This window comes from Lepidochelys olivacea (assembly GCF_965140295.1).
Source record: "Lepidochelys olivacea isolate rLepOli2 genome assembly, chromosome: 9".
NCBI classification, from domain to species: domain Eukaryota; kingdom Metazoa; phylum Chordata; order Testudines; family Cheloniidae; genus Lepidochelys; species Lepidochelys olivacea.
In genome coordinates, this window is record NC_140419.1 from 7,531,778 (window position 1) to 7,603,161 (window position 71,384).

The window sequence follows — 71,384 nt, forward strand, 5'->3', positions numbered from 1 at the left end:
CAGGCAGCTGAAAACCAATAGAATTGACAGCTCTTGAGCCTCTGGGCTTTGGCAGCACCAGGACAACGGATTAGCGTGTGGCAGATTGAAACCGTATTCCAACCACACACGCTAGGCTCCAGATCTCCAGTACACCGACGCTGCGCAGTGCTGTAGGACAGCAGCAGCCAGAGGGAGCTGGTCCCGGCTCCCTGATCCTCTGCCTCCCTGCTCTGATGGAAGTTAGAGTAGCTGTGACCTATGCTAACTTTTACTGCTCCATAACTGAGATTGCGCCAGTCAAGGCTTGGGCACATGCCCCCTCCCCTTTCTCCTCACCCCATTACACTGGTAGGGGAAGGGCAGCTGACTAAGACTGTCCCTGCCAGTATCATGCCTATGGAGAGTCCCTCTCAGCAGGGGAAATTCTCCAGGGACAGGCTCCAGCCAACCCCTTGTGTGGCAATTAGGGCCTAGATAACAATTAGCCAGCTAAAACAGCCTGGATAACAGCGGCCATATGTTCCTCTTTTCCCTTCTGGTTCTTGCCTCCTGTCCTTTTGACTGCTGCCCTTCTCTCCAACTTCTGGTCAGCTCTCATCTCGCAGCTGCGAGGGATCGAACTCCTTGTCGTAATGCCCCCTGTCCTTAGAGCTTCTCCTTGCCAGGGTTCTCGTCCACGTGCCCCCACATCACCCTCCAAGCTCTGTTTCCGTGCCCCTCTCTGGGCTGGCTCCCCAGCTCCAGTACTGAGCCTTCCCCAGACATCTATTCTCCTGCAGACTGGGGCTCGGGGCCCCTTCACAGACATCTCTCTGTTATTCCTCCCATCAGACCAAGCTCTTGCCCCTTTTATGGGGGCCAGGTATCCACTAAGTTATCACCTGTTGCCTCTCCCTCCCGGCACCTCTCGCTGAGAAGCAGCTAATTAATCAGGGTGCAGGTGTAATCAATGTGACTAGCTACCTTTTAACCTTCTTTAGCCCATGATGGGGTTTCACCCACCACACACACCCACTACGCTAATCTCATAATTAGGAGATTTTTAAAAACCCTACCAGCCTTGCATTACAATAGACTAACCCTCTCTCAATTCTCCCTCCCAGCAGTCAGATTCCTGGTCAGCCATAAATAACGCCAGGTGCCACAATTCTTTGTTTTATAGTTTGTTTACTTATGGAAATTCACTATGAGAAACACCTGCCTATTGGGTTTCCTGGTCGTCTGTGACTTGCTGCAGCCTAGCGAGGAATAGCACAGATCTTATAGTGGTGCGGTTGTAATAGGCCCCCCAAAATACGCTCAGTGTTAATTTCAGTCACTCCCTCCGGCAGCCTGAACGTGAATGCCCTCAGCAGGCTGGTGAAGAAGATGAAGAGCTCAGTCCTTGCCAGGCGCTCCCCCAAACACACACGGTGCCCTAACGGGGGAGAGGGGATGGGCAGTTAGTGAGTTAAGAAAAAAAAACATTTCCCTTCTATTGCTTGTGTAACTCAAAAATGACAGCATGAGAAATTTCAGACTTGGCAGGATTCTAGTCCTCAGTGAGAAAGGAAAAATAAGATCTGCTTAAAAGCAAAATCATGTTTTACCTCTGAAGTCAAAGGTCTGAGGCTAGGCCTGCATATGTGCATCTGAGAATTTGCATTTATGAGGTAATTAGCATTAGGAATCATTCTTCACATGACTATTCCCAAAAGGATGGAGGGGGTCATTTGCACAGTCCACAGATTTCTTAGTACAGTAGAACTTGGCTAATTTGCACTAATGACCGAGAAATCCATTGCTTATTAAGGAATTTTGCAAATTAATAAGCAAGCAAACACTTAAAATCTATCACAAAATTGATTTAGACAACTTCCATTCCATTTTCATGTCTATACAAAATGCAAAAAACCTATCTGACTTCAAGACTGAGCTTGATTAGTTTATGGAGAGGATGGTGTGACAGGACTGCCTACAATAGCCTGTGACCCATCAGCGACTGCCTGTAGCAAAAATCCCCAATGGCTGGAGACAAGACACTAGATGGGGAGGGCTCTGAGTTACTACAGAGAATTCTTTCCCAGGTGTCTGGCTGATGGGTCTTGCCCACGTGCTTAAGGTCTAATTGATCGCCATATTTGGGGTCTGGAAGGAATTTCTCACTAGGTCAGATTGGCAGAGACACTGGTGGTTTTTCACCCTCCTCTGCAGAATGGAGCACGGTTCACTTCCAGGTTTAAACTAGTGCAAATGTGAATTTTCTATAATTTGAAGTCTTTAAACCATGATTTGAGGACTTCAGTAACTCAGCCAGAGGTTAGGGGTCTATTGCAGCAGTGGGTGGGTGAGGTTCTGTGGCCTGCAATGTACAGGAGGTCAGACTAGATGATCAAGATGGTCCCTTCTGGCCTTCAAGTCTATGAGTCTACACAGCGCTTCCCATTAAAAGTCAACATTTAAATTTTGAAGTATAGGGGAAAACCCTGTGGTATCTCAGATGTCATACTGTGGAAACTAGCTGTAAATGTTGTCATTTTAATGATGGCCAGCGTGCTGTGATTTTTGTACAAATAATGAAATTGTGTAGTAGAAGAACCCACCCATGGCATTCTGCAAATAAATCTTTGCTGAGAAGCGAGGGGAGTTTGCCATTCTAAGTGCAAATGATAAAGCGTGCACATTAGCAAGGTTTAACTGTAAATCTCTCTGAATTATGCATTCACAATTTTCCCCCGTGAAAAATGGTTTAGCTGTCAGTGCATTTACCTGCTGAGAATGGTAAGAACGCTTCTCTGCTCATGAAGTTTCCATCCTTATCCAGAAAATGAGTCGGGTTGAACTGGTGAGGTGTCTCCCACTGCTCAGGATCAGACAAGACGGAACATATATTTGGCAAGATGACAGTGCCCTGCAAGGAAGAAGGATCTGACTTAGTTCTCACCGTCACTCCCTCAGAGCAGTGCTTAAAGAGAGAGTTTTCAATTCTCATGTACTGTAGTGCATGGCATGTCCCCCGGGGAGAGCTGTCTCATTGGAGTAAACTGGGAGACTACTGGATGGTATATTTTTATTTCTGTTCATCATTTCTGAGCCATCTGCTAGCAGGATGGAGCCCAAAAGAAGAGGCAGTTTCCCAGGATTCTCCCTGCTTTAATACAGATTCCTTAATGGAAGAAAAACGTTAATGCTTCATATTTTAAATGTGTCAGATTCACAAAGTTATATTTTTATGTCGAAGCAGCAAAGCCAGTGAGAGGTTTAAAGGGGCTGATGTAGCATTTGCAAATTCAGGGCAGTGTGACATATCGATAAAGAGACACAGCGCCTGATTATCCACTTCCTTGCACTTTGTACCATGTTACCGGGACGTGTACAAAGCGGCTGTACTCTGCTGTCTCACTTTGCCCTAGTGCTGATGACTTCAGAAGGTGCAAGGAGAAGCAGACACGTTATATATCTGGAAACACGAATGAGTTGCATTCCTAGTACATTTGACCCCCTTGGTGGGAGAGGAGGGTATAAGCATGGAGAATGTCTCTGTACCTTTGGGACAGGTAACCCCAAGAGTGTTGTATCCTTCACACATTGTCTGGGGACTCCGACCGGGGCAATGCAACTGTAGCGCTGGATCTCATGAATCACGGCATTGGTATAGGGCAGGTTCTTCCGATCCTCATAGCAGATTAATTGGGAAGGACCCAACACAGCATCCAGCTCCTTCTGGACCTCCTCTGAGGAGACACATTTAGCTTGATGCAAATGGAAGGACACGTATTCAGGCAGTGAGTGCATGCCCAGAGATATGTGCGTATTCTGGGGCTCTGTCACTTCCCTGCAGGATTCCCTTTAGCTTGAAGGAGGAATTACTCCTTTAATGCTGGTTAACTGCAGTGGGTGATGGGAAGCCATGCCAAGGGAATAGCTACGCTGGTGATTCCTACATCTTTATCTCTAAGGGAGATCTGCACTTTCCCAGCAGACTCACAGATGCCAGTTGAAACTCAGCATCAGGGCCAAATTCAGCCCTGGAGCACAGCGTTCCCTTTCTTTGCAGTGAGAGGGTGCTGGAGGCAAGGTGCAGCAGGAGCATCCCAAAGTGCAGGGAAAGTTTCTTCTCACTTCATTCCCCAGACCAAACTCCTGTTTGTCTGATGCACCTAGGGGTGCACTAGCAGCCTGATGAAAATCCTGCCCCCAGCACTGGAAGCCCCACGGGCTCAGGGAAATGGAAATGGTACCCACTGGGGGGGGGAATTGGGCTCCAATAGACTGTTCAGGAGTTAGCCAGGCCCAGAACAATGTCAGATTTGTAGTTTTACAGCAGGCCTAGTATATTCTTCACAGTTCCTTAACCTGAAAGTGGCCAAATAGCTTGAGCACAAACCTTCCAAGGCAAAAGGGAACCACCTGCAGGGATTGGAATAAGCCTAGAAAATGTTAACGCAAGGAAAAAACACTATCAGCGAGCAGCAAACTGGTTCTCCCTAGGGCAGCAGGCTTGTATCTTTATATATGAGCTGGGAGCAGCTGCCCTGTTTTCCAGGCTTAAATAGCCATCCCTGTTTTGTGAGGGCAACTGGGTGCGACCCTAAGAACTCCTCAGTGCCAACGGGTAAAGGGGGTTGCAAGACTATCCTGATCCTGGACTGTACATTCTGGTTCCCCAAAGAACAGAGCCCCCACCCGAGCTGGAGCCCTCACCCGCTGCGCCCCAACCCTCTGTCCCAGCTCTGAGCCCCCTCCCGCACCCTGAACCCCTCACCCCAACCCCACCCCAGAGCCCGCACCCACACCGCACTCCAACCCTTTGCTGCAGCCCTGAGCCCCCTCCCACACTCCGAACCCCCCAGCCCTGCCATGCATCACCTCCATATTGGTGCACAGAACAAAATTCATTCCGCACATGCGTGGGGAAAAATTAGAGGGAACATTGGTCATGGGAGGTCTGAAACAAAAGCCAGGGTCCTGCTGGTCACGCTATCGCTGTGAAATGTCTGTGCACATACTGAGGGCATGTTTACACTGGAAACATAAGTCAACCTATGTTAGGTCAATTTATAACCACCGCAGTCATTGAAATTGACAGCCAACAGCCAATGCAAGGAACGCTGTGTCTACACGGACACTGCGTCACCCTAACTCCACGGACATAAGCCCTGCGCCTTTCCTGGAGGTGGAGTTATGATGTCGGTGTAGGTGGGCACTTACACTGGTGGGAGCCAGGCTGCAGTGTAGGCACTGACATAATTAGGTCGATGTAAACTGCCTCATGCCGAGACCAAGCCTGAGTAAGTGTGTGTGTGTGAGCTGAAAATATGGTCCTGAAGTCTGTATCAAGGCAGAGCTGACAAATAGGTTTGGTGCCCTACAAAAGGTGTGTATTCACCTGTATCTCTAAGCCAGCGGTCCCCAAACTTTTGAAGGTCACATCCCCCTACCCCTGTCTGTCGCCCCCCCCCCCCCCGCCAGCCCCTGGTGCCAGGGCTGGGACCATGGCACTCGGGGCTGGAGTAAGGGGGCAGAGGCTGGGGCCGCAGCTCCCGGGGCAGGGGAGGATGTGGAAAGGAGTAAGGGGGCAGAGGCTGGGGGCAGGTCTGGGGTAGGGAGAAGGGCCGGGGCTGGGAGCTGCGGCCGGAGGCAAAGCAGAGCTGGGAGTGGAGCGGTGCTGGGTGCTGCTCCCCCCCCCAACCCCTGTGCGGGGTGCCCTGGGGCCTCCACTCCTCCCCAAACATTCCTCACCCCCTAGGAGTGCGCACCCCGCAGCGTGGAACCCTCTGCTCTAAGCATTGTAAGCCGACACAATGGAAGCCGCATTTACATACAAAGTCAACAGGGGGATGTGAAATCAACAGGAAGGCAGCACACTGGAGAATAAGCTAGGGTGGGTTATTGTGACCCTAAGAACAGACAATGAGTGGGGGATATAAAGAGAAGACAAGGAAGACACACCTTTACCCTCCACCTAGGAAGTCATTGGTCAGTGTGGTTACATTTCTGAAAATAGGATCACAACCAACCTTGGCTGAAATGCTGCAAAAGACCTTTGGGGTGAGATAAACTTCTTCAGCCAAAAGCTTGGCCTGGTAAACTAAGTTTAGTCTCTAGAAAGTGTGTTCTTGATGTTGTTTTGTATGCAACCTTTGTGTCCATTACCTGTACTCACGATCTCTTGAACCGCGAGTCTTTGATAATACACTGATCGTTGTTTTCACTAGAAATGCAGCTCAGTGCTGTGGTGTGATACAAGGAGCAGATCCTGAGTTGAATCAAACAAGCTGGTGTGTACGTTGTGTCTTTGGGGACAGCAGCCCTGGTATTTCCGAGTGTTCAGTGGATAAGGGGCTGGATGCTACAGGGGAACCCTTCAGAGGGGCTCCGGGAGCGGGGTGCACCTCTTATTAGCCTGCAAGGCAAAGGAAGGGCTGGCCTGCTCCCGAGGAGGTTGTTGGGATGGCTAACAGGCTGGTGGGGTCAGGTAGCTGACACTCAGCTAAGTGCAAGCAAGTCCATCCCTTTCTGGAGGCAGGAGGGTAACCAGGAAACTCACAGTCCTGGGTGCCCTGAGAACTGTCACACTGTGATGTAGGGAACCATGGCCACAAGGGCGGGCTCCAGAGCATCTGTACCTGCCATTGCAGACCCAAGGCTGCAGACCCGTTCAGTCGGAAGGCACATTCCTCCAGTACTGGGGGATGGGTGTCGAGAAGGTAAGTTCTTCATAGCACTTCCCACCAGCATCACCTCAGTCTGGCCTGGGTTCAGCTCCAGCCAGCTGTTCTCCAGCCAGATGCTGATTTCAGCGAGGGCCCTGAGAAATCTGGGACATGGTGCTGTTTATATTTGATACGACACGGGGGTGGGTTGGGGGGGGCGGGCGCTGAAGAGAGCTCCGCTCAATGCCTCATGGAGGAGAAACACAAAAAGCCCTTTGTTCATTAACTGGGCAAGAGCAACTGAGTTTTAGGTGTGGATGGTAACACTGCAACCCACATGGGTAAGTGTTCTGTAATAACATGCATGACGTCCCGGTAATGAGACCTGCCTACCGTACCATCTCTGCTACCAGAGCGTTGCTGAGACGTGAGGAGGGGCTGCTAGGCTCACACAGCACAAAGTGGTCTTACAAGTGGTCTTACTGAACCCTAAGCCAAGGTATGCGGGGCCTGGACTTGTGGACTTGGTGTTTCTAAACGCTTGATCATCGGCACTGCACTGTAAACCTGGGTTTACAATTGCTAGACCTAGGCTCATGACCATGCTAACGTGTCCAGACTGCACTGCGCAGACCTTCTGACTCGGGTCTGTGGCTTGAGCTGCCTTCACCCCACCAAATGACAGGGCTTGGACCTGAGTTACAACATGACTCAGGCTCTGACATCCCCCCGGCCAGGTCCTAGGACCCGGGCTCTGAGTGCTTGCTGACCTGAGTCAGACTGATCTGTATATGGGCAGAAGTGGGGTTTGGGGCAAACCTGCATCAGAACCCAGGCTTAGTGTGCAGTGTAGACAGACCCACAGTGACTGGAGGTGGCCAGTGGAAAAGTCCACCAGTGTAGGGCAACTTATCACTAGGCAGATAGCTGACCGAGGCAGCAGAGCCACCGCCCATGCCACCCCCATCTCGGCATCTGGAGAGGGAAGGGGGCAGATCAGGGGCGGGGTGAAGGCAGGGCAGGGAGAGGAAGAAGCATGGACGAACAGAGCTCCACTAGGCCTGGTTTTCTGCTGATGTAAGGTCCCGGAGCTGCTCCTGTGAAGCTCTAACTTGCACCCAGGTGGGCTGGGTGGCTGATGACCCAGAAGCACCTAACAGGTCCTGCAGGCTGCAGTCCCTCCTCCCCACTGAACCTGAGCTCTGCTTGAGTGGGGTGGAAATCCCGTCCCAGTGCATTTAGAGTGTGAATCATGAGGTTTGTGGCATAGCAAAGGATGAATCAGGAAGGTTCTGCTGTAGAAAGAAAACTTCCCACTGGTGAGATCTGTTAGCCTGTGGCCAGTCTCCCAAAGGAAGTGGTGGAAGTCCCATTGCCCAAGACATTTAAAGCAGGTGGACTAACAATCCCACAGTAGGGCTGGACTGGGGAAGTGGGGGGCCTAGGCATCTCTATGAGGCATTGTCACTTCTAATGTCTGTCATTCAATGATTGTAGGACCAGAAATCTCACTGCTTTGCTGGCTGCAGCAGCCGCCGCCAATGGTCAGTTTTAGAACGAACATTTGTCGAATAAAAACGGGCAGAACCGGGTAATTTTCCACATACATGCAGACTCGCATCCATGGTGTGTGTTCCCGTCTCCCTCTCCCTCACCTTGGATGTGGGGATGAAGCACCAGGCTGATCAGTGCCCAGCGCAGGGTCGTGGCTGTGCTCTCTGTACCAGCTATGAAGAGGTCCAGGATAGTCTGAATCAGGTTACCTTCATCGAATGTAGAGATGGGGTCATCTTTGCACTGCAGGGGACAGAGGGATAAATTAGGACACGGGAGGCAGGACAGTCAACGTGATAAAGAGCAGAACTTGCTCATTCCTTTGACTCCCTGCCATTTGCAAGGTCTTTTTAGTATTTCTGATTTCAGCAAATCACAAAACAGAAATGTTTTTTCTGATGCCCTCCAGGTTCTTGATTTTGTTACTTCCCGTCACTGCCTTCAATCCCAATTCTGTGCTGTGCTGCTTTGCAACACCCTTCTGAGACACCGCTTGGCCTGGGCCCGTTGGACAAGGGATCCCTCTTCCTTATCACCGGGTTTCTAGGAAGCTGCCGAGCTGTAACTGACACTGAGCTGTCATTTACCGTCTGCCTGCCCAGGCTGGAGCCCTATAGATTTCTGACTCTGCCACTCTCCCACCCAGCCACGCACCTGATCCCATCACAAGAAGCTTTTCTGCTTTAGTCTGCAGAGGTTTGTGCTAGAAGGGTGGAATGGAGTTGTAGAGACGTTATAGTCACATACGGTGCAGAAACGTACTTTGACCATCTGTGCCAGGTAGAAGTCAATGAAATCCTGTGGCTCATCTGGTACCCCACTCTCCTCGTGGCGTCTGATCTCTTCCTTTGCAAAACAATACAGAAACCAATGGGAGGACAGCACCTTCTTGTGAGGTCCTGGGAGGTGGTCCATGAGCCAGGGGAAAGTATTGTGCAGCTGTAGGAGAGACACAAAGAAGCTGCTTTCATTCTTTGCAATTAACACATTCCTGGAGGAGCTCTCCAAAGACGAAAATGCCCAGTGTGGGGAATTTTGCTATTGGATCAATTGCTTTGAAGGACACATTTTCAGCATCACGTATGGGGCTTCAGCCTAGACACTGATGGTTAAAACTCTTTAGAACCTAGCGCTAGTGTCCAGAAAGATATTTGGATATAGACAAACACGGAGAGAGAGAGAGAGATGCTCCAAGTTCCCCTTGTGATGTCTGCTTCTTCTGGGCTTAGAATCATGGAACAGACGGAAAGTAAAGGTCTACTGAGCTAAAGAGTTCAAAGACACTGGTGTTTTGACACTGTGTCACAGATATCAAAGGGTAGCTGTGTTAGTCTGTATCCACAAAAACAACGAGGAGTCCGGTGGCACCTTAAAGACTAACAAATTTATTTGGGCATAACCCTTCGTGGATAAAAAACCCGTATCTTCAGATGCATCTGAAGAAGTGGGTTTTTTACTCACGAACTCTTATGCCCAAATAAATTTGTTAGTCTTTAAGGTGCCACTGGACTCCTCGTTGATTTTGGTTTCAGAGATTTTCAACCTGTGGTCTACCTCTGCCACTGAGTTCCTAGGTGACGCCGGGCAAGTCACGTAGTCCAAAATGTTAACAGGTGGCCACTGGATTCTCATTTTCTAGGTATCCAAATTAAGATACCAGGGGTCTGATTTGCAGAAGACCTGAGCACTCACAGCTACAACTGAAGTCAATGGAGCTCTGCTCTGAACATCTGAAGTGCTCTACAATGCTAAATACTCTGAAAAATCAGTCCCTGGGCGTCTCAGATTGGGCCCCCAAATTTAGTTGATCGTGGTGGCAATTTTGGCTTTTTTTCTCCACTGTGAAGATAAACTCATTAATGTTCATAAAGCGCTAAGATTCTACCACGAAAGCACCACAAAAAAGCCCAGGAGGAAATGAATAATTCTGTATTAGAGCAGGGTTTGAGTGGTGTGCACGGACCCACACACTGCATGAGGATGATAAAAAGAAACCTTGAATAGTGGCTCATTCCATGAGCATTGTTCATCCTGTGTGCTAAAGGAGACAGGGGTCTCATGAAAAAACTGGAAGTGATCGTGTAATTAAAGGCACTATCATAATGTATATGCACAAGGGGGACCAAATTAAGATTGCATGGACAACCTTAATTCTGGCATATCGTAACTTTGGAGTGCTTGACAGTGCAAACTTAACATGCTTTTAACATAGGAATGGTTTGAAAGAGGGTACAGTGGTGGATACAGATGCTGAATGGTAACCTTTCCTACTCATAGGGGCCAGTCGAGGAGAAAGCTTGTGGGGGGGAATAGGCTGGCTAGGTAGGAAAGAGCTAACTTGTGAAAGTCTCTGAAGGGAAGAACAAGTAGCTTGTGTTTGTTGTGGTGGAAGAGGGGTGGCCAATGGAAGGACTTCAAGGTGGGGGTGGCAGAGCAACAAACCCAAGGAGAGGAAGGAAGGGGTGGAGTGGGCGGGCCAAGGGTGGAGCCCCCCGCCCCTGGTGCTTGCAGAGTAGGGGAAGCTGCCGCTGTGCAACCTGCTTCTCCTAGCCTACAGCTCCTTCAGCCTCCTTGCCTCCAGTGCCCGTAGGCTGTGCCTGTGTGAGGTGAGGCGGGGGCACCTCCCAACTATAGGACTGGACTGGACTGTATGGCAAAAAAAAATGTCCCTGGAACCTAACCCCCCCCATTTACATTCATTCTTATGGGGAAATTGGATTTGCTTAACATCGTTTCACTTAAAGTCGCATTTTTCCGGAACAGAACTACAACGTTAAGGGAGGAGTTCCTGTCCGACATCTTCTATTTAGGGAGGGGCCCAGCCCGCATTTGGGGAGGGGGGCAAAAGAAATAACAGCGACAAATTGGGAACGTACTCTCTCGCTGAGGGTGCTCGCAGATATGAGCAAACAGGCATTGGCTTTAAGCAGCTGCTGGAAGGTCTCATCGTCAGCGGAGAAGCAATGTCCCAAAACCACAGCACAAATGACATTTGACAGAGCTTGGCTGAAGAAGATGCTCGGGTCCAAGGGCTGTCCTGCAAACACAGTTATTAACATGAAAGTTGCCTGCTACTGTGTCTCCCCCTCCTGGCACGAGAAGGAGCCTGGGATCTAGCAGGTCTTTTCAGTCATGAATGTTTCTGAGCCTGTGATTCTGGTATCCAGCATCATTCACTAATAAACATTTAAAAGAAGCAATCAAAGAAAACTCAAGCTGGTTACAAACCAACTCTCTGCGGAAGGTTCAGTGTGGTAAAGGGGCCCTGCCCATCTCTGCAGCAGTCCAGGCGGTAGCAGATCATCACTGAAACTTGGTGACGTGAGCAGAGCTCCTGCCCAGTAACACCCCTCACATGCCAGCAGGTTCTCCTGTCCCAGGCTGAGAGAGAGATTGCTGGGCACGTCACTGACGGCTGCTTTTTCCTCCCAGCTGCAGAATTCCCACTAAACTCACTAGGCTGGATTCTCTCCGGTGGCGGAGGTCTGCTTGGTGCAGCAGATAGGAGTGGGGAGGGGCTTCAGGAAGCTGGTTACAGCTCCTGGATTCTCTGCTTGGCTCTTTCTCTAAACTATTCCAGCAGGGCAAAGGAAGCAGAGCAAGGCTGTGAATATACCCCATTGTTTTGTAATGAGCTATAGGATAGCTTGGCTATACATCAATCCATTGTATGTGTCACCAAGTTGCTATGCTCTCTCCCCAGTCATTACAGTCACTGGTATCTATTTTACATTCACTTCTAGGACCCCTTTCACTCTAGTTACAGAGCAGGTAATGGTACCAACACAGCACTGGGTCTTATTTGTTGATGATCTCACTTAGCAGTGGGCTAAGACTTTGGGGCTACTTCTGTCCTAACGTATAGTCCACAGAATCTGAGTGACTTCACTCATGTTGCACAGGGTGTGATGGCAGAGTGGAATTTGGGCCTATGGGCTTGATCCTGGACAGAGCAGGGGCTTTGCAAAACTGAGGCCTGGATGAAGGCAGCTAGCTGGCTGACTCTTACCCCAGACAAGATCCTAGGAATGATGATTAGCTACAATGATGATGATAGGGTGCATTAGAAATGCAATGAATTAGCTACGTAGACAAGCTGGTTGATTGGGGAAAACAGGTCGAGGGGATAGTGGAGTTGATATCTGCCCCTTTGATAGAAGAGTGCTAGGAGGGGGCTCAGGCTTGGGTTCTCCTGGATTCCCTGCTGTGTTTGGATGCTATAAAAGCAATAGCCAAGAGTGTATTTTTACCTATGTCTGGAAAGGAGCTTGTGATTTTCCTCCCATATTTGGACCTTGACACAGTTATTAATTTTTATTCACACTAAAACCAGCCACCTGTTTTTGGTTAATCTATTACTCCAGGTGCCTTTGACATAGTGTCAGAAGAAACTGTGCAACTAAAACCAGCAGTAATGCCCACGAAACACTCAGGCCCCAGCCTGACAAAGTCAAAAGGGACGTACTGTGCCAAACTCCCATCCCCTACAGCCAATAACCACCATCAGGCTCCTCCCTCCCCAAACACTCAGGCAAAAAGGATGAAGGTTGGTCAACAATACCAAGCTATTTCCAGGGTGGAAACCAATTCCAGAGCTGAGGGCCTCTCCTGGAAAATGATGTAACTGCACCCCTTCCCATAAATCGAGGGCACTCCAACTCACACGGACACTGATGACCGTAACAGTGGCAACATGGAACAGGGAGGGAGGTAGTCTATGAAGTTCGCAGATCCCAGGCTTTGTAGGTCAAAGCCAACACCTTAAATTCTACCCAGAGGCCAGCAGACCCCCCCCCAGTGCAGATCACCAAACACTAGTGTCAAGAACTATGAGCAAAAGACACCAGGTACTCAAGTCTGGAGATGTCTCTCCCATTTTTCTCTCGCCCTGTGGACCCCTCTCGCTCCAGGAACCACAGCCTCCTCCTCGTGACTCACCCTTCCAGCCAGGTCACTACATGTGTTAAAGGGACCCTGCCCATCTCTGCAGCTGTCTCCATCTGGACGGGTATCAAAGTCCCACCATACAAAATGGCAGCCTTCCCTTTACTGCTCTGACTGTGCCACTCCTCCAGTGACTGGCCGGGGAACCTGGGGCCGCCCTCTACTCCGGGTTCCCACTCAGGGGCCTTCTACTCAGCAGCCAAGCTCTGCACTCCTGTTCCTTGCTGTTTTTCCCTCGAGCCTTCTCCTACCTTCCTGGCTTTCCCCGACTCTGGGTTTGCCAGAACTCCCAGGGAGTATCTGTGAACTACCCTCTGTAATCCCAACACACTTCCCTGAAGCCCCTTTTCTGCTCTCAGCTCCTGGGCTCTATTCAGGCCCCTCCTGTTTCTGCCCAGCTGAGCCTTGTCTAATCAGTTTCCTGCTCCTTGGCTCCTCCTGCAGGTGCAGCCTGGGCAGTTAATTGACCTACCTGGCCACCTTAACCCCTTCTAGGGCTTGTGTGGGCAGATGCCCCATCACACCAAGCCTTTGCTGCCTCAGGAATGGCTCACTGAAATGCACTCCATGGGGGTGGGGGGCTGCATCTGAAGACAGTGCAGAAATGTCAGCTCGCGCAGAACACAGCTGAGTGCTTACTTGGTGATGGTGCCTACAGGAAACACACCCCTGCTCCACAGCCAAAATCAGTTCCAGTTCATTTCTGGATGCAATTCAAGGTGTCGGTTTTGACATGTAAAGCCCTTGTGGGTTGGCTGCTGGCTACCTTAGCGACCTGCTTCTGACAATTGATATGGGGAATATTAACCCAAGTGCCTTGTCTAATATTAAACCCTCTGGGGCTTGGAGCCAAATGACCTCCAGGAAGAGGCCTCCCCTCTGGAATTCACTCTTCCCACGGGTCTGACAGATCACATGCCGGAAAATATTAATATCTTCATCAATGATTTATATATTGGCATAGAGAGTATACTTATGAAGTTTGCTGATGATACGAAGCTGGGAGAGGTTGCAAGTGCTTTGAAAGATAGGATTAAAATTCAAAACGATCTGGACAAACTAAGGAAATGATCTGAAGTAAATAGGGTGAAATTCAATAGGGACAAATGCAAAGTACTCCACTTAGGAAGGAAAAATCAGCTGCACACATACAAAATGGGAAATGACTGCCTAGGAAGGAGTACTGGGGAAAGGGATCTGGGGCTCAGAGTGGATCACAAGGTAAATATGAGTCAACAGTGTAACACTTGCAAAAAAAGCGAATATCATTCTGGGATGTATTAGCAGGAGTATTGTAAGCAAGACATGAGAAGTAATTCTTCTGCTCTACTCCATGCTGATTAGACCTCAACTGGAGTGTTGTGTCCAGTTCTGGGTGCCACATTTCAATGGACAAATTGGAAAAAGGCAAGAAAAAGGATTAAAGGTCTAGAAAACATGCCCTATGAGGGAAGATTGAAAAAATTGGGTTTGTTTAGTCTGGAGAAGAGAAGACTGAGAGGGGACATGATAATAGGTTTCAAGTACGTAAAAGGTTGTTACAAGGAGGAGGGAGAAAAATTATTGTTCTTAACCTCTGAGAATAGGACAAGAAGCAATGGGCTTAAATTACAGCAAGGGCGGTTTAGGTTGGACATTAGGAAACACTTCCTAACTATCAGGGTGTTTAAGCCCTGGAATAAATTGCCTAGGGTGGTTGTGGAATCTCCATCACTGGAGATGTTTAAGAGCAGGTTAGACAAACCCCTGTCAGGGATGGTCTTGATCAGGGGTCGGCAACCTTTCAGAAGTGATGTGCTGAGTCTTCATTTATTCACTTTAATTTAAAGGTTTAGCATGCCAGTGATACATGTTAACGTTTTTAGAAGGTCTCTCTCTATAAGTCTATATATTATATAACTAAACTACTGTTGTATGTAAAGTAAACAAGGTTTTCAAAATGTTTAAGAAGCTTCATTTAAAATTAAATTAAAATGCTGATCTTACGCCGCTGGCCCACTCACCCCGCTGCCGGCCTGGGGTTCCGTTCACCTAGGCCGGCAGCAGGCTGAATGAGGCCTGCGGCTGGGACCCCGGCTGACAAGGGGCTGGCAGCCAGAACCCCAGACCGGCAGCGGGCTGAGCGGGGCTGGCGGCCGGGACCCCAGACCGGCAGCGGGCTGAGTGGGGCCTGTGGCCGGAACCCCGTCTGGCAAGGAACCGGCAGCCAGAACCCCAGACCAGCAGTGGGCTGAGCGGGGCCTGTGGCCGGGACCCTGTCTGGCAAGGAGCCGGCAGCCAGAACCCCAGACCAGCAGCGGGCTGAGCGGGGCCTGTGGCCGGGACCCTGTCTGGCAAGGAGCCGGCAGCCAGAACCCCAGACCAGCAGCGGGCTGAGCGGGGCCTGTGGCCGGGACCCTGTCTGGCAAGGAGCCGGCAGCCAGAACCCCAGATCGGCAGCAGGCTGAGCGGGGCCTGCGGCTGGGACCCTGGCTGGCAAGGGGCTGGCAGCCAGAACCCCAGACCGGCAGTGGGCTGAGCGGGGCTGGCGGCCGGGACCCCAGACCGGCAGCGGGCTGAGTGGGGCCTGTGGCCGGAACCCCGTCTGGCAAGGGGCCGGCAGCCAGAACCCCAGACCAGCAGTGGGCTGAGCAGGGCCTGTGGCCGGGACCCTGTCTGGCAAGGAGCCGGCAGCCAGAACCCCAGACCAGCAGCGGGCTGAGCGGGGCCTGTGGCCGGGACCCTGTCTGGCAAGGAGCCGGCAGCCAGAACCCCAGACCGGCAGCGGGCTGAGCGGGGCCTGTGGCCGGGACCCTGTCTGGCAAGGAGCCGGCAGCCAGAACCCCAGACCGGCAGCGGGCTGAGCGGGGCCTGTGGCCGGAACCCCGGCTGGCAAGGGGCTGGCAGCCAGAACCCAAGACCGGCAATGGGCTGAGTGGGGCTGGCGGCCGGGACCCCAGACTGGCAGTGGGCTGAGTGGCTCAGCCCACTGCCAGTCTCGGGTTCCGTCTGCCGGCTCCTGCCAGCCCGGGTCCCGGCTGCCAGCCCCGCTCAGCCCGCTGCCGGTCTGGGATCCCGGCCCTGCCTACATAGAGTGGGTACCTACCTTCTCCCTGGTTCTAGCCCATTCTCTTCCTCTCTCTGCACTGAGCTGAGGGTGGGAGTGACTGAGCACAGGGCTGGGGGTGAAGGAGCAGGCTGGGGGTTGGGGTGTAGGGTCTGGCCAGGAGCTAGAATGAGGGAGGGGGCTCAGGGTTGGGGCAGGAGGTTTGGGTGTGGAGTGCCTACATGGGCAGCTCCCATTTGGTGCGAGGGGTGCAGGCAGGAATGGGGGGGGTGCAGGAGCTCCTGTTTGGTGCTCAGGGTAGGGGTGAGAATGTGGGGGGTGCAAGAGTCAGGGAATGGGGTGTTGGGGGTTGGGTATGTGTGGGGGTGCCAGGATCAGGGAAGAGGGCTGGGGGCATCTGAGGGGGGTGCAGGAGTCAGGGCATGAGGTGTCGGGGGTGCTGGAGTCAAGGCTGGGGTGGTGGTGGGGTGCAGGGGCCAGGGGATGGGGTGTGGAGGGGCTGGGTATGTGTGGGGGGTGCTGGAGTCAAGGCTGGGGTTATGGGGGGGTGCAGGGGTCAGAGTAGAGGGTTGGGTGTGTGTGAGGGGTGCCAGGATCAGGGTAGAGGGCTGAGAGTGTATGAGGGGGGGTGCAGGAGTCAGGGCAGAGGGCTGGGAGTGTGTGTGGGGGGGTGCAGGGGTCAGGGCAGGGGGCTGAAATGTGTGTGGGGGGTGTAGGGGTTAGGGCAGAGGACTGGGAGTGTGGGCTAGGGTCATGGGGGTGGTCCCAGCCCCCTGCCCAGAGCAGCTCACGGCAGGGGGCTGGAGGGGATATGCCCTGATTCCACCCCCTATCCCCACAGCCCCATCCCCACCTCTTCTCCATCTCCTCCCCGGAGCAGCGAGCGCAGTGCGGCTCCGCTTCTTTCCCTCCCTTGCAAGGGCCGTCAGCTGATGGGTGGCAGGAAGGGAGCAGAGGAGGGGCAGGAACCCAGCACACTGTGGGAAGAGGCCGGGGAGGGGGAACTTGCCTTCCCTGCAGCAGCAGCCAGCAGGACCAAGCTTCTTCACACTACCCCTGTGGGGGAGGGGGAGGGGGGGCGGAGGCAGAGAAGAGCAGGCCAGGGGGGAGATTTTTAATGGCTCGCTGCTGCCTGCTGGGGTCCCGGGCCTGGGTTCGGCAGCAGGCAGCAGTGTGCCATTAAAAATCGGCTCACGTGCCGTCTTTGGCACGCGTGCCATAGGTTGCCGACCCCTGGTCTAGATAATACTTAGTCCTGTCTCAATGCAGGGGACTAGACTAAACGACCTCTCGAGGTCCCTTCCAGTCCTATGATTTTATGATTCTATGAAAATAAGGTTATGGTAAGTGAAAAGCCCCAGCTATGCTGGCAATGATGTACCTCTCTCATTCATAAAGTACTCCACCAGGTGACGGGCCTCCTCCTGGATTCGGTGCTCCAGGCCTTTCTTGCCCAGCCCCAGGTTCCGCAGGGTCATCAGCCCAAAGCGTCTCTGCTGCTTCCAGGTGTGACCACTTGTCATAACGATACCTGAGGCCATTGAGAATCCGTTATTTATATAAAGCAAAATCATTCACCAAGTAAGAGTTCAACTTAAAATATATTTTCTAACATGAGAGAGAAATCCAGAAGAGTGAGCGCATTATTCGTTGCTTTATCTGGGGCCTCAGGCCTGAATGGATTGTGACAATCCACTCCAATCCACTCCAAGTGGAGTGCCCCAGGGGTCGGTCCTGGGGCCGGTTTTGTTCAATATCTTCATAAATGAGCTGGAGGATGGTGTGGATTGCACTCTCAGCAAATTTGCAGATGATACTAAACTGGGAGGAGTGGTGGATACGCTGGAGGGGAGGGATAGGATACAGAAGGACCTAGACAAATTGGAGGATTGGGCCAAAAGAAATCTGATGAGGTTCAATAAGGATAAGTGCAGGGTCCTGCACTTAGGACGAAAGAACCCAATGCACAGCTACAGACTAGGGACCGAATGGCTAGGCAGCAGTTCTGCGGAAAAGGACCTAGGGGTGACAGTGGACGAGAAGCTGGATATGAGTCAGCAGTGTGCCCTTGTTGCCAAGAAGGCCAATGGCATTTTGGGATGTATAAGTAGGGGCATAGCAAGCAGATCGAGGGACGTGATCATTCCCCTCTATTCGACATTGGTGAGGCCTCATCTGGAGTACTGTGTCCAGTTTTGGGCCCCACACTTCAAGAAGGATGTGGATAAATTGGAGAGAGTCCAGCGAAGGGCAACAAAAATTATTAGGGGACTGGAACACATGAGTTATGAGGAGAGGCTGAGGGAGCTGGGATTGTTTAGCCTGCAGAAGAGAAGAATGAGGGGGGATTTGATAGCTGCTTTCAACTACCTGAAAGGGGGTTCCAAAGAGGATGGCTCTAGACTGTTCTCAATGGTAGCAGATGACAGAACGAGGAGTAATGGTCTCAAGTTGCAGTGGGGGAGGTTTAGATTGGATATTAGGAAAAACTTTTTCACTAAGAGTGTGGTGAAACACTGGAATGCGTTACCTAGGGAGGTGGTAGAATCTCCTTCCTTAGAGGTTTTTAAGGTCAGGCTTGACAAAGCCCTGGCTGGGATGATTTAACTGGGAATTGGTCCTGCTTTGAGCAGGGGGTTGGACTAGATGACCTTCTGGGGTCCCTTCCAACCCTGATATTCTATGATTCTATGAACTCCGGAAAACTCCCCGTTATGGAGGGTTTTGTTGCATTTTTTAGGTGAAACAGAAAGCAGGGCTTCAAACATGCAGGATATAGGTTTCATAATTCACACATCACCTGAAAATATGAGGATAATTTCACAGTTGGGGACGCACACAGATGTGGGGTGAGGTCAATTGCAACGCAGGGCATGGATAAAAGAGCATTTTTTTGAATGACAGTGCAGGACTATGAGTTGAAACCCAGCAGGAAGGAAGATCTTGGCCAGGTTTCAAAAGCCTTCACGCTGTGTGAATGATCAAAAACTAGCGTTGTGTCAACGTCATGTCCAGTGGGACACTGAGTGATGCTCATGCTCCGTGCTGAAAGCCTGTTGATGATAGTGATGTTCACAGGACAGCAAAGAACTAATGATCCTCAAAGTTATTTGGATGCCTAACTCCCACTGATTTTGAGGATCTGGGCCCAAGAGACAATGAATGGTTCAAACAAGCTCCTTAACACTCAGGACTTTACCCTTCAGTCCCATTCAGTGGCTGCTTGCCCCATTACTCATCACCAGACCAGCTATCCATGTAGCTATTTTTGCAGTCTGGAGATGCGGCTCCATGGGGAAGATGGCTATGGAATAACGGAACAGCCACACTTACAATGGGCACCCCAGGTTTTTGTACGGTGTCCATGGAAAGAGAACGTTACCCTTTTCAGTGGCCTTTTCATTGAAGAAAGGCATTGCTGGCCGGCCAGAAACATCTTCAGGGTTGGTGGTTAGACCATCTTTCACTGCTTGGAATCCATGCAATACAATCACAGGGCTCTGTCCCAACCACAAGGTGAAGATCTTCCCATGAATCTGTGCCAACTAGAGACATGATCAGTGTCAGCAAAGCACGGCTGAAAAATTGTGTACAACAAATTGTGACCCAAGAACCTCTTAATGCCAGCTGGTAAGGGTGTTACAGGAATGTTTTGATTCTGGTATGCACAGGCACTGACTTTCATTTTTCTGGGTGAGTGCTCCACCCCGAGGCCCTGCCCCAACCCGCCCCTTTGCCCAAGACCCTACCCTCATGCCACCTTTTCCTGCCCCCGCTCCGCCTTTTTCCACCCCTGCTCCGCCCCCTCTCCCCAGTGCCTCCTGGCCGCCACCAAACAGCTGATTGGCGGAAGGCCACCGGTGGCATAGCTGATCTATGGGTGGCTGGGGAGCACCCGCTATTTTTTCCCGCAGGAGCTCCAGTCCCAGAGTACCCATGGAGTTGGCACCTATGCTGGTCTATACATTGTGGTTCACCCAAGAATGTCTTGTGAGGTCTTCCATGAAATCTGGCATCACACTGGTTTTATTACTATCAGTGTGAAATGTGTGTACAGATATTATGTAACAAACTATGGATATACAAACTGGAAATATGTTCTTAAGTATGTATGAAAGTATTAGTCACCAGAGGAGGTGAAAAACAGGCTTTTCTGTCAGAGTTGTTTATTCACCTAACTTGATGTCAGGATCTAAATTACACACAGCGGCTATCCATTTCCATACAAAGCCAAAGGTTAGCAAAGAGATGTGAAATCAACACAAGAAAAAACTAGCCATGGGGGAATTGTCCTGTCTATGAGTAAAGAGAGTGAACTTTGGGGGTACTTCTACAAGGCAAAGACGACACCTCAGCCTTCACTGAGGAAGACAGTGCTTTTTACTTAATGAAATAGAGGTCTCAGCCAGTCTTGTTTGAAAATGCTGAAGAGAACATTAGGCAACTGCTTTAGACAGGACCTATTAGTTAAGTTTAGTCTCTAGAAATGATTTTGTCTGGTTTCCAGTATTCTTACTTACTATTACTTGAATCTCTGATGATAAACTTATTGTTTTCACTATAAATATATCTCAGTGCTGTGGTGTTAAGCAAAGTGCTGGTCCAGAGTTGAATCTCACAAGATGGCGTGTTCTGGTCATTTGGGCATAGCAGACATGGTAATTCTGTGAGTGTTCAGCAGATAAGGGGCTAGATACTACCTGGAACGCTCCCAGTATTGGGATTTGTGCCTGTCGCTACCTGTCAGAGCGAGTGAGGTCTGCAGAGACTTGGAAGGCAGTGCTTGTGTTGCTAGAAGCTGTTGGTTTCAGGGAACTGAGCCACTTTGGGAACACCATACAAACCAGTATCCCAGCTCTCTTCAGGGATGCCACCTCAGGGACTCTGTGATAGAAATGTGCCTGGCTCTGTAGAATCTTTCACAATGCCATGGTGCAAGAAATGATGAAGACAGAACATAGGAACTGGGTCAGACCCAGGGTTCATCTAGTCAAGCATCTTGTCTCTGACAAAGACCAGCACCAGGAGCTTCAGAGAAAGATGCAAGAAGTCGCAAAGTGGAGAATTGTGCCTGCCAATAGGGGAAGGTTTTTCCCTAACCCTCCTCAGCTAGAAGTTGGCTTATTCCCTGAAGCACATTGGCTTTATAACCATTCCAAAGATAGGGTGGACAGCGCCTGAGGTCAGGGGAAGGATCAGAAAAGACTTACACGATGCAGCCATTCTGGCCATGTCTACGCTAGAAAAAGCTGTGTTTTTTGCAAGAAAGCTAAGGCATAAAATACTGGTGTGGACTAGGCAAGGGTAGTTTTCCCTCGATGTAGCTGGTCGAGGGGAGCCTAGGATTCTGGGAGCCTAAAGTGAGACTCTAAATACACATTCAGACACCTAACTAAAAGGAGCCTAATGTTCCCAGGGTCCTCACACCTGCATGTCCCACTGACGACAGTGAGGTTTTTGGGTGCTCAGACCCCCCCCAGAAGGCCTTTCATTTAGGCGTTTAAATGCAGATTTAGGAGCTCCACGTTAGGCTCCCAGGACTGAAACGTTTGGCCTTAGGTTTTACATCTTGTGTGATCATTTCCCGCTCTCTGAAAGTCGCTCTCTTCACGTGAGATGACTTTTTTTTGTCAAGTCCGATATACTCAGTTGCCATTAAATCTTGTGCTCAGCAGGATTCATGTCACTGTCACACCTTCCCTGCAAACCAGAAATGAAATGTATGACCCTGACTTATTTGCACAAGCCTAGACACTGGATAAAATTTCCTGAGCATGAAAAATATCTTATTCCACTGATAGCAGCATTTGGGCTGCTGTGGGCTCATGCTAGGCAGGTGGGCGTGCCTATGCAAACAAGATCAGCCCCTGAAGTTCTTTGCCACAACTCGCCACCATTCACCACCAGATGTTAGGGCAGAGCTCATCCTGACTCTGCTTACATTAATAACCGAGAAAATGACTGAAATGTATTTATCCAATTGAGGTTCAAAACTCCACACCAAACATCTCCCATCAGGGGGCTCCAGGTGCCTGTCACATAAATGAAAAACACATTATATAAAAGGAGTGTTACAAAACCAAAAATCAATGGACGTTTCCTCTCCCGCACCTTCACCAGCAGCAATCCTCAGTTAGCGGAGCTCACACAGTCTGAAAGCCCAGACCAGTCGAACAGATGGGCTTTGCTGTGTCCCCAGAAGATCAAGAAACTTGGGCAGATTTCAGACCAAGAAAGGAGCACATCCCAAAGGTTGGGGCCCATCAGACAGCGGTCTGCTAGCCTCCCCTGCCTCTGCTGATCTCAGCTGCTGCCTGGGGAGAGTCTGAGAAGTAAGTTAATCAAGTATACAAAAATAAATAATTACCTTCTCGAGAGTCTCAGGATGAAGTTTAAATCCCAACAGCCACAAGTTCCCGATGAAGGGGAGGGGAGTTGGTCCAGGGGGAAGCCGCCTGCCTACCCATTGCAGCTTCAGAAACTGCACAATCAAGAGAAACGCAACCAGAGCCACAAAAAATTCACTGATCCCCAACATCCTCTTGCCGCTGCCTTTATCGTCGGGCGCTGGGCAAACCTCCTGGAGCTCGCAGGCTGAGCTCTCACTTTGCTGGAGTCTTAACAGTTCCCAGGGAGCTTTTAACCCTCTTATGAGCCTCACTTCCTGTTTTGTTTCTCTTCCTTCAGACCCACCATCACACTGGAGTCTGGAGATATGCCAGGCTCAAGTTTATCTGAGCAGACTTTTATACCACATACCTTGTCCTCGCCAGCCAAACCACTCCCACCAGACCTTAACCTTTGAGCTCCAAACCACAGCAGCCTCCTCGTCATTGAAAAGCGGAGTGGATTGGAGAGATCTCTCTGCGTAAAGCTATTTTAAACCTTGATTACATAATAGTTAAATCCAGGCATGAAATTTTATTGGCCAAATGCGGAATTCCCCCCGAAATCATTGGATTCTGATTTTAAACCCCCCTCAAAGCATCTGAGTTGGGCGTTCTCTCAGGCTATGGCAAAACAAGCGTTCTGGGCTGCTGCATGCTTTGTTTAGAATTGTATTCCCCGGCTGCACTAGAAGCAGCCATGAATTACATTCAAACCAGAGGTTTTAGGGTTTGAATAGTACAGGCTTCAATTTAGTGAGAAAAAGACAGTTTGAAACGAGGGGAAACTATTTTCCAAAATGCTTCCTGGAGCACTGTTAGAAAAGTTTCACCATATCCAACACCCCACAATCTGGGTCTCCCCTCCCTAATTAAACATCCGCTAACTATAGGTCCCGAACCTGCCAGATAATCCCTACCCCTAAGCAGAGCCCCCAGGATCTCACTGCGGCTCCTTGCAGGGCAAACTAAGCAAAGGGCAAAACAGTTTTCCCTGGCCAGGGCTTCTCTTTCTCAGGTTCTTTTTTACCAGTGCCAGTCTCAGGCCTTCCACTGCCTGAAAACACAGCTGTGATTGGCACACATACTGGGGATACCAGGGCACGTTAGATGCAATTCTCTTACACTCACCTTCCTCCAGCTCAGCTGAACTCTGTGATGGAGCACAGGGCAGAATACTGTACTCTCACAAGGCATTATGCAGCATCAAACCCAGGGCCACTGCATTCAAACCTGAATCCAGGTCTCATTAATGCCAACCAGTCGCCGTGAAGAGGGAAATAGCACCCAGCTGCCTAGTGTGCGACCTTCACACGGAATACAACAAACTAAGCTTTTCAAGCTGTGCTTGGAATCCTTACAAAAAGCGTTTGAAACAAAGCTGTCAGAGAGTAAAACCAGTGTCCTTTCAACTGGCTGGTTATGCTGGTGCTCTCGCCCTTTTGCTCCCATCTTTCCACAGGACTGAAGGCTGCTGCAAGTTCAGAGCTGGCCAGGATGAAAGTGTCACAACCCTTCCTGACAGGGCCTATGAGCCTTGCCATACTGTTTCTGATTCACTGAGCCTCACAGTGCCATAGGCTAACCCCTGAGGCCACCAGGCACTTGTGTGATGAGCTGAGGAGGGACCTGAAGAAAGAGCCATGCCCACCAGTCCCTGTCGGCATCTTCCTGGTGTTGGTAAATTGTCTAGTCAATTGCTTGACCACACTTTGGTTTGCGATGAAATACAGTAGAACCTCAGCGTTACAAACCCCAGAATTACTAACTGCCAGTCGACCACACACCTCGTTTGGAACTGGAAGTACACAATCAGGCAGCAGTTGGTTGCCATACACCAATGACCACAAAAGATCCAGGTTACTTCCAGCCCTAAGAGACCAGCCACTTACCCCTGGTCAATGTGTACCTCAGCTCTCACCCCAAAGACAAGGCTGGTAGCCAATCCTGTAGTGAACTAACTAAGGATGTATTCACCTGGAGAAAGAAATGAGAGTTATTTCCAGGTTAAAGCAGAAAGCGTATATATGCAGCCGAGTTACAGTCTGTGGTTTCCAAAGGTGACTGAGTGGCAGTAATCTTTCCGCACTGAATGTCTTCTGGGGCTCCCCCAGGCCAAGCAGCATGGGGAGTTCTTGCTTATGTTTAGGAATCTTTGCCCCTCAGAGTCCAGACAGTAGGAAAAAATCCAGTTTCTCCTTGTCGGGGATTGTTATCTCCCCAACACCAGAGTCCAAACTGATGGGATGAGTTCAGGTCTCGCCTTCCTGGCGGGAATTAGGAATGCAGTCAACACAGTCTCTGTCCTTTGGTGCCACACAATGCCCCGTATCAATGCCTCATTTGCCTTCAATGGGCCAGCGAATATGCAGGACGAGCGCTCTACCTGAGTGAATGCTTCTTTTCCCGTTTGGTGAGTTACACGGTTACAGAGGTTTATGATGCAAACACTCACTATAACTTGATACCATGGGCTACAGCGCTTATAAGTGAGATCAGTACATGCCGCATCCTGCAAGCATGTCATAAAGCTAAATACATTCTTAGCCACTTAACATCGAATATCTATTTTGATAGCGCTCACACACAGATGAGCCAGACTGGTTTCCAGCTATGAGGCCTGGGCATGAGCTGGTACCTGGTCTGCCAGCATCACAGTGGGGCTGGGGGGACAAAGCTTTGGCGGTTGGAGGAGCAAGTGGCTGTGGGGGCTGGGGAGCCGGGAGTGGGGTGACGCTCAGGGCAGCAGGTACCCGCTGGGGAACCCAGAGTGGGGAAGGAAGGAGCCAGGCAGAAGATAGGTATCACCAGGGCTGAGGAGCAGAGATGGCTGAGAGCAAAAACTCTGGAATAGGAAGGGCTTGAGGTGGAGGGTGGGGAGGGGAACGGGTATCTGCCAGGGCTGGGGGCAGTGAGCAAAGGGCGCTCAGAGAAAAGGAAGGGAGGGGATGGAACTAAGGGGCCACTGGGGCAGTGAGACTGAAGGGAGAAGAGGGAAAGGATCAGGGGAGCAGGAGCTCCAGCGACCCGTGAGCAGAGCAGGGTGAGCTGGAGGGAAGGGCCCAGAGCAGCAGGTACCTGCGGAGGCCAGGGAGGGGTGAGCGAGCAAGTGGCTGCTGGGAGTAGGGGGGAGGCGCATGCAGCCACCGGCTCCAGAATTGCGGGAGTGACGTGCAGGAGCTGTTGGCATCATCGCTGATCCAGGCTCTCCAGTCACACCCTAGGCTTGACACTCAGGTTCACTCTGCTAGGCACTCGGGCTCACCACACCTCCCACAACAAGCTCTATGGGTTTGGGGGAACAAGCAATAAGAGGGAGGAGCCAGCCCTGGGGTCCAGAGAGGCTCCAGCCAGCAGGAACAGAAGCTGGTTCTGCAGCAGGGCCTCTCGGGTCCGGATTATGCCATCACATTTCTTTGCCCACTGAATGCCAAACGCCTCTCTTTTTGCCCACATGGAGTATTCAAAACTCACACGCCAGGGTCCCAATATCATGAGTGGCTCAAAAATCACATTTATAAAGAACATTAAAGGTGGGTCTCTGTTGGTTTGCCCTCTGATTCTGGGGTGCACTTGGACCCGAGTTTCAAGCTTTTTCCACAGCCACGAAGGCGAGAACTTCCTTCTTATTTGAAATGAAAACTGAGGTTCTCCTTTCAGAGAAAGGTTCTCCTGTCACCCTGTGACTGGCAGCCGAGGCTTTAGGAAAACCACCACATAACATGAGACTTGGGATCAAATCTTGAGAGTTGGTGACAGGGCTGGGTCCCCTGAGCTCATGAACTGTTTGCTCCAATCTCCTCCCCTCCTCTCCTTCACAGCCGCTTGGCCTCAGCCTTGCTCCAACTGTCCTCCATGCTCCCTGAGCTCCCTCTTCTCCCCAGCTCCAGCTCCCTTCTATGGCTCATGGAGAAGTTGGTGCAAAGTGGCTAGATTGTGAATTTAAAGCACAGTAGCTTTTCCGAACCATATGGTCACTCTTATTCTGCGGTGAATGCCTTTGTGCAGGTTAAGTTAATCTGCTTTGGAAATGGATTAACCTAACCTGCACAAAGGCACTTTTAGTGTGGAATCAGAGTGTCCACATGGGTAGCTAGCGAGGAATCTATTCAGCAATAGCTATTCCACATTAGCTATTCCGGGCTTCTTCCCCATGTTGACAAGCCCTAAATTACACACACACACGCACTGGGGGTGGGCTGAGGGAGTTCAAACAGACTGAAGAAACACACTAGAGTCTTTAAAAAAAACCTCAGGACTTTTGATCTCATGGTGGGCAGTACTTAGAACCCCCCCTACAGACGTTGTCTGGACTCATCCACCAGTCCAGGGAAGAGGCCACTCGTGCAGGTACTGTACGCAAATCAGCAGGTCCAGAGGGTGTTTGCTTGGCTTGTAAACCAAGCCAAGCCAGACTTGCATGGGCCCCAGGTGAAGACTGGCATGCTGGATGGGCATGAGGCCATGTGGTTCAGAAGACGTAGACCAGAGGGGGGCAAACTATGGCCCGCAAGCCACATCCGGCCCGCAGGACCCTTCCCTCTGGCCCCCGAGCGCCTGCCAGGGAACGGGGTCAGGACAGGGCTTGCAGAGGAGCCAGCCCAACTCCCCAGCAGTGTGGTGAGCGGGGTGGAGGCTAGCCCCTGTCCCCTCCCCACCTCCCTCCCTCGCAGTCACAGTTCCCCCAGCACCTGGGCAACGTGGTTGCAGCTCTGGCCAGGTGGCACGGCTATAGCGCCGCCAGACCTGGTGCTCCAGGGCAGCGTGGACAGGGGGAGTTGGGGAGCGGGGTGGGGGAGTTGCAGGGGGCAGTCAAGAGGCCTGGGCCCTGCTGCTGAAGACAGGGGCAGAGCAAGCCAGGGCCCCCCTCCAGCATGCTTGGCCCCTGTCCCCAGCATCCAAGCCCAGACAGGGAGCAAGCCCTGCCCAACTGCCAGGGAGAGCAGCCAAACGAGCAGGGGAAACACACAGGGAAAGGACTGAGTCCCCCTTTTCCCCACCCCACAGGTAACGTGGGGCAGGGAGAGCAGGGAGGGTTGGATGGGGGAGATCCAGGGGGGCGGTCAGGGGGTGGGGAGCAGGGGAGATTGGATGGGGCAGGGGTCAGGGGGTGGGGAGCAGCAGGGATTGGATAGGGGGCTGGCATCCGGGGGGGACAATGGTCAGGGGGCAGAGAGCAAGGGTGTTTGGATAGGATGCAGGAGTCCCAGAGGGCAGTCAGGGGTGGGGAACAGGGCGGGTTGGATGGGGTTGGGAGTTCTCAGGGGCTGGAATGGGGCCAGGGGCCAGGCCACGCCTCGCTGTTTTGGGAGGCATAGCCTCCCCCAGCCTCCCCTACCCGGCCCTCCATACAGTTTCTGTACCTGATGTGCCCCTAGGGCCAAAAAGTTTGCCCATCCCTGGTATAGAATCTTTTCCCTGTCCCATAATAAGATGACTGACATTGGTTATTTGGTCTCGAGTATATTTCATAACAAAATAATGAACCAAAGTGTGGTCAAGCAATTGACTGTACAATTTATCAGCACTCTTCTGTTTGTGAGATGTCTAAGAACTGATCTTGTGAATAAGTTCTTGGTCAGTGTATCCTTCACAAGCCGTTTGTTGTGTATAATTGATATAAAAAAAGCTCACTCTGAGTGGCCATATAGGTGTGACAACATGGGAATGTTCTTAATGTTTTGTCTGAATATTGTGTGTGTGCCTCAGTTTCTTCTATGTGTTACTCAGGTATCTAGTTGGTGGGACAAGGGTGTCTGATCCTTGCAGAAAGGGCCGATGTGGTGACTGCTGACTGGCTGTCTGGGCAAAGAGACACTTTGTATCCTGACAACTGATGACCGGGGCGGGGCGCCCTCCTCTACAAGAATCAGACCCGGGTGTTGGAGAACAAAGTGAGAGGCCAGGCAACCTGTTTACCTGGGGAAGAGACAAAGGAAGGAGGCAGGGCAGCTGGTCCTGACTGAGGCTGGCTCCTGGTTTGGGACTCAGTGGGGAGAGCCCAGAGCTCTGGATTCCCCTTCCTCCCCGCAGATAGACTTTGCTGTAACTTCCTGCTTTCCGGGCTAACAAGATCTGTTCTACGCTGTGTTCCCGTCGAATAATAAACACTTGTGTTCCCGTCGAATAATAAACACTTCGAATAATAAACACTTGTTTTACAAAGCTGGCTGGGAGTCACTGCTGACCGCCAAGCTGGGTTGCGTGATCCCTTTGGGGGGCATGTAAGGCCTCCTCAGATGTGCCTTCCAGGTGGGCTCACTGCAGGAAGTTACGTTGTGAACAAGGGGGCTGAATGCTCTGAGGCCAGACCCAGGAAGCGCTGAATCCCAGGAGTGTTCTTGCCCTGTTGAGTGGGTGAGGGGGACACACACAGCACTAGAGACCTGCCTGACTTCAGGAGACTGTGACTCCATGACAATAGGTTACATGGGATGTCTCTGATCACTGACTCAGCAAGAGTTCACTTTCAGGATCAGGTTTCCGATGCTAATACCTGTGATTATGAATGTGAAATTCACGCTCAGTGGATACTCTGCAACACTTACCTAAAATTAACGGCTTTGTCATTCTTGCCAGTCAACTTATTCACTACATCATCTGTGAAAAGCAACCCCCAAAAGGTGCAAAACCAGCTAAAGCAGATTCATGAAAAATTCAAAGGAGTATTCATGGGAAATTGCTTGCAGTACTGGTAAGCAACAATCTGCCTTTCATTAGAATCCATGTACAAAACGAACAGTGGAGAGAGGGAAAGGTCTTCGGTGGCAGCATTACCAGTTTGGAGATGTTTCAGAGTCGCAGCCAGGTCAGTCTGTATCCGCAAAAAGAACAGGAGGACTTGTGGCACCTTAGAGACTAACCAATTTATTTGAGCATAAGCTTCCGTGGGCTACAGCTCACTTCAGTTTGGAGATGACTCTCAGGGTTGCGTGTTCACTGCATAAGACACAATCAGGGCAGCAGATCAGATGTCTCAGCCTCTGGCAGAGATTACAGCTGTGGCTAAGAACTTGCTGAATAAAGCTAAACCTGGTAACAGACCGTAATATGTCCCTCCTTTCCCCTCCTCTCTCTCCTGCCGCCACAACTCCAACTTCAGTGCGACGCATCTAACACATTCCTGGTCCACCCAACTAAAGCCTGACTCTGGAATTCCTTGTTTTACATTTTCTCTCTCTGCAATCTATTAAACGGAAAGCCTGGGCACAGACCAATAAGGAAGTGGCAGTGGTTTGCAGATTAATTTCCCAAGGTCTAACACAGCGGGGCCCAATAGAAGGTCGGTGCTAGCCACACGGCTAGCCACTCTTGTGGTTCTGAATTTTTCTTATGAGCCACATTATAAAAAAGCCACATGCATTCGCACAATTCCATAGCCTATTAGTCACATGTGGCTAGCGGCGAACGGATTGGACACCACTGGTCTAACAGATTGAGAAATTGGCTCCACTGGCCTGAACCGATACTGTCGTCAAAGTTGGAAGTAGAAAGAGGGGAAGAGGTACAAGGTGGAAATTCACAACGGCATGCGTGCCTGCCTAATAGCTCCTCCCATGGTTTGAGGGGTGCTGCAGCCTAGCGAGGAACAGCACAGATCTTATAGGGATGAGGCTGCAATGTACCCCCCAGAATGAACTCGGTGTTGATTTCCTTCACTCCCTCTGGTAGCCTGAATGAGAACACCCGCAGCAAGTTGGTGAAGAAGATGAAGAGCTCAGTCTTTGCCAGCTGCTCCCCCAAACACACACGGTGCCCTGCAAGAACAAAGGGACAATGATTGGGTGGGGAGGGGAGGGATTGGGTTTTTTTTTCATTTGAAAATATGAATTACAATTGGATTGAATGTATTCTAATCCTTGTGTATCCAATCTGGTCAAAGCTCAAAGCTGGCAAAATCCTACTTCTCCCTGGTGGAAGAAAAACACCATCTGTGTAAAGTGGAGGCATTTAGTACACGAGAAGTTCTCAAGATCTGAGGGTAGGTCTGTGCACGTGCAGCTCCATATATTCTGGCTCTGAAACAAACAGCTGTTGAGTAACCATGTAGGAACAGGAGATAAGGTCATTTTCCACATAACTGTTACTGTACGGTTGAGGATCCTATTTATTGCCTTCTGATTTCTAAATGCAATAGAATTATACTACTTTGTGTTCATGATTGGGAAATCCAATGCAGAATAATGATTTTTGCAGATTACCAACTGAACAATTCAAATCCATCACAAAATATACCTTCCTTTGTTTTGACAATTCTCATTTTAGTATTAATAAGAAGATAAAAACGGCCATACGAGGCCAGACCAATGGTCCAGCTAGCATTCTGTAATTAAATCTTTGCTGAGAAATGGAGTGAGACGGCTGGTTTTTGTGTAAATTACAAGGTCTGAAGGTTAGCAGGGTCCCATTGCTAATCCATTAATTCACCCCTCACAATCAAACCCACTAAGACAGAGGGGGGAAACTACGGCCGGCAGGCCACATCCGGCCCGCAGGACCCTTCCCTCTGGCCCCTGAGCTCCTGCCAGGGAGCGGGGTCAGGACAGGCTTGCAGAGGAGCCAGCCCAACTCCCCTGCAGCATGGTGAGCGGGGCGGAGGCTAGCCCCTGGGGCTCCAGGGCGGAGCGGCCAGGGGGAGTTCTGGCTGGGGGAAGAGGCAAGGACCAGGGGAGCTTGCGGGGGGGCGGTCAAGGGCCCTGGGCCCTACTACCAGGGACAGGGGCAGAGCAAGCCAGGGCCCCCCTCCACCTCCAGCATGCTTGGCTCCCGTCCCCAAGCCCAGACAGGGAGCGAGCCCTGCCCGACTGCCAGGAAGAGCAGCCAATCGAGCAGGGGAAACGCACAGGGAAAGGACTGAGCCCCCCTTTCCCCCACCCCACAGGTAACTTGGGGCAGGGAGAGCAGGGAGGGTTGGATAGGGGGTGGGGAGCAGGGGAGATTGGATAGGGACAGGGGCAGTGGTGAGCTGGAGCCGGCTCCCTAGAACCGGTTGTTAAATTTAGAAGCCCTTTTAGAACCAGTTGTTCCGCGAGGGAGAACCGGTTCTAAAAGGGGTTCTAAATTTAACCGGCCAAAAGTGGCGCCTTAGGCGCCGACTCCACGGGTGCTCCAGCCCTGGGGCACCCAAGGGGAAAATGCGGTGGGTGCAGAGCACCCACCGGCAGCTCCCCACCCCGAGCTCACCTCCGCTCCGCCTCCTCCCCTGAACGCGCTGCCCTGCCCTGCTTCTCTGCCCCCCCAGGCTTCCCGCAAATCAGCTGTTCGCGCGGGAAGCTGGGGCGGGCGGAGAAGCAGGCCGCAGCTTCCCGCTCAGGCCCAGGGAGGCGGAGGGGAGCTGGGGCGGGGGGGGCGGGGGGGGCGTGAGGAGGGCCGCCCACGTTGCAGCAGGTAACCCGTGGGGGGGGCGCAAGGGGCTCCCCGCCCCAGCTCACCTCCGCCACCCTCGGCTTGAGTGTGAAGCCATGGCCTGCTTCTCAGCCCTCCCCAGCTTTCCGCCGAACAGCTGATTCGCGGGAAGCGGGGGGGCGATGCGGAGAAACAGAGCGGGGCGGCGCGTTCGGGGCGGAGGCAGAGCGGAGGTGAGCTGGGGCCGGGTGCAGGGCAGGGAGCTGCCGGTGGGTGCTCTGCACCCACCAAATTTTCCCCGTGGGTGCTCCAGCCCCAGAGCATCCAGGGAGTCGGCACCTAAGGCACCACTTTTGATGTGATCAGTGGGGGGAGCAGCCGCTCCCCCTGCTCCCCCCCAGCTACGCTCGCCCACCCCTAGGAGCCAGAGGGACCTGCCGGATGCTTCCTGGGAGCTGCCCCAGGTAAGCACCGCCGGGACAGGTGCCTCAGGTGCCTCTGGCTCTTAGGGATGGGGTGGGTATCCATACGGTGGCCCACAAGACCCTCCTGCCCGGTTCTGGGGGCAGACAGGGGAAGGGGGTGGATGAGGCCGGGGTCCTGGGGGGGGCGTCAAGGAACGCGGGGGGGTTGGATGGGGCAGGAGTCCCAGGGGGCGGGGGTGGGCAACGACCCCCTCATGGGGTGAGGAAGGAACACATTGTTAAGATTTTGGCAGCTCATCACTAGACAGGGGTCTCGGGGTGTGGTTGGGGTGGGGAGCAGGGGGGGTTGTATGGGGGTGGGAGTTCTCGGGGGCTGGAATGGGTGCAGGGGCCAGGCCACGCCTCGCTGTTTGGGGAGGCATAGCCTCCCCCAGCCTTCCCTACCCGGCCCTCCATACAATTTCAGGACCCAATGTGGCCCTAGGGCCAAAAAGTTTGTCCACCCCTGCAATAAGAAGCTTATACCCAGGACTGTCCTTAGGATTTATGGGGCCCTAAGCAGTATTATTAAACTGGGGCCCGCAGACCCCCAGAAAAAATCCCCTCCCCCTTGCTGACACACACTGAGCTTCATACGGAGCAGCTGCGGTAGCCTGGGGAGTGGGAGAGACGAGGCAGCTAAGGATACCGAGCCACCCGGCCCACCTCACAGCGATGGAGAGTCACAGTTCCCTGCAGAGACCCCCGTATCCTATCCCTCATGCAGAATGCGCCGGGCCGGTGCATTTGGCTCTGTGAATATGGCCCCTGCCTATGGAGGCTGCAGCACACCTTATCCCGGTGGTGCCCCAAATTTCTGGCCCTATGCAGCTGCATATGCAGCGTATGCCTAAGGACGGCCCTGCTTTTACCTGTCAATGCTCTTACCTGCTGAGAATGCTAAGAAAGCTTCTTTGTTCACAAAATTTCCATCCTGATCCAGGAAGTGATTTGGGTTGAACTGTCGAGGCGTCTCCCATTGCTCAGGGTCAAACAAGGCGGAGGTTAAATTTGGGAGAATAATGGTGCCCTGCAAGGGAAAATTTGACTCAGTTCGGTGTCTGTCCATCAGACAGATAGGTAAGGACAGACAGTTTTTAATTTTCATTTATTACCTTGCGTGGAAGGTCACCTAGAGAAAACCCTGTGTCCTCAGGAACAAATTGGGAGTCTGCTGGACAATACATTTCTATTTGCCCTTTTGAATCTGATGACAGCAGTCATGTTGCTGGAAACACCAGCAACAGAGAGCCCAGTGCAAAAGTCTTATACCCAGAATCCTCCCTGCTTTAATATTGACTCCTCAATGGAAACAAAAAGAGTAATGTTTAACATTTTTAAGCCATTGCTTTAAATTGACAAAGTTATATTTTTCTGATGTTAAAACAGCAAGACACTGACAAGAGTTCAATGGGCTGATACAGAATTTGAAAAGCAAGGACATTCAGTGTGAGATTTATAAATGGAGAAGAGATACACAGTCCAAGCCTTCTTTCTGGCCAAGAAACACATCAAGTAGGATGTAGGAGGGGGAATTAAAGGTGGCTTAAAGTCACCTTTGAGCTTTCCCTATTCTTGGCTCTGCCCAAAGCATAATGTTGCCGAGGCCCCTAAGGGACATACTGGCACCTGAGAATAGCCAAATCACAGCAGACTTCAAGAGGGGTCACCCCGAGCTCTTTGCTGATTCTGTAATGTTTGAGGAACTCCCTAAAGTCAGAGATATTTCCCAGTGACCTCATCCATCAGCTTTATTATTTAGGTGTTGGAAGAAAGCGAAGGAGCTGTAAAGCAAAAGAGAATCAGGTTCACTGTATATGTGGACACACCAATTATTTGGATTCCTGGTACATTGGCCCTCTGATGGAAGGAGGGGCTATAAAGATAGAGAATGGCTCTGTACCTTTTCAATGGGAAAGCCCTGCAACACGGTGTCTTTTACACATTCTCTAGGAACTCCCACGGCAACGATGCTGCTGTAGCGCTGGATCTCATGGACCACGGCGTAGGTGAACGGCAGTTCCTTCCGATCCTCGTAACTGATTAATTTGGAGGGACCCAGCACAGCGTCCAGCTCCTTCTGGACTTTCTCTAAAGAGAAACATTAAGGATACATATTTTGGGGCGGGGGAGAGAGAGAGAGAGAGTGTGTGTGTGTGTCTCTATATCCCGGATAGGGTGACCAGACAGCAAGCATGAAAAATTGGGACACTTTTCTTTTCGGGGATAGGTATAGTTGCCTATATAAGACAAAGCCCCTAATATTGGGACGGTCCCAATAATATCAGGACATCTGGTCACCCTAATCATGGAGCCTTTTCTTTTCCCTGGCTGGAATCTTATTTGAATCTCTCCTTTATTGCTGGGTTAACATTAGTGCAAGGGGAAAGCCCTACCAGCAGGACAGATGTAGCAACTAACTGGGAGAGATTATCAGCACATTCCACAGATACCCAGACAACACATGGCTGAAACCCAGTGTCAGGGCCAAATTTGGCCCTGGTAAAGAGCTTTTCCCTTTCTTTTCTCTGAGAGAAAGACTGATGGTGGGGGCAGCACCCTCAGTAACTACTCATGGCCATGAGTGCACTGTGTAGATGACCTCTTGAGGTCCCTTCCAGTCCCACGATTCTATGATGTTTGCTTCTGAGGCAGCCAGGAACAAGGCTGCTGCACAGGGAAAGCTTTCTCTAGCTTTGTTTCACAGATTAGACTCCTGTTTCTATGCCGTGCCCAGCACCTGTCCCATACAGTTTATTTCAGGTACTGAGAGAACAACACAGTTTTATGTGAAGTGGGATCAGCTGGGAGTATAGCTTAGCAGAGCAGGAATTCAAAATGTAGAGCAATCAAGACATTATCTTAGCTGGAAACAGGAGACCTCTAGTGCTAGTAAAGTGCAATGACATTCACAGATGTAAAGTAAAGAAGCATCCTTGCAAGATGAAAGCAATAGCTGGGATATAGAATGGCAGCCAAAGGATTCAAGGCCCCCCTTTTGGCTATGCATCTGAATGATGTTCCGGTTTATAAATGAAGGATGAGAAGGCTTCATAGCATTGCCCTTTGGCTTGAGCAGATAGCCAGTGTGCAGGGCCTCGCTGGTCGTTTCCATTAGGAGTAGCTGATTATACAAATACGGTATTTCTTTGGTGCAATCCTGTAGATTTGCAAGTAATGTACACCAAGTCCTGTTTCCCTGAACACGTAGGATCAAACCAGAGGCAGTTTCCCTTGCTCATAATTTCCACGCTTGCCTTCCCTGCCAGCACTCTGACCACTCCAGCACTCTGACCAAAAGAAGCTCTTTCTTTGCATCCACTCCAGGCCATGCTTTTACCATTGCTCTCCGATTTCTCCTGGCTTTTCTCACTGCTTTCTGCTTCTGACAAAAGCCCACAGACACAAGCCAATCAATGCACCAACCTCCACATGTTCAATCAGTTCCCAGGAATCCCCTCTTATTCACCCAGAATTAATTCTTGCTCCGCTGTTCCATGTGGCCAGTGCTTTGGGCAGTGACTTCTCTTGTTTCAGCTATCTGACTCCATAAAGGAGTTTAATGCGCTTCTTTCAGTTGGCCAAAAGGAAAGGCAGCTGGCACACCCAGCAGCCTCAGCAAGGTCTGTGATTGCCTATAGATCAAAGCCACACTTGCTGGCAGCTACCAACACCCTCCAGCATGACAGTGTGAATGAAATGCAAGTTGGTGTTCCATCCTGGAGGCAGAGATGACCTGTGCCTGCCAATAGTGGGTGGGGGAGAAGGAGTGAGGGCAGCCAGCTTTAGCAGTGTTACTGAGCATGCTCAGTACAAACCAAACAGCAAATCTGAGGGTGGGGGGCATGTGACCCCTTATCCCCCCAGGCCCCACCCACACATCACCTCTGCCTGGAAGTGAAGATGGAAGGGACTGAGCAGCAATAACTGAGAGAGATACTTGGGAAGTACCATCTGCATGTGCTGTAGGGGACACTAGTATTTAGTGAATTAAAAGTCCCGCATTTGCGCAATCACAAAGACAACTTTACCAGCTAGCAACTCTGAAAGCACGTCCCCGGCCAGGGGCATGTTCCTCATTGAGGACCATAACTACAATAGCATGTTCCTCTAAAGGAGGCCTCCACACCAGCATTACCCTGTTCCTGGCAGCACCACCACACACTAGGACTTGTGGCCCAGAGGGACACCTGAGAGTTAGACTGTGTTGCAAGGCATGCTGGGAAGGAGGCAGCGTATATAAGTAGCTCCCTTCCTTCATAACAGAGAGAGAGGGTGACATGATTACTGACAGTCTCTTCAAAGGACCTTGAGAGAACCCGTGTATAAAGTCAGATGGCTGGAGAAGGAATCCCAAGGAGGGATAAAATGTTTAGATACTTGTGGCTCAGGGAACCACTGGGAAGAAGAAGCCCCAAGTGAGTGAAGTTTGTTTGCGTTGGGACTTTGTGGTTTATTTGGACGTCTGAGTTTATCTGTGTAAGCAGTGTCAGGATGAGCTCCACCCTGACATCTGGTGGTGAGGTGCGGCAAGTTGTGGAAAAGAACTTCAGGGGCCGATCTCATTTGCATAGGCACACCCACCACGCCTAGAATGAGACCATAGCTGCCCAAATGGTCACTTTGGCTGCTGTGGGATCCCCAGTGTCTCTGTTATTGGGGCAGGAAGAATAAATTGTTATTACCCTGATTATGGGAACTGTGCTTGGAACTGTACGTGGCCTTTTGTTATGATGGAGGGATTCACCATCAACTAAGTAGCACTCGCTAGGCAAGGGTCATGGGTTCCAAAACTGTGTGAATGGAGAGAGGCTGGGGACAAGTATTAATACTTGGTGGCATGGGCCCCTTGGTGAGGGCCTTACATGCTAATTGCACTTCCTCCTCTCTCCACTGTGGAATATCAGAGCTAATTTTGATTTCATTAGAAGTCTAGTTATAGGCTGCTGAGCTCACTTTGGGCTGACAGTGCACCAGCACTGGGGCTCCCCTATTATAAGCTGAATTCACCTAAGAGCTGAAATCACTGAGTGTTGTGTTAAGTAGTGGGGGAGCCTGAAGATATATTGTGGAGCAGTTTGCGGGGCGGCTGGTGAAGCAGTTCGACGCAGCGCAGTGTGTGGATGGCAGGAGCTGCTTGTGGGCCGTGGAGCTGAGTGAAGGAGTTCGTGGGGCGGCTGGCGGAGCAGAGCGCAGCTGAGCGAAGGAGTTCATGGGGCGGCTGGCGGAGTGGAGCGCCGCTATGGAGCTATGGGGCGGTCAGCTTCAGATCACGTAAGGTGCCTCTTACCCCTGTCCCATTTCCACCCAGGTTGGGAGGTAAAGCTCCGCAGATAAACTTTCGAACTCTGGGGCTGCCCTGACCAGGGACAGAGACTTTTGGGGCATTGGACTTTTGGGACTTTGGGGTTGCTGGACTCAAGAACCAAAGGGAAAAGGGCATGCCCCAATTTGCCTGGGGTGGGTTTTTTTGCTCATGGGTTGTGTTATGAATCCTGTTGGTGGTGTTTCCCCAACATAATGCCACATTGTTTCTCTCTGTTATTAAAAGACTTTTGCTACACTCAGACTATGTGCTTGCGAGAGGGGAAGTATTGCCTCTTGGAGGAGCCCAGCGGGGGTGGTATATATTGGTCCCAGGTCACTGGGTGGGGGCTCGAGCCGGTTTGCATTGTGTTATTGGAATGGAACCCCTAGATATTGAACCCGGCCCTTGTTGCTGCCAACTCTGACGGGCAGAAGGGTTACATCTGAATGAAGCACCAGTATCTTGTGGAAAGGTGATAGAGCTTGGCTTGAGAACCAGACACAAACTGTGGAAAACCCTACATCTCTAAGAAGCAAGGGGCAGTGGGAGGTCAGAAATCAAAGCGGGCTGACTCAAATCTCAGTCCAGGCATCTGCTTCTATATCAGGGACCCATCTTGGAGCTGCAGCCACCAACTGCCAGTTTTAGACTTACAATCACCTAATAAAATTGGGCAGAAGTGGGTACTTTCTACATAAATGCACGATCTTATGTATGGTGCACCCCCTCACCTTGGATGTCTGGGTAAGCCATCATATAAAGCACTGCCCAGCGCATGGTGGTGGTTGTGGTTTCTGTGCCTGCCAAGAAAAGGTCGAAAATAGTCTGGACCAGGTTGTCTTCATCAAAGGTAGAATCAGGGTCAGCTTTGCTCTGCAGGTGACAGTCAGAGGTTTGAGGTTAGGGTGCAGAAGGTAGGACAATCTGGGTAATAATGAGGGTCACTCTGTTCTGTTTTGATGCCCAGCAGTGTGCAATGTCTATAACTTTACAAAACAAAAAAAACCTGTATTTTTAAAAGAACACTGAGAAACAGGAATGAGGATTTCATCCCTCCATGCTCCTTCATCGTTTCCACACGCCATGCCCTGTCACTCAAGCAAGAGGTGAAGAAAAGTTTCTTTGCTTCCAGCATACGAGTTGCAAAATCCTGCTCATCTGAACTGTTCTGTGTGACAGATAGTCCTGGGCGGTTTAGTTGGGTTGTTTGCATCTGCTGGCAGAATCTCACAGTGCCAGGATTTGTCTAATTATTTTGCAGTTAACATTGTTCAAATTCAGAACTTGATAGGGCTCAAAAAGACAAATGCAGAGTCTCCTCTATTTGACTTGAATCCAGAGGAAGCTCATGAATTTCGTGAAGTGCTGGGGGGATATCTGTGCTATGACCAGCGAATTATATCTCTGACTTTCTTGGGTGGTAAAAGGCAGGGAAGAGGAACTGGGGGCATGGTTGGATGTGACTGGCAGTGCCTCACAGAGGGAGACATTCTATTCGAGGCCTGACACGCTGACCGATTAGAAAATGGTCCCTAGTTGGGGTAGATAGTGAGGCCTCCTCGGTGCTGCGGTAATAATAAAAAAGTAGATCTGGCCAAAAAAATATTTTTTTCCAGATAGTAATTTTGCTGACAAATGGATCTTTTTGGGCACCAAAACTATTTGTGAATTCAGGTCAAATTTGGTGAAAAGTTTCAGCCAAAGAAAGAAAGGGGGGTGGGAGGGGGGGAAAAAAGACAAGAAAATGAAGGATGGTCTAGATATTTTGACTTTTTGTTCTGAAAACTAGTTATATTAATTTTAAAGGGTGCAAAACATCCCAAAACAAAATGAAAAACTGAAAAATAAACCATTTTGTGTCGAATAAAATGTTTCATTTAACCCAAAAATAATTTTTGTTTTCAGGTTTTCATTTCTTTTTCAGCCTAAATGGATTTTTTTCCCCCCCAGAGTTTTAGGTTTGGCCCCCAAACCAAACAATATCAATTATTCGCTCACTTCTGTAAGGCAGTGCAAAAGTGAACTTGTTTAGGATCTTTCCATCAGTTTTTTCTCCATGTGATAGGGCCTATTTCCAACCCTGCTAGGCATTGTTTTCCATGTGCAGTGTTGTTGTAGCCAACAACATTTTCATTTTCAAGTGAAAGTTCATGAGGCCTTTTCTCAATCGTATCAAATATTTGATCCAACGTGTTCCTTGAATCCAATAGTTTTGTGATTCATTCAAAAAGAACAATGACGTTTGTCTAGTACGATGTATATTTTAAATCCCCATTCTATTTACTACTCCCAGTACTGATGTCTCTGAGCACTGACTGCAGCATATCTTTCTCCTTACTGTTAATTCCATGATATTATTAAGGGTTTAAATTACACTTACTGTAATTGCTCTCTTCCATCTTTTAAAATCTCCTTACCACCTGTTTGCTTTTTTCCCATTACTTTGATATCACCCAGGTCTCCATGGCAATTTGTTTGGGTCATCATTTCTAAGTCTACATTCACATAATATTAGGGTCTTGGAATTTTTTTAAAATAAACTCTTCACAGATTGTCTATAAAATCAAAGAACTTGATCCTACTTCCAAAAAAGTAATGACTTCAATGGGAGGAGATTAGAACCGTAAAATCATATGAAACATTTCAGAGGGTTCTTTCCCATCTTATCCTGGGGAGGTTGTGTTTATACCAGAGGACAGCAGTGAAGCCCCAAAAGCATAGTCATCATATACAGCACAGACACTTACTTTGTCTATCTGAGCCAGGTAGAAATCAATGAAATCCTGGGGTTCGTCTGGTGACCCACTCTCTTGGTGGCTTCTGAGCTCCTTCCTTGCAAAAGACCGGAGAAACTCTTGGCAATAGAATGCCTTCTGGTGAGCGCCTGGGAGATGATTCATGAACCAGGGGAAAATATCATACAGCTGTGAGAGAGGCACAAGTGAGATGCTTTCATTCGTTGCTTTTAACAAATTCATGGTGGGTCTCTCAAAATGTTAAAATATCCAGGTGAAATTTAGCCAGTGAGATCAGTGAGTTAATTACTCAGCAGGGTACATTTTCAGCATCATGTGCGGGGATTTCAGCCTCAGGACTCCAGTTGGTATTACTCGGACATATGGCTAAAACTCCATTGTATAACGTTTGGAAAACGTAACCCTAGAGTCTAGGGAGGAGAACCCTTTGAGTGTAAACAGAGACAGATTCAGAAAGAGAGGCTCTGCGTCAGCTGTCTGCTTCCTCTGCTCTGACCGAAAAAGCCCTATGGGGCCAGAGAGTCATTTCTGCCACGATATCCTACTGCCAGCTGGAAACTAATTCCTGCTGTTTGTTAGCACCTCGAGTTCTTTCAGTCATTTCTGCTTTTCAGCTTTCTGACTCTGATTAAATACTAGATATTGTATTTTTTCCTTGACAAATTTGCTTGTATTTAATAAAAAGAAAAGGAGGACTGGTGGCACCTTAGAGACTAACAAATTTATTTGAGCATAAGCTACTCTGAAACCTTGTATTTAATGTCAGTTTATCAGTCTTGCCCATATCACCAGTCTTGCCACCCCCAGCCCCCTGTATTATCTACTTGCTTTCTCAACATTCCCCTTTGTATAATCTACAAAGGTAATGTGTACTTAAAATCTTTTGTTTAGATCTTTAACAAAGAGTACATGGAACAAGATGGAACGCTGCTCTTTGCAGCACCCCATTAGATATTTCTCTGCACCTCAATGCATCGCTGTTCATTTTTGCTTGCTATACTTCACTTACATGTCAGTCCATTTGGAATTGATTTTTCTAGCAAGCTTTCCAGAGGCACTGAACGTGTTCCTGAAGTCCGGGGAACAGGTTCTGCCCCCTCTTGTGGTCACACAAGTGACGGGAGGATTCAAGGCCCTTTTCAACTTTACTCCTCCCTACTGATCCACTCCTGTCTATTATCATGTTATCTGCCTCTGCTAGCAACGCCAGCCTCAACCACCGGTTTATCGGCTTCTCCCAAAGCAGCCCTCATGCTTTCTTTCATGCCACCTCTTACATACAGGATACCTTCCCCAAGGTAGTCCATAGGGCTATCATATTCTGAAGGCCCACTTCTAATCTGATACCTACAGGAAATTAGCCCAGTAACATTAAGTAGGGGCAAAAGTCAATTGTGATGGAGACTGCTACACTTATGATGGTCAGAAGCGCGGTGGAAGTCAAAAGTGATGGGTCTCCATCCTGGAGCAATTATAAGGGGCAGGAAGATGTAAGGCGACCGGATGTCCTGATAATATCAGGACAGTCTCAATATTGGGGGCTTTGTCTTTTATAGGCAACTATATTCCCTCCCCCCCCCCCCCCAAAAAAAAAAAAAAAAGGTGTCCCAATTTTTCACACTGGCAATCTAGTCATCCTAGGGAGATGGCTGCTGAGGGTGGATCAACAGCCAGGCTGCAGACAGAGGGGGAGGAGTTTCTCCAGGAACTGTGCATCTTGCTCTGTTGAAGAACTGCTTTTGCTTTTCCTTCAGGAGCAAGAAGAGGTTTCAGGACTGATAAAGACTGGCACAGAACTACTTTGACAAGCAGATCTCCTAAATCAGTACTGGAGCATCACAGTGTCAGACTGAGCCTACTGGACCTGAGGTGGATCTAGGCAATGCCCACAGCATATGGGAACCCTCAGGGCTTTCTTTGCACTCCCTTTTTTAAAAAAAAACCAGAAAAGGCGATCGACTAGCTGACAATCTAAGTAAGAAAAAACAAAAATAAGTCCCCAAAGGGGCCAAGAAAAACTGATGAGGGACATGCCAAGGCCACTGAGTGCAATCTGGGTTCACTGCCTGTTCCGAACGAACTAACGGATGGATGGGTGGATGGAATCACTGCCCTCTTTATACCTTGGAAACCCAATGCTGTAGCTAGACGTGTGGGTGAAAGGCTCTGGCATCAGGGAAGGAGTGGGGGAGGGCTTCAGTGTCATCACTCACACAGGCCCAGAATACTGGACGTTCCGGTACTTCTGGGAATGGTGTGGGCCCAGCCCCGTTGGTGTGACCCCACCCCAGCTGGCATGACCTCACACGCACAGTGCATCTGGGAGTTACCCTGTATGGGAGGCAGTGCCATCTGTAAGTGCACCCAGCCCCCACGGGTGTGACCTCAAACACACCATGCATGCAAGGTCATGCCAGAGGGGGCAGAGTGGCACACTCTTAAAAATGGCATCCCCCATCCGATACTGGACAAACCATGTCCAATTTGGTCGTAGTACCAGATGGGGGACAGATCACCCCAAAAGAGGACTGTCCAGTTCCAAACCAAATGAGTAGCCTCCCTAACTTCAGCAGCTCGCCCCTGCAAGAGCCTTACCTTGCTGCCAGCGTCTTTCCCTGCAGGGAGCAGCCCAAGTCCTTCCCCATAGCCAGTCTTTCCCTGCAGCGGGGAAAGGCTCCAGCTGCAGGGAGGCAGTGGGACACCACACTGCTAAAAACAGCAGTGTACATGGGGAGGCAAGGCTTGGGCGCTGCATACAGACCCACGCTTTTCAGGTGTGTCTTTACTCTGCTGCCCTAAACTGGGCCTTCACCAGAGACACTGCTATTCTTACCCATGCAAGGGGGGCTATGCTCGTATGCACCCTGTGACGTTGCACTCCATAGGATTTTATAAAAATATGCTAATGAGTGTGAATATAATGTAACTGGAATATGCTTCATGCAAAAGGTCTCTTGTAAGGTATCGTTACAAAGCTTATAATCTACTGAGTGTGTTCGTCCTATTTGTATGAATGTATCATTTTTATATCTGAAACTAGAAATATGAAATATAACTCTGAGGTCCTACTGTAATGATGCAAAGGGTGGGCCATTAATGGTGGTTTAGAATCTTGATGGCACCCATTGACTAGGACAATTGGCTGTAGATGGTTTATTTATCTGCAAGCCTTCTTGTGGACGTGGGGGCCAGCCTGTGGGTAATGAAGAATGAGGTCTTACAGGGACATGTGACCATGTCACCTAATACTGAAATCCATCTTAAATATGGTGCTTTTCCGTTTAGAAAAGAGAGAGACAAAAGATTCCCACCTTGGGCCGAAGCTATAAAAGTGGGTAGAACAGAACAAAGGAGGCGGCAGTCAGGAGAAATCCCCTAGATACCACCTAAACTGGAACAAAGGACAGTAACTACGGGGGTGTGAGTGATTGCTGGACCCAGACTAGGAAGGAGTCCAGTCTGCGAAAGCTTATTGGAACATTTCTGTGGGTGAGATTTCATCTGTATTCAGTTTCCTACTGTATTAGGCTTAGACTTGCGTGTTTTATTTTATTTTGCTTGGCAACTTACTTTGTTCTGTCTGTTATTACTTGTAACCACTTAAATCCTACTTTTTATACTTAAGGAAATCACTTTTGCTTATTAATTGACCCAGAGTAAGTAATTCACACCTGGGGAGCAAACAGCTGTGCATATCTCTCTATCAGTCTTATAGAGGGCGGACAATTTATGAGTTTACCTTGCATAAACTTTATACAGAGTAAAACGGATTTATTTGGGGTTTGAACCCCATTGGGAACTGGGTATCTGGGTGCTGGAGACAGGAGTACCTGCTAAGTGGTTTTCAGTTAAAGCCTATAGCTTTGGGGGATGTGGGTCAGACCTGGGTCTGTGTTTGTAGCAGGCTGGCGTGTCTGGCTCAACAAGGCAGGGCTCTGACGTCCCAAGCTGCCAGGGAAAATGGGCTCATGGGTAGTCTCAGCACATCAGGTGTCAGTCCCAAGGGGGTTTCTGTGACCCAACCCGTCACACACCCTACATGATGCCGAAAGAAGCAGGCATTACAGATGTACCCTAAAAGAGACTGGAAGCCACAGGCAGCTTCATCCCACTAATGCAGCGATACCTCACGTCCCCCCTTACCCTTGTCTGCGCCCCCCCCTCCCTAGAGCCGGGGCCAGGAGCAGGGATGCGGTTCCAGGAGGGGGGATGGGCCACAGCTGGGCGCAGGGCTGGGAGTGAAGCCAACACCCGGGGTTGGGGCCAGGAGTGGAGCACGGTGGTGCTCCTACCCCACCCCCCGTGGGAGCTGGCCTGGGCCCCAGCGGTGCCCCCTAATATTCCTCCATTCCCCCCTACGGGGGCACACCCCACAGTTTGGGGACTTCTGCACCAATGGGAATATGCAGAGGCCGCCTCAAAGAGGAAGTTGAATTTTGGTTTCTGCTTTCTTGATAAACACAAGGAGGAGCCCACCTTTGCCTATGAGCCAACAGCATCTCACTGCCAGTCAGCATCTCCAGACGGAGCTGCTCTCGGCTTTGCACCAATTTGTCCCTGAACCACCATGCCAATGGCTACCGTGATTCTCTGCCAATTCCTATCTGTATGACCAGCTGAGAACTTGCATCTGGGATGGAAGACAGGCTGGGAGAAGAGAGAAGGTTCCCAAGAAGGAGGCAATCCAAGGCCAGCTGCTATTGGCTCCATGCGAGAGCACTGACATGGCCTGCCTGTTAGAGGTCAGAAGCCCTTCATCCAGCCTGAGATAATGGCACCCACGCCCTAGAAGCTGGCCCAATGCCCAAGTCTGAATTTTTCTATGAATTTTCATGTAGTTTTCTACATGTTGAAGCTTCAGGCCTCGTCTCAGCCTAAGACAAATCAGTGAGACTGTCATAGGCATGCGGGGTGTAACATCTGGGTGTGCTTCAGGTCTTCAGACTGCAGCATACGGTGAGTGCTGAAGAGACCCCGTACCAAGGTATCCAGGAGGGGAGGCTGGGCACTGACGGTTTGATAAAAAGATGGCTACCTGGAGTTAGCCAGCTAAGGCTGTGTCTACACTATGCACCTTTTAGCGACACAGCTGTGCTGCTGCAGCCGGGCCACTAAAAGGTGCCCAGCATAGCCGCTCTTTGGCGGCAGGAGAGCGCTCTCCCGCCGACACAATAAACCCTCCCCCAACGAGAAGCGGTCGCTTTGTCGGTGGAAGAAAGCACTGTCCACACCAGCGCTTTTCATCAGTAAAACTTGTGTCGTTCGGGGGCGTGGGGGTTTCACGCCCCTGAACGACACAAGTTTTACCAACAAAAGTGCAGCATAGACAAAGCCTAAGATTCCATTTACTCCAAAAACCTGAAACCTTCTTTAATCCGGCATGTTGTACACCAGCCCTCACTAACTGTATAATATATAGTAAATTCCTCAATGTAGAGATCTCACTTCCTTCTTTGTTGGGTGAGAAACCTCGCTTGCTTTGGATACTGATAAAATAATGAGAAGCGCTTGTACGTACTCACCATCTCGGTGATGCTGCCTCCAAAGTTGACCAAATAATCATTGCTTTCAATCAGCTGGTGGAAATTTTTGTCCTCAGTGGAAAAGCGATGGCCAAACATCACAGCCGCAATCACGTTTGAGACCGAATGGATGATGGGGAAAGAAGGATCCAGGGGATCTCCTGCAAAAATAGTGATCAGAATTCACATTAACGTTTCCAACACTGCTCCTCCCTCCCCCTACTGAGAGAGGAATCCTGCGCAGGCCACCGAAGAGGGAGGGGGAGAGGCAGCAGGGCTTTCTCAGTTTGAATGGGTTTGATTCTGTGGAACTGGGGGGTCAAGCACTCTCGATGGACTCATTGCCCAAAATGAGTTTGATATAAGTAGGTTCCTAACTCCATATTTAGACACCAAACTAATTGTGGTCTGATTTTCAAAGGTGCTTCGGCAGCCCCCAGCTGTCTGCCTCTAAACCCAGACCAGTTGGTGGTAATGATGCCCGATAGGAAAGGTTTGGCCAACTTTTTGCTGGAAAAGTCCTCAGGTTTGAGGTCCTGCTGGATCACCTGCTGTGTTTGAATGAGCGGGTCCAGCAATAGTCAAGGCTGCTTTTTTATGTTGTCAGCTGTTGTAAAGCTAGTAAGGAGCCTGTGACTGTGCCCTGTCATAGTCTGCCCTCCCTGCATTCATCCAGGGCGTGATCACTTCTCGGATGGATTACTGAACTGCACTCTTCATGGTATTGATCCACTGCTCGATGGAAATGGTAGGGTTGTCAATAATAATGCAGAAAAGGCAGAAGTATTCAGCTAATATTTTTGTTCTGTATTGGGGGCGGGAAATGAGAAGATGTAGTCATATATGATGATGAAACATTTTCCATTCCAACAGTAACTCAGGAGAATGTTAAGTAGCAGCTGTGAAAGTCAGACATTTTTAAGTCAGAGGTCTTGATAATCTGCATCCAAGACTTCTAAGAGAGCTGGCTGAGGAGCTCACTGGACCATTAATGTTGATTTTCAATAGCACTTGGAAAACTGGGGAAGTTTCACAAGAGTGGGAGAATGCTAACGTTGTACCAATATTTTAAAAGGGCAGGCAATTATGTGTCTGTCACTCTGACATTGAACCCATAGATATCAGGCAAGAAAGGGGAGCAGCTAATACAGGACTTGATTAATAAAGAATTAAAGGAGAATAATATAATTAATGTCAATCAACACAGGTTTAGGGAAAATAGATCCTGTCAAATTAACTTGATATCTTTTTCTGATGAGATTACAAGTGTAGTTTGCTAAAGGTATTAGTGTTGATGTAATAAACTTAGAATTCTGTAAGCCATTTGACTTGGTATTGCATGACAGTTTGGTTAAAAAACAGGAACGATACAAAATTAACACAGCACACATTAAACGGCTATAAAAATGGCTAATTGATAGGTCTCAAAATGTAACTAAATGGGGAATCGTCACTGAGCGTGTGTTTTTCTAGCGGGGTGCAACTGGCATTGATTCTTGGCCCTACGTTATTTAACATGACTAGAAAAAAAAACAAACCATTCCTCATGAAGTTTGTAGATGACAAAGATTGGGGGAGTGGTGAATAATGAAGACAGGTCATGATCATTTGGGAAGGGAAGTGCACGCAAACCATATGCGTTTTAACATAGTGAAACGTAAACATATACATCTGGGAACAAAGGATGCAGGCCATACTTACAGGATGGGGGGCTCTATCCTGGGAAGCAGTGACTGTGAAAAAGATTGAGGGGTTGTGGTGGATAATCAGCTGAACATGAGCTCCCAGTGCAATGCTGTGGCCAAAAGGACTAATGTGATCCTGGGATGCATAAACAGGGGAACCTTGAGTAGGAGCAGAGAGGTTGTTTTACCTTTGTATTTGGCACTAGGGCTACTGTTGCTGGAATCCCATGGCCAGTTCTCGTGGCCACAATTCAAGAAAGATGTTGATAAATTGGAGAGAGTTGAGAGAAGAGCCACAAAAATGACTCAAGGATTAGAAAACCTGCCTTGTAGTGATAGACTCAAAGAGCTCAATCTGTTTATCTTAACAAAGAAGGTTAAGGGGTGACTTGGTTACAATCTGTAAGTACCTAGATGAGGAACAAAGATGTAATAACAGGCTCTTCAAACTAGCAGACAAAGGTATAACAAGATCCAACAGTTGGAAGTTGAAGCTAGACAAATTCAGACGGGAAATAAGAGGGTTTTTTTTTTTTTTTTTTTTAAAACAGCGAGGGTAATTAACCACTGGAACAATTTACCACGGTTCAGGGTTGATTCTCCACCATGGCAATTTTTAAATCAAGATTGGATTTTTTTTAAAAGCTTAAAAGCTCTGCTCTAGTTCAAATAAAATTATTTTGGGAAAGTTCAGTGTCTTATTTTATACAGAAGGTCCGACTAGAAGATCATAATGGTCCCTTCTGGCACCGGAATATATGAACCTATGAATAGGGCTATAATTGAAGGCTCCAGAAATATCAGCTGGTGCTGAACCACTTCCTTAGCAGTGGGTCTTACAAGGAGCACGTCCCACATATGCTCCATAGCTAGTACTGGACTCCAGCTTAGTTTCAGCTAAAATTCAAAGTGTTAGTTATGACCTGTGAAGTTATTCATGGATTGGTTCCTGGTAGAGCCCTGCGCAAGACGACGTTTAATTCTGCTCCTGCCCTGCAATACTCACTCCCACCCACTCCCGCTATTGTGGCAGCAGGTCCTGCAGGTCTGGTGGGATCCCAGTCCCGCTGCAGGGCTCTAGTTCCTGGCTACTTTAGAGCCTCACTTATGTGTGTTCAGATTTATCTTAACATAAAGCACTGGTATTAACTCCGCCCATATCTAGCCATCTGTGGCCTGGAATTCTCTCCTCTTGCTGGCATGACAGAGACACGCGTCTGGAAGTGAAAAGGCCCAGCTATGCTGGCAATGATGTACCTCTCTCATTCATAAAGTACTCCACCAGGTGACGGGCCTCCTCTTGGATTCGGTGCTCCAGGCCTTTCTTGCCCAGCCCCAGGTTCCGTAGGGTCATCAGCCCAAAGCGTCTCTGCTGCTTCCAGGTGTGACCACTTGTGAAAATAATACCTGAGGCCATTGAGAATTGTTGTTTATATAAAGCAAAATCCTTCACATAGTAACAGTTAAATCTAAAATAAATTTTCTAACAGGAGAGGTAAATGCAGAAGAATGTGACTCCTAGCTGAACTCCTTTATCTGGCCACAGATGTGATAAGGCTTGTGACAACTTCAGAAAAGTACTTGATGTCGAGGGTTTTGTTGCTCTTATAAGAGAAATAGAAAGTGGGGCTTCAAAAACTCAGGATGCAGTTTTCGTAAATCATTTGTAATACAAAACCATGTAATTCTACAGCTGGGAACCCACACCAGGAATTCTAGAGAGGAGGGGAATTTCGTTGGGTGAGATTTGCTGCAGTGCAAGGCATGACTAAAAGGGCAAGAATGGTTGTGTTTGAATGACAGTGCAGGGATCTGACCTGAAGCCCAGCAGGTGAGAAGATCCTGCCCAGGTTAAAAAGCCATCACATTAGATGACTATGACAAAACTAGTACTGTGTAAAGCATATGTACAATGGGAGTAATGCCAGCTGATGTTCACATTCCTGGCTGATGCTTCAAACAAACTTATTAGTCAGGATTTTGCTCCTCCGTTCTATTCAGTGGCTGTTTGCCTCATTGATTAGTATCAGAAAAGTCACTTTTGTAGTGATTTTAACTGTTTGCAGCAGCATTCCCATGGGGAGATGACTATGGAAGCAGGGAGCAGCCACACTTAAAGGATCATGTGAACTTACTTTTTCTGTATAGTTAATAAGGAAAGAAAATGTTACCCTTTCCTCCGGCCGTTTTCCGAAAGAAAGGGGTTGTTGGCCGGCCAGAGACGTCTTCAGAGCGGACAGTCAGGCCATCCTTCACAGTTGGGAATCCATTCAGTATGATGATAGGAATATGTCCCATCCACAAGGTGAAGATGTTGCCATAAATCTGTGCCAACTAGAGACATCATCAGTGCCAGAAAACCACAAGTCAGAAAAACTGTACACAATGAATCAACCGCCCAGCTTACTCCAGGACGCTCTCTTGGGGGTGGGAGGGGGTGCTGTAGAAACATTTGTAGTGAAACCCCGAACCATGGCGAAAGACGAGCTAAAGTCAGAAAAGCCTCATAGCTGACTGAGATAAGACCATACTCTCTCATCCAACAGGATGTCTCAGCAGCTGTGTCATGGGGATGCTATTTAAATGTCTTGTACGGAATGGGATTAGAATTACCTACAGGTGAGTTTCACCTCATGATGGACAGACGTCCCCAGGAGTAGAATGGCTTGTGCCTTCCAATTAAGGGGACAATTCTGTGGTGTCTCTTCTAATACCTTGTGTGTAAACATTGCATATAAAACACACCGAATAAAGGTGGTAACTGACATGCTTGGGAGATTTATTATTGTTCCTTGGAGTCACAGTTTATCAGGGTTAGTTATATGCGATAATTCTGGGCAATCTCATGCATCTCAGTCTTCCTAAGTACCCCTTGCAGTGACCTACCTCTGAACTCACTAATAAGCATATCATTTTCTCCTTTAGAGCTAACAGCAAATTACAAACAGCCCAGTGCCCAGAAACATCCCCATTAATTTATTTCCCCATCAGAATCCTAGAAGATTAGGGTTGGAAGAGACCTCAGGAGGTCATCTAGTCATTCCTCTCACCTGCCCCTGTTTTCCGAATCCTTTAAAACAACCAGATCTCTTGGCATGTTATAAAGGGACATTCACTCCAGAACTTGTATAAAGGGCAAATTTCTGCCTAAGGCAGCTGGTCATTTGCTGCCTCTCTCTTTGCAATAATTTCTGTTGTTGGTGTTTGAAAAAGATCTTTCTGTCTCGCAATGCTCCTTCCTTCTGCCTGATGAAATTGGGTGTGTTCCAGGTTCTTACCGTAGAAGTGAATGCAATGCCACCTACTGAGCATTAAGGCTTCAGCGAAGAATTGAGCTGGGAAGGAGCGTAGCCATCCCAGAAACAAATACTTTGGATATGAGCAAATGTAGCAAGAAATACTGAAGGAAACCAGGCGACAGTTGAATAGATTGAGGCTGAAATTGTCTAAGTGCCTCAATAAATCCGTATTTAACACCTGCAGCTCCCATTGACGTCAGTGGGACTTGGGGGAGCTCAGCACCTCGAAATATCATCTCACTTTATCTAGGTAGTTACATATACATTTAGGAGCCCACTCATGACCTACCAGGGTTTGGGGACCCCCCCCTTTAAGTCAATTCTTTTTGCTGAGTCAGGAATACTTCGTTCTCATTCAATCTTCTGCTCAGCAGATGTCATTAAATTCACACTTTCATCACTAACAGGTAATGGAATTTATGGCCATCGTTTACTATCCCATGCACAAGCCAGATGAAATGTTATTTAGCATGCAGAAGTGCCTTATGTGCCGCCTTTTGCTAATTTTATCATTTACTTGGTTATATTTGGACACACACTCACAATACCTTAATGAGAGTCTCATGCTGGCGTTTGAAATCCATCTGCCACATGGTGCCGATGAGCGGGAGGGGAGTTGGTCCAGGAGGAAGCCTGCTACATGCCCACTTCAGTTTCAGAAATTGCACAACAAAGAGAGAGATGACCAGAGTTACTAAAAACTCACTTATCCCCAACATCACCCTGCTGCTCTGTCTGTCTGTCCACTTTGTGGTCAGGTCTGAACTCTCCCTGTCTTTTTTGAGGTTCCAGCTCTCCCTAAATAGGCTTTAATCCCCTTCTATCTACCTCTCTCCTTCTCCCTGTGATTCCCTGCTTTTATACCTATCATCAGAGTGGTGAATTGCAAGTTTCATGTGTATTTAATAAGACCTTTGTACTGTAAGCCAATCTTTCTGCTAGCCAAACCTTACCCACCAGACCATAAACTCTAAGCTCACAGTGAGACTGGTCTGCCCTCTGCTGTATAAATGTTTTGTGTAAAGGTAAAAACCAGTTTCAACATTAATTATATAATTTGATGAAGGGCTGGGAGAAAGCCCTTGGGAAAGTTTTCACACAAATTGAGAACTCTCTCAGAAAGGAAAGGTTACTTATCTTGTACAGTAACCTGAGTTCTTCAAGACGTGTCCCCCTATGGGTTCTCCACGTCAGGATATCTGCATGCCCATGCCCTCTTGATTTGAGATTTTGTCAGCTCTGTCCATAAGTCCGCTCCTGCGCCTCAGACACCCTCGTTCCCCAATACAAGAGTATATGGGGGTGCAGACCTGCCACCACTTGTAGCCTACCAAATATATTAAGTAGAAATTAGGCTTTGGTATGACAGAAAATAGAAGTTAGAAAGAACATGACCCAGGGTTATGCTACTGTTATGTTTTGGTTGTAACTGTTTAAGCAAGGTTTTCAGTGAGTGATTTCAATGTTTCATTAAATGCTATCTGTATTGATAGCATAGGAAGGACAATGGTGGAGATGTTAATTTAAATAATGTGTAATGGAAAGAGCCAATGAGGAGATAGCAGAATAAAATTATGGCAAGGGGCAGTTTATTGTTAATTAGTGTTATAATGGATTATCAAAGGAGCCATTTTGTTAAATTGGGGAGAGCTCCAATTAATATCAAAAGGGGACCGTTATGTTCCAGGATTTTAAGGTTGTACTGCACTCTGTGGTCAGTGGACTGATCAGCCATTGATACATGAGTTCCTGTTTGAGTGTAAGTATTGTATAATTGGAGTGTGGTGGAAGTGGTAATTGCATGCCTCTTTGCTTAACTAGTCATTTTTCTTTTTGAATAAAGTTTGGTATTAAAGTGTTGCCTAGTGATCCTCTACTAAATAAATGTTTGGTGAGTCTGAGAGGGTGCTCTATACAGAGGAGTTTAAGTCCGTCCTCCCTCAGATCTTAAAAACCCTTTTTTTTAAATCCAAAGCAAATTTTAAATTGAGAGGGAATGTGGGTTTCTCCCAAGCCATGAAGGCAGCTGGAATGTCCGTCACTGTGGGGAAAGGACCTGTGGCAGGTCTGACAGAGTTTGAAGGCCCAAGTCTTGGGCATAACCTGCACTCGAGGCCATGCAAGAGGCCCAGAGGGGAAAAAAAACAACAAAGGGCCAAACAGTAGGGAACCCCTCAAAGCACAAACTTGTGGTAATTAAAAAAAAAAAAGAAAAAGAAATAACTCAAACTAAAAAGGTATAAAGAAAGCGAGGTGTAGCAAACTGCATGGCTCAGCTTACAGACATCTCGATGCTCCATCTCAAGCAGCAATTGGATCAGTGACGGGTCTCCCCTTCCCTACATGCCCTCACCCCATGGCACAAGGTGTCTGGGATGCAAGTGTGGCTCTGCGTAAACTGCTGACAAGAATCTCTGATCCAGCCTATTCCGGAGCAGCCACATGGACATGACTCTGTGGTATCTGGCTGATGAATCTTGCCCATATGCTCAGGGTTTAGCTGATCGCCATATTTGGGGTCGGGAAGGAATTTTCCCTCCAGGGCAGATTGGAAGAGGCCCTGGAGGTTTTTCACCTTCCTCTGTAGCATGGGGCACGGGTCACTTGCTGGAGGATTCGCTGCTCCTTGAAGTCTTTAAACTACGATTTGAGGACTTCAATAGCACAGATATAGGTGTGAGGTTTTTTGCAGGAGTGGGTGGGTGAAATTCTGTGGCCTGCGTTGTGCAGGAGGTCAGACTAGATGATCAGAATGGTCCCTTCTGACCTAAATAGCTATGAATCTATGACTCGAAGCAGAATCGTTGGCTCTCAGTTTAGTTTAAAAAAAATGGAATTCCTTTAGGCTCTGCAAAACACAAGTTCTTGGCCACTGCATGTTTGTATGATTTTTATTGTATTCCCCTGGAGGCCCTAGGATCTGGGAAAGAATTAAATTAAAATCTGAGTTTTTATCGTTTGCATAGAACAACTTCAATTTGGGTAAAGAAAATTCACTAGTATGCTCCAGCTGCTCCAGGGATGCCAGGAGCTGTAAACCCACGTTAACCAGACCATTCAAATGGAGCTATGGCTTCTTTGCATCACAAAAGTGGTCCAAAGCAGCTGGTGTATCCTGGTGAAGCTGAGCCATAGACCAACACCTCAAAAATGAGGAAAATGTTTTATCATTTTAAAACTCTAGTTCCGTAGCTTACCAGGACCTCTGAGCTGGATTTATCAACCCAGGGACTTTGCTTCTCTAGCTTTTCCTTTATCTTCACATTTGAATCATAGAATCATAGAATATCGGGGTTGGAAGGGACCCCTGAAGGTCATCTAGTCCAACCCCCTGCTCAAAGCAGGACCAATTCCCAGTTAAATCATCCCAGCCAGGGCTTTGTCAAGCCTGACCTTAAAAACCTCTAAGGAAGGAAATTCTACCACCTCCCTAGGTAACGCATTCCAGTGTTTCACCACTCTCTTAGTGAAAAAGTTTTTCCTAATATCCAATCTAAACCTCCCCCACTGCAACTTGAGACCATTACTCCTCGTTCTGTCATCTGCTACCATTGAGAACAGTCTAGAGCCATCCTCTTTGGAACCCCCTTTCAGGTAGTTGAAAGCAGCTATCAAATCCCCCCTCATTCTTCTCTTCTGCAGGCTAAACAATCCCAGCTCCCTCAGCCTCTCCTCATAACTCATGTGTTCTAGACCCCTAATCATGTTTGTTGCCCTTCGCTGGACTCTCTCCAATTTATCCACATCCTTCTTGTAGTGTGGGGCCCAAAACTGGACACAGTACTCCAGATGAGGCCTCACCAATGTCGAATAGAGGGGAACGATCACGTCCCTCGATCTGCTCGCTATGCCCCTACTTATACATCCCAAAATGCCATTGGCCTTCTTGGCAACAAGGGCACACTGCTGACTCATATCCAGCTTCTCGTCCACTGTCACCCCTAGGTCCTTTTCCGCAGAACTGCTGCCTAGCCATTCGGTCCCTAGTCTGTAGCGGTGCATTGGATTCTTCATCCATTCTGTATCCTCTGGAGGGTTGCTATGGAGCTGCTTTTTGGAATTTCAAACTAAGACTTCTGCAGGGGAAGCCACTGAGCTGAGGATAGGGTAAGGAAGAGCACAGCTGAGAGCTTCTTGTTAGTGAATCTGGTAAACCCTGTGTGTTACAGTGTGAACTTGGTCAAACTTTTATAAACTTAATTGAACTCCAGCTCAGTGAAGTTCAAGTCAATACAGAGGCGTTTACATTCCAAAATTAAACCTTGACAACAATGTTTTGCACAGTATTTATCCAACATTTCATTACTGCAACTGGATACAAACTCCGCTGTATTCATTTGAATGTCATTGAACTGCCTCCTGCATGTGTACTGTATAAAGGGAGATCACCACAGCTGATTATCTAGTTGAGTTGTGTAACACCCTGTGAATTTCCTCTAAGCCCTTCACTATTAATGAGTTAGATTGGGAACTGCACTGAACTCACTTGAACTGACTAAAAGGAAAACTACTTACCTTTAGTAAGTGGAGTTCTTCAAGATGTATCGTTTATGGGTATATCCAGCCGGGGATAAAAGATCCACAGCACACCTGCGGCTGGCCCAGGTCAGCTGACTCGGGCTCACAGCACTCAAGAGTCCAGGGCTAAAAATCGTTGTGTAGCCATGTGCATTCGGGCTGGAACCCAAGCTCTGGGACCCTTTACTCTTGCAGAAACATCTACACAGCAATTTTTCAGCTCCAGAGCCTAAGCCCTGTGTGCCCGTTAGCTGATCCAGATCAGCCATGGGTTTTTATACCTCTGTGTAGACATACTCTATATGCGTTCCACTTCCGGTGTGCACTTGCCCCGTGTGCTCGAGAGCCAAACATTTTACCCAGAAGCGTGCTTCTTTGATGACCTTGAGCCCCTCCAACTCAAGGGTATAAAGGAGCAGAGTGACCAACGAACCCTCAGCTTCTGTGCCACTATCAAATCCAGGCTATTGGCTTTGACAGTAGCCGTAAAAAGCAAGGTGGGTCATGGAACACATGTAAACAACGCATCTCAAGGAACTCCAGTTACTAACGATAAGTGGCCTTCAATTATGTTAAATAATCAATTAATTATGTTAATTATGTATGACATTAATATGTCAATTATGTTAATGCTTCAGTCAAACACAAGTTATTGGGCTCAATGCAGGAGTAACTGGGTGAAATTTGATGGCCTGTGATATAGAGGAGGTCATATTACATGATCAAATGGTCCATTTTGTCCTTAAAATCTATGAGTCTGTCAGTCTAGGAATTATTTCAGTGGCAGAGTCAAGCGAGCAAGTTAGGAAAGGCCGGATTGACAGTTGCCCTGAATGAGGAAGGGTCCTGTGGAAAAAATAATGTGTCATCATGTTATTAAAGGCTATCCCACTGCATACGCACAAGGAGGCCAAATTAGATAGCACAGAGAACAATAAATCCTAACTTTTGCGTGCTTGACTTTGCAACCTAAACAACATTCTTTTAATGTAAGTTTTTTCATGTACTTTCCTCCTAAGTGATTTTTTTTTAAAAGTAAAATTTTGTTTTTTACACTTTTCCCATGTTCATCTGTAATAACCCTCCAGGCATGTAGGGTTTGAACCCTGAACCTTCAGCATTGCCGCACACATGGCTACCACTTGAATTACAGGACTAACTACATTAAGCTTGCAGTAGCAGAAGACTGTTATCCCAAATCGGGGGTTGGACCACTGGGTCCAAGTGCTGAGCTCTGGGGTTGGCCAGGGGATAGCCCATCCCAGTCCAGCTCTCTCACCCCCCCTCCCACAAATCCAGCCATGGAGTGCTAGGGGAGCTACTCCCCTGTGTGGTACCCGCAAGGGGGCAGGGGGCCAGGCGGCGAATGCTGAGTCTGGGAAGTTCCAGTGTGTATGGGGTCTTCAGAGTCTTCAGTGGAAGAGAAGGATGGATTCAAAGCCTACAGAGAAGAGAGGGAGGGAGGCGCTCTGAGCTTAGGGTTACAAAAGAAGAGAGGGGTAGAGCTTTCAAGAGCTAAGGGGGTGTTTCCCAGTGGGGGAAGGGGAGACGTGGGAGCGCAAAGCCTACGGGTGTTGAGTGCAAGAGAGATTCTGAATGGGACTGGTTTGGATTGGAGGGAGTTAAGATGCTGGGGAGGGGGGCGGCTTCCTAGGCTGGCAGGGACCAGGTTGGAGGGGGAGATAGATGATAGCTGTGTGGTGTGAAAATGTGCGTAAGTAGAGGGAATGGTGACCGGAGGGACAATACTAAGGGCAGATAAAAAGGTCACAGCCAGACTGGTGGGGAAAGAGAGACAAAAGAGGCCAGGGACCTGAGGGGAAAGGAGTCACAGAGATACTGTTTTCTCTTACCAAGCCCTTTACTATAATGTGTCCCAGGGTTTCATGATAGGGGGAGGGCAGGGGCAGAGGCAGGGAACAATTTTGTCTTCTCATTTCCCCACCCCCCTGCCCCGAACTCTTTCATCCCCTCTCAAAGCTTTGCCTCTGAGCCCCCGCCCTCTCCTCACCAATGGGCAGGTTTTCACCTTGAAAGTCTCTTCAGGCTGGAGCAGGAGGGAGTGCATCTAGGATGCAGACAGGTTCCAGCACCTGCGGTCCCGCCACTTATTAGAGACATCAGGCACTGCTGCCTGTGTGTCACCTCTGAATCTGGCCCAGCGAATGCTTCAAACAAGTTTCTGATCAGTCAGTTTTATTTCTCTGGCATTTTTATTCTTTTGTTCTCTTTAAATGGCTGTTTTCCCCCTTTTTCCCCTATCAATCTGGCTGCTCACTTACGGTAGCACTGAACAGTTAAGATCTGCCATTACTGTACCAGAGACAATGGCTACAAAATAGAGGAATGGCCACCTCAAGCAGATATTCAACATTTTCATTTAATTTCTATGGAAAACAAATCTCAGCCTCTCCATTTGACAGAGCTTTGAAGAAAGGAGTCATTGCCCTCCCAGAAACATCTTCAGGGTGGATGGTCAAGCCGTCTTTCACTGCTTGGAATCCATTCAGTGTGATCACAGGGATCCCTCCAAACCACAAGGTGAAGATGTTCCCATGAATTTTTGCCAGCTGTAGACTGGATCAATGCCAGAAAAGCACAGGTGGGGAGGTGAGGAAAAAACCCACCAACCCAATAGGTGATGAGTTTCCTTTTCTCACTGATGACGATCTCTCAGGGGGTCTGTAATGGGGGGTGATATTCCCCTCTCATCTATGGGATCAGGATACCAGCAGGAACATTTCACCTCACTATCAGATTTGTTGTTGTTTCCTGAGTTGTCCCCAAGAACAGAGATGTGTCTACTCATTATATTCACTGTTAGGAATGATTTTGTGGTGATCCTTCTCACTCTCCACAGCATCAGAGATGCTTTAATTTATTCCAGCCAGCGAATTTTATCATTAGGGGCCATTCTGTTAGCCCAGGATCACTGGACCCCAATGTACTCTGGCCACCCTTTCTCCTCCCACAAGACTGCTCTCTCTGTTCTGTCACATTCATGATGCCCAGAGAATTTTCTATGCAAGGAGAATCCCCAGTGATTGCTTAAGCCCATTTTCCATCCTGTTTGCTCCGCTAAAGGAGTGTAACGGGAGTGGAGCAGGGCCAAAATCCTGGCCAAATATCACTTCCTTGACAACATCTTTATACCTTTTACCCTCCCTCCTCCCCCCAAAATGTTAGACTGTCTCACAATGAGCAGTGAAGCAATTCAGCCTGTTTCCCATAGTGACACAATCTTTCATCGTTCGTTCCGAGCCCACCTGACCTTCCACCACCCACCCAAACTTCACTTTGGACCTAAACAGTTGCAAAAACTATACGCGAGGGTCAAAGTAATAAATGACTAGAAGAGTATAAAATCCCATTTCTTATCCAAGGGGCCTACTTCCAATAACCTGTAATAATTTCTTTCACCCTTGGAATGAATTAGAATACAATCTGTAACTCCTTATTCTCCTAACAGAGCCACATACTAAGGACCATGTTACCTAGTGAAAATTATGTTCACCAGCAAGTAATAGGCTGGCACACTGGAACTCTGATAATCCCTAGTGCCTTAAATAAACCATCCCTTTCTAATAGAATCGGGCCAGACCGTGCCTGGGCCATCAGGGCTTGCAGGATTCCGTGAACATCTTTGTGCTGCCATGGTGTGCAGCTGACTCAAGGCAGCAGGATTCCATCATCATCACAGAGAAGCCAGAGACTCTGTGCTCTCGTAAACGTCAGAAAGCCCAGAGCACTTCGGCGAGGCTGGCAGTGAAGGTTAAAAGTGTGAAGCTTGTCACCAGGCTTGTGAAACAACTGGAGGGGACTCCTGGTTGATTTTGAGTTCCCTTCCTCATGTGGTACAAATAGAGCATTTATCCCTCACCTGGCCCTCACCAACACAAATCAAGGAGCTCTTCTGCCTCCCTGTGACAGGGATAACAGCCCTGCCTGTGGCACACTGCTCAAAACCTGGGGATTTTTTCATACCAAAATCCTCCAGGAAACTGGTAAACTATAACTAAGTACTAAATACTACTAACTATACCCAGTAAAACTATAAAATACTGGCTAACTGATGCAAATGCTACAGGGACCTACAACTCTCGCCATGGGCAGTGAGAAGGAACTGAGAGAGAGGTGGTGGGCACCCCTTTTATGCACTCCCCTCACAAAAGTTTCCAACTCAAGAGTTCTGCGCACACAGACACCTGCAGTGGAATGTATATGGACACAATCACTGTACAGGTAAGTCACCGTTCTCTCCTTTCTAATCTTTGACGATGATGGAATCCACCTTCTGGGACCCACCGGCACCCCAGTAGCATGTCAATGGTATTCACTGATTCCTGACATCATCAAAGGTTAGAAAAGAACGATGGTTGGAGGCACTAGAAGCTAGCAGTGTCCCATACAGGGGCAGATATTCACTGCTCTGCTCCTGGTTCATGAGTCCTGATCAAAGACTTACCAGAGGGATTCCAACCAGTCTTGCAAATGGAGCATGGACCCACATTCACTTTTGGAGAAGAAAATATTATGCAAGAAGCTATCAGTTGGGAATAACATTTCTAAGGCACCCATCCCCACATTAACTAGACGCAGCTGACTCAGCCAGGCATTTTCTATTTCTCGCTTTACAATAATTTTGGATATCGGTACTTCAATAAGATCATTATCCCTCACAATGTGCCTCCTCCTTCTGCCTGATCCTGCAGTGAGATGATAGGAATCCGTACATTGCCCCAGTTGCTGAGATCACCTACTGAGCACTATGAATTCACTGCAGGATTGAGCAGAAAGGGGCAAGGACGGACTGAGAAACAGCAAGCCCTGAAAAAAATGAGTGAGAACTGAAGAGATCTGTTAATTTCTAACCTTTTCAGTAATACAGACAGACGCACAACACATAGTGCTAATCCTTTGGTGAGCAGGCTAGAAAAATGTCCGTGCTCTAAAGGGTTAAAAACCAACGTGTCGGAAAGTTTCATATTGTTGAAAGTCCCTCTTTAAAAATGTATTCCTTTTCCTTCTTCACTAGTCAGAAATACTGGCCCCACTTGTTTAATTTTTATAAACATCAGCGTTCTCATGAATTTGACACATCCCACATTAAAAGGCGACAGAGTTTAGCTATCAGGTTGATTTTCACATTTGCAATACTTTGACCACAACTTTCCAGAGCATGTAAATCTACTTCCTGCTACCAATACATGTCACTTAATTAGCCCATTAGACCATCAACCAACCAGTGTCTAAGAATGAATACCTTCATGAGACGATCACGATGAAACTGAAAATTCATCTGTGCGCAGTTTCCAACGACTGGGCAGGGAATTGGTCCAGGAGGAAGTCGTCTTCCTGTGCCTGTCGCAACTTCAGAAACTTCACAATCAAAAGAGAGACAATCAAGGAGATGAGAACCTGACTTATTGTCAGCATTTCACTGCTTTTTAAACCACCTTGTCTGTGCCTAAACTAGGGGTGGGCAAACTTTTTGGCCCTAGGGCCACATCGGGTACAGAAATTATATGGAGGGCCAGGTAGGGAAGGCTGGGGGAGGCTATGCCTCCCAAAACAGCAAGGCACGGCCTGGCCCCCGCCCCCATTCCATCCCCCCGGAACTCCCACCCCCATCCAACCCCCACCCCCCGCTCCCCACCCCGACTGCCCCCGGGACTCCTGCATCCTATCCAAACACCCCTGCTCTCTGCCCCCTGACCATCCCCCTGGGACGCCTGTCCCCTATCCAATCTCCCCTGCTCCCCACCCCCTGACCGACCCCCTGGGGCTCCCCCACCCCCTATCCAACCCTCCCTGTTCTCCCCACCCCATGTTACCTGTGGAGTGGGGAAAAGGGGGGGCTCAGTCCTTTTCCTGTGTGTTTCCCCTGCTCGTTTGGCTGGTCTCCCTGGCAGTCGGGCAGGGCTCGCTCCCTGTCTGGGCTTGGCTGCTGGGGACAGGGGCCAAGCATGCTGGAAGTGGAGGGGGGCCCTGGCTTGCTCTGCCCCTGTTCCCGGCAGCAGGGCCCAGGTCCCTTGAAGAAGAGCTGTGTTAAGGGGGGGGGGGGGGGCTGAAGACAAGTTGGTGAGCGGACGGCTAGCGTGGAGAGCGGAGCAGATAGCTGGACGGCTGGCGGAGAGGAGCAGACAGCAGGACAGCGAGCAGAGAGCGGAGCGGACAGCTGGGTGGCTGGTGGAGAGGCGCAGAGAGCGGAGTGGAGCGGATAGCGGGGCAGCTGACGGAGAGGCGCAGCTGGTGGGGAAGACTGCAGCAGAACCCGTGGAGAGGCCTGGCATTTGGCTGTCGACCCGAGCAGCGGAGCATGTAAGATGCCCCCCGTACCTCCCTCCACTTCCACCCAGGCTGGGACGTAAACTCTGCAGATGAACTTCTGAACTCTATGCAGGGGCTGCACTGACCAACGACAGAAACTGGGGGGATGACTATTGGATTGCTGGACTTAAGACCCTGAGGGGAAAAGGACACTGCCAAACTTACCTGGGGGCGAGTCTTTTGCTCATGGTTGGTGTTATGAATCTTGTTTGTGGTGTTTCCCCAACATAATGCCGCATTGTTTCCCTCCTTTATTAAAAGGCTTTTGCTACACTCAGACTCTGTGCTTGCGAGAGGGGAAGTATTGCCTCTTAGAGGCGCCCAGGAGGGTGGTATGTAATTGTCCCAGGTCACTGGGTGGGGGCTCGAGCGAGTTTTGCATTGTGTTATTGAAACGGAACCGCTAGATACTGAACCCGGCCCTTGTTGCTGCCAACTCTGACGAGCAGAAGGAAGGGTTACAAGTACACAGATCTTTACAGACTCAACACCTCAATTCACAGTTCACATACATGAATTACAGGATTTATTAGATTAAAACCCTGTCACTTCAATATTATAATAAATGACAGCATCTACCTCTTAAAATTCTTCCTCCCACTAGTCAGTTTTCAGGTCAGTGAGAAGTAAAGTCAGACACTAAATTTCTTTGCTGTAATTTTTTAATTTGTAGCACATCTGGAAGAAATTTTCAAAGACTTTTTGAGCACAAGACAATGATGAAACAGCTGCACTGTTCAGCTGCATTGCCCAGGATCTAACAGCTTGCGATAATGTGTGATGCTGACACCAGAAAAAGAATAAGAGATGCAAGGAGGAGAGTTATGGGGTCAAGCAATCTTGATGAATGATTCTTCTCCCGATCTGTGATGCACTGCAGCCTAACGAGGAACAGCACAGAGCTTATATGGCTGGGGCTGCACTGTGCTCCCCAAAACAAGCTTTGTGCTTATTTCCTTCACTCCCTTTGGGAGGGTGAACTTGAATGCCCTCAGCAGGTTGGTGAAGATGATGAAGAGCTTACTCCTTGCCAGCTGCTCCCCAAAACACACCCGGGGCCCTGAAGAAGAGAAGGGGAAGGACAGTTAAGTACCCAAGGATTTCTGTCTCCACTTGCCATCTTCCAACTTGCAGGTACTTTTCAGAAGCAAGATTGTTCATTCTCAACCGAAAGCAAACTGACTCCCGGATATCACTGCACCTCCCCCCCACTCACCAGCAAGAACTTGGCACCTATCATAGGTGTTTATGTGGCTGTAATCACAAGCAAAGACACTGTGAAAAGGTGGCTGTCTACTGATCTCGACAGATTTATCTGTGCAATGCTGATCATTTTGGGGAACAAGTGGGGGGCTCTGCGGCTTGAATGGGAAGAGATTACTCTACTCAAGGGGATGTTGATATCCAGTACGAAGCTGGAAAGGTCAACAGCACAGGCTACTGTTATATATTATATACACACACACACACACAAAGGGTGCTGCCCCTCAATTATGAAGATTAGCATTCTCAATCTTATTCTGCTATATATTTCCAGGCACTTTCAGAACTTTCAGAAGAAATACTCCCTCTGTACACATGGTCATGATTTATTTCTCCCCCGGCTACCTTCTAACTTACACGCACTTACATGCATTGTTCATTCTCACCTGAAAGCGAAGGTATTTTTGCTGAACTTGTAATTTTCTCTTGGGACTGAATAATACAAAATGGGGTGGGTGGGTGTAAAGTTTTTTTAAACTACTACTACTTACTCACTACTAAGTACTACTAGTAAACTACTAAAAGAGCTAAGAGGACACACCTGAGGTAAAACTCAACACAGACAATTGCAAAGGCTCCATCTCTTGAGAAGGAATGGAGGGTGGCTCGCCCACGCAATGCTGCATAACAATGGCATGGAGCAAGCCTGAGTAATACATATGCATGCGCCAAATGGCCACTGCTATGAAATATCTCCAATCAATGGTGCATGGGGCACAGCGCACCTAGAGTGGAGCACCCAGAGGGATATTACTCAAAGAAGAAGTGTTTATCCGTCAGTGCATTTACCTACTGAGAATGGTAAAAAACCTTCTCTGTTCACAAAATTTCCTTCCTTATCCAAGAAACGACTTGGGTTGAACTGTCGAGGAGACTCCCATTTCTCAGGATCAAAGAGGACAGAGTCTAAATTTGGCAGAATGATGGTGCCCTGCAAGGAAGAAACAGTTGGTTCAGTTCTCTGAGGTCTGGTCTACGCGGTGAGTTTGTGGGCTGTAATTTCTTGTCTGCACCAACCTGTCATGTGCTAACTGGCCTGTGTAGACCCACTGGCACACACTAAAAGTTCCCTCGTTTACATGAGCATAGAACTGTTTGAAACTGGAAGATGTTAATGTGCACGAGGGAACTTTTAGTGTGTGCCAGCCGGGTCCACATGAGCCACTTATTGCACCACACTCTCACATCGAGTAGAATTTATTCTCCACTGGTGTGGGCTAACACACAATGTAGACAAGGCCTGAGTCTTTCTCCATCAGATAAGTCAATAAGGAGAGGGACATGGACAAATTTCAGTTCAAATTTATTGCAATGTGCAGAAGGTCACATGTAGAATGTGTGTGTCACATGTTTTGGATTTAAATGGCCTTTTTTCAAAACCAGAAACTTTCGTTTGGAGCTTTCAGTTTCTCAAAATGTTTCAGTATTTCATCAAAACCAAAAATTTTGAAATTGCAGGTGTTTGTTTTCTTATCCTTTCTCTCTCTTCCCCCCTTTTCTCCTTTCTGCCACTGAATGCAATAGAAGCGATGATGTCTTGTTTTTGTCAATTTTTCCCCTTGCCACCCTGTAACTTTTCAAAGCTACTCCACATTTTAAAAAGTTATCCGGGACCAGAATTGTAGAGTTTCATTTTTCCTTTTGACAGTCTATAACTTTTGCAAAGTTGAAAATTCAAAATGGTTAGAAAAGTATTTTGAATTTTTTTTTCAAAAAAACAAAAACAAGGGTTCCGTTTGGAACCCTGCAAAATGGGAACAAAGTTGAAATTTCAGATATTGTTGTGAAATGGTTTTTCCACGTTTTGACCAGTTCTCGTCACACAGTGACAAGCCTGTGTACCAGGAGTAATTCAGAGGATACTGCACATTAAACTGTTTATTTCAAGCTTGCTACCGGCAACGGCCACGTTGCCAAAAAGGAATAATATTGATGACACCAGTGACATGGAGCCCACCTTTTACTTCTAATATTCACGCTTGAAAGACACTGGCAACAGTTGGGCTGTTTCAGCATTTGCTAGAGAAGCAAATTTGCTAGAGGGCCAATTCAGAAAAGCTCTTAAGTCCATCCTTCTTCTGGAGATCATTTAACTATGTGCTTCACTAAAACAGAGTCTTAAAGTCCCACTGACTTAAACAGAGCTTAAGCATGTGTCCTTAATATGGATGCTTACCTGAATCTGGCCTCAGGAAGAAACTTTAAAAAAGAACATGAGAGAGACAGCAATATATTTGGAATCATGAGTTGACTTGGCTTCCTAATGCACTATACCCCTTCAGTGGGAGAAGGGGGTTATAAATCTGCACCTCTTTCACAGATATTACACAGAAGACGAGCGTATCGAAGTGAACAATGTCTCTGTACCTTTGGAATGAGAAACGCCTGCAGTGTTGTATCCTTCCCACTTTCTCTGGGGATTGCAATTAAAACAATGCTACAATAACGTTGGATCTCATGAATCACGGCGTTGGTGTAGGGCAGTTTCTTTCGATCCTCATAGCAGATTAATTGAGAGGGACCCAGTAAAGTGTCCATCTCCTTCTGGACTTTCTCTGAGGAAAAGCATTCGGCTTTAGAGAGGGGGAAAGAGCATATATTCTGCATACTGTGTATTTATTATGGGCACTTTCATTTCCCTTTTGGCTATTATAGTGATAAGAATACAATAAAGTAAATAATTAAAAGAATTTTAATTATTTGAAAACATAAAAGTAAATAAAGAATAAGAATATTTTCAAATTCCAGGACAAATGACTAAAGTATAATTTGACTTTTCACATACTTCTGGGTTGCATCTTCAGATAATTCGTTTAAACAAATACTAGAAGACAGTGAAATCTTACCATCTGCCCATTCCCAATGAGACAGCTGATTTGGGGATCTTTTATAAAATTAGTCTTGCAAGTTGTTGTATTTATAGTTAGGCTCTGAGAGTGAACCATAAATAAAACATTAACTGCTAATTAAGAAATTAATTCAGTGACACAATCAAGGAATCTATTTTGCTCTCATAGGAGACAGAGTGACAACACATTTAGACCACAAGAAAAGCACTGCATCATCACAAAACTCTGAAGGCAGGAATATACTCCAAGAGCAAGATAACATTACCTAGCAACTACTGAGCGCTAATGAACCCTTCGCTGGTTGTCACATACCCCACAAGATTTTATTCAGCTTACAAATGTTAAAGGTTTAGAAAAGCAGTTAAGTAATAATTAATCTAAGATTAATTTCTGAAGTTCAATTAAAACTGGAAGTGCATGCATGCCCCTCCACTCCAGCATTCCAGAACCAAGGGTACAAAAACCTTCCTCTCACTCAACTCAATTCCTCTCTGAAGCCTGGCACACGCTTTAGATCTTGGATGCTGACGGGAAGAGGGAAGGTCAATGTGAATCTGGGGAGGCACTGCATTCAGAAAGCAAAAGTTACTCCAGTGTATAACCTCTTTTGCAATCTTAATTGTAATAGGTACTACCTGCCTGCACTATAATGCCAACACGTGGCCTGTTAACCCCATATCTAACCAATCACAATTCTATACTATGCAACTATACCCCACCTCCTTGGTCTTCCAGTCTTCCTTTTACCTTCTTTATCCAGTGGAGGGCAATGAAAATGATTAGGGGGCTGGGGCACATGACTTATGAGGAGAGGCTGAGGGAACTGGGCTTATTTAGTTTGCAGAAAAGAAGAGCGAGGGGGGATTTGATAGCAGCCTTCAACTACCTGAAGGGGGGTTCCAAAGAGGATGGAGCTCAGCTGTTCTCAGTAGTAGCAGATGATAGAACAAGGAGCAATGGTCTCAAGTTGCAGTGGGGGAGGTCTAGGTTGGCTATCAGGAAACACTATTTCACTAGGAGGGTGATGAATCACTGGCATGGGTTACCTAGGGAGGTGGTGGAATCTCCATCCTTAGAGGTTTTTAAGGCCTGGCTTGACAAAGCCCTGTTTGGGATGATTTAGTTGGGGGTTGGTCCTGCTTTGAGCAGGAGGTTGGACTAGGTGACTTCCTGAGGTCTCATCGAACCCTAATCTTCTATGATTCTATGATTCCCACTTCTCTTGTATAATCATCTCACATGTTGCTATTAATATTATTATGAAAGAGAATACCGCTGTGCGTACCCGTATGGCCCCACAGTATGCCAACATTTTTACAGCTGACTTAGAACAACGCTTCCTCAGCTCTCGTCCACTAGTGCCCCTCCTCTACTTGTGCTACATTGATGACATCTTCATTATATGGACCCACAGGAAGGAGGCCCTTGAAGAATTCCACCTGGATTTCAACAATTTCCACCCCACCATCAACCTCAGCCTGGACCAGTCCACACAAGAGATCCACTTCCTGGACACTACAGTACAAATAAGTGATGGTCACATAAACACCACCCTGTACCGGAAACCTACTGACCGCTATACTTACCTACATGCCTCCAGCTTCCATCCAGGACACATCACACAATCCATTGTCTACAGCCAAGCCCTAAGATAAAACTAAATTTGCTCCAGTCCCTCAGACAGAGAAAAATACCTACAAGATCTTTTTCAAGCATTCTTAGAACTACAGTACCCACCTGGAGAAGCGAGGAAACAGATTGACAGAGCAAGACGGGTACCCAGAAGTCACCTACTACAAGACAGGCCCGACAAGGAAAATAACAGAACGCCACTAGCCGTCACCTTCAGCCCCCAACTAAAACCTCTCCAGCGCATCATCAAAGATCTATAACCTATCCTGAAGGACGACCCCTCACTCTCACAGACCTTGGGAGACAGGCCAGTCCTCGCTTACAGACAACCCCCAAACCTGAAGCAAATACTCACCAGCAACTACACACCACACCATAGAAACACGAACCCAGGAACCAATCCCTGTAACAAACCCCGTTGCCTACTCTGTCCCCATATCTACGATAGCAACACCATCAGAGGACCCAACCACATCAGCCGCACCATCAGAGGCTCATTCACCTGCACATCTACCAATGTGATATATGCCATCATGTGCCAGCAATGCCCCTCTGCCATGTACATTGGCCAAACCGGACAGTCCCTATGTAAAAGAATAAATGGACACAAATCGGACATCAGGAACGGTAACATACAAAAGCCAGTAGGAGAACACATCAATCTCCCTGAACATTCAGTAACAGATTTAAAAGTAGCCATCCTGCAACAAAAAAACTTCAGAAACAGACTTCAAAGAGAAACTGCAGAGCTACAATTAATTTGCAAATTTAACATCATTAATTTGGGCTTGAATAGGGACTGGAGTGGCTGGCTCACTACAAAAAGCAGCTTTGCCCCTCCTGGAATTGACACCTCCTCATCTATTGTTGGGAGTGGATCCACATCCACCCTGATCGAATTGGCCCTGTCAGCACTGGTTCTCCACTTGTGAGGTAACTCCCTTCTCTTCATGTGTCAGTATAAATATGCCTGCATCTGTAATTTTCACTCCATGCATCTGAAGAAGTGGGTTTTTTACCCACGAAAGCTAACTGTCAAATAAATCTGTTAGTCTTTAAGGTGCCACCAGACTCCTTGTTGTTTTTGTGGATACAGACTAACACGGCCACCCTCTGATACTTAGGATTATTTCTGCTATCCAGCAAAGGAGAACACGGTCATGCCAGTTATACTTTTCTGAGAGACCACTGTACAGGACGGTTTATTCTAACTTCATTGCAGAGGCCAACTCCCATTCTATTTGGAGCACCGTCAGCTACGGGCTCCCAACGTTAGGTCTGTGTTGGATTTAGACTGAGAGAGCGCTGAAGCAAAGACTGTGTCTTCCTCAGTGTCTGTACAGGACTGAGCACTCAGACAACAATCAATAAAAAATGAAATATGTTTCCAAAGAATGACTATCCTGAAATCATATCTGCATCTCTGGCTGCAACGTATCTAATTCCACAGCTCCAAACAAGCAGCTTTAGTACTTGCACTATTCTTCTTAAAATGTGCAGAAATGGTGGGTTTTCTGCATCAATCTCCTGCATGGTTTGTGTGTGTCCCTGACTCACCTTGGATGTTGGGATAAGCCACCATATAGAGAAGTGCCCAGCGCAGGGTGCTGATTGTGGTCTCTGTACCTGCCAGAAAGAGGTCAAAAATACACTGTTCCATGTCGTCTTCGTCATACGTAGAGGTGGGGTCATCTTTAGCCTGCAGATGTCAATCAGAAAGATGATGTTAGAGCACATAAGGTAGGACTATGTAACAATTAACCTGACTACATCACTGGAATGTGCACTGTATAATATTACACAACAAACACACCTCTAAAAGAATTAGACAATCAAGCTGATAGAATAATACAAAGAGATTTGCAAATATTTTATTGAATAAATATGGAGAATTTGTTCCAGTATTATTCACATTGTCATGTTACTTGTTCTTCCAAAACTGTCAAATTTGTAAATCCACTTACTATTCTGTCTGTTAAACTCACCGCCTATTGTAGCTCACCACCTGCCTCACTTTTAACATTATGCACAGAGCTAGTCCAGCCAAAACACACCCCTCATGTTTTTCTCTCACCTTCCTTCTCTCGAACTCCTGCCCACTTGTTTGTTTCATCTATATGTTGCATATTGTCATTAGCCAAGATTGTAAAATCTTTAAGGCAGGGACTGTCTTTATTGTTCTTAATCTCTCTCTCTCTCTCTCTCTCTCTCACACACACACACAGTTACATTACAAGAACATTTTTAAGGTTGCAAAGTCAAATTGCAAAGTTCTAACCGAAAAGTTGGAAAATTCCAGAATTAAGATTGTCTATGCAATCTGAATTCAGCCCCTTTGTGCAAATGCATTATGATACAATTTTTTCCATACAACCATTGCCTCATTCAGTGCACATGATAGATGGTGCTTTGAGGATGAATCGGGGCTGTGTAAAGGAAGCAGGCTGTTGTCTGTGTGGATCTTTACCAATAATCTACTTGAAAATTACAGGTAAGTAGAACTCCTGTTTCTCCTTTGAGTACTATCAGTTCAAATCTCCACTCTTTGGAGGCTCATAAACTATATTAAACTGACAAGGGTCTCCCATCTCTCTATTTATGACCTACACTAACAGCTACATTCCCAACAATGCTGCTGCTAACAGTGCCCAGGACTAAGGTTATGACAGAAAGAGATAAAATAAGTTTACTCAGGGACTCTTACTAATAAGGGGGAAATAAGACTGAGCCCAAACCCAAATACCTTCAGAACATGATGCCAAAACACACCTGTTTTACATTAAAAATAATTTAAAAAATCTTCTCACAATAAACAAAGAAAAGGAGTTTCTAATGCTCACATGCACTAAACAGGAAGGAAAGCTGATGGAGGAGATGAGCAGTAGAATCATTCGGGAACTCTGTTGAGCACAGTGCTATGTGACTGATAATTAATGCATTTAATTCTTAGATGCTACAGTGATCAGTGCCCCAGAAGCACCGAAGATTAAACAAGCTGACTGACCAACCCTGATCAATTCAGTTTAGCTCCCAGCCTCGGTTTCCCTGTCTATAAAATAAAAAAGTTAGTATTTAGCTGACTTGCAGGAATGCTTGGAGATGTATTAGCGAGTCTTTGTAGGCTGCTTTGAAGATATACTTCACGATGTAAGTGCTAAGTGTTGTTATTTTTAAGCTGCCTGTTTGTCATGGAAGAAAACACGAGTCATAAATGTAGTTAAATAAGAAAGAGTAATGGGGCATGATCTTTTAATATTAAAATGTTTTTCATGTGGACTCATGTTTTTAGATGTTAATTTTACATTCAATATAATTTTATACCATTGGAAAATATTTTAGATTCAAATACATATTAAAATGCACTTATTTAAACCCCCGAGGACTTTTCTTTATAACTAATGTAAAATATTTTTGTCTTTGTAATAAATCAAAAATACATTTTTTAGGCAATATGTATAACAAATCAGCAGTCTCACCTCACCCCTTGAAGCATATATCTACTATAATTTATGCAAACAAAATACGTAAACTCATTAAAAACTCATTCAGAGCTGTAGTGAACTATAGAGAGTTAAATCTGTAAAGCTGCCTAAGGGAGTCTTACTGGGTTGGAGCTTGTAAATATGACAGACTGTAACTGTTTATAAAAGAAAAAAGAAATAAAGTAGCAGTTTTACTCTTGGGCGTCATGACCAGAGAACACAGGAATGAATTACTGGCTTAGACTCAAATCCATCCAATCCAACATCCTGTCTCCAAAAGTGGCCACCACCAGATTTGTCAAGACACAGCATAAGAAACTCCAGTGGAAAAGCCTTGACAAATTGTCCATAGAGGAAGTTTCTACTTGACCCCCTGTCACTCAC

The 71,384-nt window shown here is 48.1% G+C and overlaps 2 protein-coding genes across 2 annotated transcripts; both read right to left on the reverse strand.

Annotated features, from left to right (window-relative positions):
- Positions 1–1,129: 1,129 nt before the first annotated feature.
- Positions 1,130–51,645, reverse strand: LOC311525771 (uncharacterized protein; the record flags this gene model as incomplete). Its single annotated transcript, XM_084638111.1, has 18 exons — positions 1,130–1,399; positions 2,731–2,872; positions 3,508–3,713; positions 8,273–8,414; positions 8,934–9,110; positions 11,048–11,208; positions 17,543–17,692; positions 19,544–19,706; positions 22,529–22,884; positions 30,143–30,304; positions 33,245–33,386; positions 34,260–34,447; positions 38,396–38,537; positions 40,412–40,588; positions 45,943–46,103; positions 48,885–49,034; positions 49,799–49,961; positions 51,475–51,645. The coding sequence occupies 18 exons, from the start codon at positions 51,643–51,645 to the stop codon at positions 1,221–1,223; spliced, it is 3,132 nt and encodes a 1,043-aa protein (XP_084494237.1). The 3' UTR covers positions 1,130–1,220.
- Positions 51,646–62,650: 11,005 nt separating this feature from the next.
- On the reverse strand, positions 62,651–69,660 carry LOC311525772 (cytochrome P450 2D28-like). The gene is made up of 5 exons (XM_084638112.1): positions 69,593–69,660; positions 69,076–69,217; positions 65,405–65,592; positions 63,827–63,968; positions 62,651–62,834 (listed from the first exon to the last, which is right to left on the reverse strand). The coding sequence occupies exons 1-5, from the start codon at positions 69,629–69,631 to the stop codon at positions 62,656–62,658; spliced, it is 690 nt and encodes a 229-aa protein (XP_084494238.1). The 5' UTR covers positions 69,632–69,660; the 3' UTR covers positions 62,651–62,655.
- Between the last annotated feature and the right edge of the window lie 1,724 nt (positions 69,661–71,384).

Excerpts from the sequence above, each read along its gene's own strand:
- LOC311525772 (XM_084638112.1), bottom strand. The coding sequence starts at position 69,631 with ATGAAACAAACAAGTGGGCAGGAGTTCGAGAGAAGGAAG. Across the intron at positions 69,218-69,592 it reads AGGAGTTCGAGAGAAGGAAG|GCTAAAGATGACCCCACCTC; the intron begins GTGAGAGAAAAA and ends TGACATCTGCAG. Across the intron at positions 62,835-63,826 it reads TTTTTTACCATTCTCAGTAG|GGCCCCGGGTGTGTTTTGGG; the intron begins GTAAATGCACTG and ends TCTCTTCTTCAG.